This window comes from Triticum aestivum, chromosome 7B (genome assembly GCF_018294505.1).
Source record: "Triticum aestivum cultivar Chinese Spring chromosome 7B, IWGSC CS RefSeq v2.1, whole genome shotgun sequence".
Classification (NCBI taxonomy): domain Eukaryota; kingdom Viridiplantae; phylum Streptophyta; class Magnoliopsida; order Poales; family Poaceae; genus Triticum; species Triticum aestivum.
The window spans coordinates 386477498-386549016 of NC_057813.1; the positions used below are offsets into that span (position 1 = coordinate 386477498).

General features: G+C 46.2%; 4 protein-coding genes across 5 annotated transcripts; 2 read left to right on the forward strand and 2 right to left on the reverse strand.

Moving 5' to 3' along the window:
- The first annotated feature begins 18137 nt into the window (after positions 1-18137).
- On the forward strand, positions 18138-22204 carry LOC123156661 (probable sugar phosphate/phosphate translocator At3g14410). Of its 2 annotated transcripts, none has more exons than XM_044574815.1 (8): positions 18138-18387; positions 19562-19669; positions 19821-19855; positions 20530-20642; positions 20740-21001; positions 21082-21350; positions 21574-21756; positions 21842-22204. In XM_044574815.1, the coding sequence occupies exons 1-7, from the start codon at positions 18232-18234 to the stop codon at positions 21711-21713; spliced, it is 1083 nt and encodes a 360-aa protein (XP_044430750.1). In that variant the 5' UTR covers positions 18138-18231; the 3' UTR covers positions 21714-21756; positions 21842-22204. The 2 variants fall into 2 exon arrangements, with proteins under 2 accessions (XP_044430750.1, XP_044430751.1); XM_044574816.1 differs by lacking the exon at positions 18138-18387 and adding an exon at positions 18406-19277.
- Positions 22205-23055: 851 nt separating this feature from the next.
- LOC123156660 (ribosomal RNA small subunit methyltransferase B) lies at positions 23056-27032 on the forward strand. Its single transcript, XM_044574814.1, has 9 exons — positions 23056-23368; positions 23475-23622; positions 24388-24478; positions 24972-25169; positions 25266-25501; positions 25878-26009; positions 26239-26306; positions 26436-26497; positions 26591-27032. The coding sequence occupies exons 1-9, from the start codon at positions 23211-23213 to the stop codon at positions 26716-26718; spliced, it is 1221 nt and encodes a 406-aa protein (XP_044430749.1). The 5' UTR covers positions 23056-23210; the 3' UTR covers positions 26719-27032.
- Positions 27033-29000: 1968 nt separating this feature from the next.
- On the reverse strand, positions 29001-31318 carry LOC123157915 (cytochrome P450 703A2). Its single transcript, XM_044576104.1, has 2 exons — positions 30285-31318; positions 29001-29796 (listed from the first exon to the last, which is right to left on the reverse strand). Exons 1-2 carry the CDS (start codon positions 31209-31211, stop codon positions 29092-29094), a joined length of 1632 nt encoding a protein of 543 aa, XP_044432039.1. The 5' UTR covers positions 31212-31318; the 3' UTR covers positions 29001-29091.
- A 586-nt stretch (positions 31319-31904) lies between these two features.
- Positions 31905-34448, reverse strand: LOC123157916 (pentatricopeptide repeat-containing protein At1g53600, mitochondrial). The gene has a single exon (XM_044576105.1). The coding sequence runs from the start codon at positions 34332-34334 to the stop codon at positions 32280-32282; it is 2055 nt and encodes a 684-aa protein (XP_044432040.1). The 5' UTR covers positions 34335-34448; the 3' UTR covers positions 31905-32279.
- Positions 34449-71519: the final 37071 nt, after the last annotated feature.

Genomic DNA, 71519 nt, shown 5'->3' on the forward strand with positions numbered 1-71519 from the left:
GGACTCATCACGGCCACTTCGAGTTCTTGGTGATGCCCTTTGGCCTCACCAACGCCCCGGCGACCTTCCAGGCTTTGATGAACGACGTCCTCAAGCCCTACTTACGCCGGTTTGTGCTCGTTTTCTTTGATGATATTCTAATCTACAGTGCGTCTTGGGCCGAGCACCTCCAGCATGTCGCCATCGTCTTCAACGAGCTTTGTGCGCACCACCTCCACCTTAAGCGCTCGAAGTGCTCGTTCAGGACGCCTACGGTGGCCTACTTGGGCCACATCATCTCGGCCAACGGGGTGGCTATGGACGCCGACAAGGTGGCAGCCGTCTCCGCATGGCCAACGCCTCACTCACCGCGGGCTCTCCGCGGGTTCCTCGGCCTCGCCGGCTACTACCGGAAATTTATCCGGGAGTTCGGGCTTATCGTGGCGCCCCTCACGCGGTTGCTTCACCACGACGCTTTCATCTGGGACGACGAGGCAACGACGGCGTTCGAGGCCCTCAAGGGGGCCCTCACGATGGGCCCTGTCCTCCAGATGCCCGACTTCGACCGCCCGTTCGTGGTGGACTGTGACGCCTCGGGCGCAGGGTTCGGTGTCGTGCTTCATCAGGGCGATGGGCCCCTTGCCTTCTTCAGCCGACCTTTCGCTCCGCGTCATCTTAAGCTGGCAGCATATGAACGGGAGCTCATTGGCCTTGTCCAGGCCGTTCGTCATTGGCGGCCGTATTTGTGGGGACGGTCCTTCCAGATTCGCACCGACCACTACAGCCTGAAGTTTTTGCTGGACCAACGGTTGTCGACCGTGCCGCAGCACCAGTGGATCAGCAAGCTCTTCGGCTTCGACTTCTCTGTCGAATATCGGCCGGGCCGCCTTAACACCGTGGCCGATGCGCTGTCCCATCACGACTCCGACCTTGCTTCCTCCGCCGACGAGTCCGCCAGGGCGGTCCTGTGCATCCGCTCCGGGCCGACGTTCGGCCTCTTTGCCGACATTCGCCGCGCCACTGCGACGGCCGACGACGCTGTCCGTCTTCAGCAGCAGCTCACGGCCGGCGACCTGGAGGAGCCTTGGCGCTTCTCTAATGGACTGCTCCTACATGGGTGCTGGTTCTTTGTTCCGGCGCAGGATGATCTCCGTCACCAGGTGTTACAGCTCGCCCACTCGGTGGGTCATGAGGGTATGCAAAAAACCCTCCATTGTCTTTGCGCCGACTTCTACATCCCTGGCGATCGCGCCCTGGTCCGCGACTGGGTTCGGTCTTGTCAGACATGCCAGCGCAACAAGATAGAGACTCTCAGGCCGGCCGGGTTACTCCAGCCCTTGGAGGTGCCATCTCAGGTCTGGGCGGATATATCTATGGACTTCATTGAGGGCCTTCCCAAGGTGGGCGGCAAGTCGGTCATCCTCACGGTGGTCGACCGCTTCTCCAAGTACGCCCACTTCATAGCACTCGGCCATCCATACACGGAGGCGTCCGTGGCCCGGGCCTTCTTCGATGGCATCGTCCGTCTACATGGGTTTCCTGCTTCGATCGTCAGTGATCGAGACCCCGTGTTCACGGGCCATGTCTGGCGCGACCTCTTCAGGATGGCGGGTGTCTAGCTCTGCCTGAGTATGGCGTTCCATCCTCAGACAGACGGTCAGTCCAAGGTGGTTAACAAGGTCATTGCCATGTATTTGCGTTGTGTGACAGGTGATCGGCCTCGTGCTTGGGTGGACTGGCTCTCTTGGGCGGAGTACTGCTACAACACCTCTTATCACTCCGCCCTGCGTGCTATGCCATTTGAGGTGGTCTATGGTCGACCACCCCCGCCTATACTTCCGGTGGATCCAGAGACAGCTCGGACGGAGGTTGTGGGTGACCTCATCCGCACTCATGACGAGATGCTTGCTGAGGTTCGTCAGCGTCTCCTTCAGGCCCAGCAGCTGGCCAAGCACTACTATGACGATCATCATCGTGAGGCGGAGTTCGCGGTGGGTGATTGGGTGTGGATGCGTCTTCTCCACCGCTCTACGCAGTCACTCGACCCGCGCGCGAAGCGCAAGCTCGGCCCTCGCTACGCCGGGCCCTTCCCTATCTTGGAGCGCATTGGGAAGGTGACCTATCGTCTTCAGCTTCCAGCCCGCGCTCGCATCCATGACATCTTCCATGTGGGGCTGCTCAAACCTTTCCGTGGCGAGCCACCGGCGGCTACACCGGCGCTTCCTCCCATCGCCAATGGTCGCATTCTTCCAGCGCCGGCAAAGGTATTGCAGGCGCAGCTCCGTCGTGGCGTCTGGTTCATCCTCGTTCAGTGGACAGGCCTTCCGGAGGAGGAGGCTACTTGGGAGCAGCGTGAAGAATTCCGCCAACACTATCCAGACTTTCAGCTCGAGGACGAGATGTTTGCGCAGGCGGGGAGAGATGTTATGACCGGTTTGGTCTATACCAGGAAGAGTCCCACCAAGCATTAGTATTAGGGGCTTGACCCACAAGTTATCTTAGGAAAGTTATTTTAGGCAAGTTATCTTAGGCTAAAGTTATAAATACTAGTTGTAAGACATCATTTGAGATCAAGCAATAAAGATATTATAATCTTCTGTTGCCCGGCTCCCTGAGGAGCCGGAACCCTAGCCGACAACAGCCAACCGCCGCCGCCCCTAACCCTAGCCGCGACGGCGCCCACTCGCCGGCGCGCCCGCTCCAGCCCTCATCCACCTCCACCTCATCCCTATAACCTGTGTAGCCGCGCTGGTAGGAACCCTAGTCCTACCAATACCATTCTCTGACTTTTCTAGGGAATTTTTGCAACAGCGGTAAACTTTCTGTTTTCAAACAGCAACATGAATACTAGCAAAATAAGCATGGCAAAGGCTATCCTTGACATTTTTATTGAACCTAAAGATGCAAAACATTATTCTAACTAACAGCAAGCAAATACTAACAAAATAAATTGACGCTCCAAGCAAAACACATATCATGTGGTGAATAAAAATATAGCTCCAAGTAAAGTTACCGATGAACGAAGACGAAAGAGGGGATGCCATCCGGGGAATCCCCAAGCTTAGGCGCTTGGTTGTCCTTGAATATTACCTTGGGGTGCCTTGGTCATCCCCAAGCTTAGGCTCTTGACACTCCTTATTCCATAGTCCATCGAATCTTTACCCAAAACTTGAAAACTTCAACCACACAAAACTCAACACAAAACTCGTAAGCTCCGTTAGTATAAGAAAATAAAACCACCACTTAGGTACTGTAATGAACTCATTCTTTATTCATATTGGTGTAATATCTACTGTATTCTAACTTCTCTATGGTTCATACCCTCCAATACTATGAAGGAAATATGCCCTAGAGGCAATAATAAAGTTATTATTTATTTCCTCATATCATGATAAATGTTTATTATTCATGCTAGAATTGTATTAACCGGAAACATGATACATGTGTGAATACATAGACAAACATAAAGTCACTAGTATGCCTCTGCTTGACTAGCTCATTAATCAAAGATGGTTATGTTTCCTAACCATAGACATGTGTTGTCATTTGATTAATGGGATCACATCACTAGGATAATGATGTGATTGACATGACCCATTCCGTTAGCCTAGCACTTGATTGTTTAGTATATTGCTATTGCTTTCTTCATGACTTATACAAAGTTCCTGCAACTATGAGATGGTGCAACTCCCGTTTACCGGAAGAACACTCTGTGTGCTACCAAACGTCACAACGTAACTGGGTGATTATAAAGGTGCTCTACATGTGTTTCCGAAGGTACATGTTGAGTTGGCATAATTCGAGATTAGGTTTTGTCACTCCGATTGGCAGAGAGGTATCTCTGGGCCCTCTCAATAATACTCATCACCTAAGCCTTGCAAGCATTGTAACTAATGAGTTAGTTATAAGATGATGTGTTACAGAACGAGTAAAGAGACTTGCCGGTAACGAGATTGAACTAGGTATTGGATACCGACGATCAAATCTCGGGCAAGTAACATACCGATGACACAGGGAACAACGTATGTTGTTATGCAGTTTGACCGATAAAGATCTTCGTAGAATATGTAGGAACCAATATGGGCATCCAGGTCCCGCTATTGGTTATTGACCGAGAATAGTTCTAGGTCATGTCTACATAGTTCTCGAACCCGTAGGGTCCGCACGCTTAACGTTACGATGACAGTTTTATTATGAGTTTATAAGTTTTGATGTACAGAAGTTTGTTCGGAGTCCCGGATGTGATCACGGACATGACTAGGAGTCTCGAAATGGTCAAGACATAAAGATTGATATATTGGACGACTATATTCGGACACCGGAAGTGTTCCGGGTGATTTCGGAGAAAACCGGAGTGCCGGTGGGGGTTACCGGAACCCCCCGGGAGAGTATTGGGCCTTATGGGCCTTAGGGGAAAGGAGAGAGGGGCGGCCAGCATGGGCCGCGCGCCCCCTCCACCCTCTGGTCCGAATTGGACTAGGAGGGGCGAAAGGAGGAGTCCTACTCCTACTAGGAGGAGGATTCCTCCTCCCTTGGCGCGCCCAAAGGGGCCGGCCGGCCTCCCCCTCCCTCCTTTATATACGGGGGCAGGGGGCACCCCATAGACACACAAGTTGATCTACGGATCGTTCCTTAGCCGTGTGCGGTGCCCCCCTCCACCATATTCCACCTCGGTCATATCGTCGCGGAGTTTAGGCGAAGCCCTGTGCCGGTAGAACATCATCATCGTCACCACGCCGTCGTGCTGATGGAACTCATCCCCGAAGCTTTGCTGGATCGGAGCCCGGGGATCGTCATCGAGCTGAACGTGTGCTGAACTCGGAGGTGCCGTACGTTCGGTGCTTGGATCGGTCGGATCGTGAAGACGTACGACTACATCAACCGCGTTGTCATAACGCTTCCGCTTACGATCTACGAGGGTACGTGGACGAACACTCTCCCCTCTCGTTGCTATGCCATCACCATGATATTGCATGTGCGTAGGAAATTTTTTGAAATTACTACGTTACCCAACAGTGGTATCAGAGCCTGGTTTTATGCGTAGATGTCATATGCACGAGTAGAACACAAGTGAGTTGTGGGCGATATAAGTCATACTGCTTACCAGCATGTCATACTTTGGTTCGGCGGTATTGTGAGATGAAGCGGCCCGGACCGACATTACGCGTACGCTTACACGAGACTGGTTTCACCGCTACGAGCACTCGTTGCTTAAAGGTGACCGGCGGGTGTCTGTCTCTCTCACTTTAGCTGAATCGAGTGTGGCTACGCCCGGTCCTTGCGAAGGTTAAAACAACACCAACTTGACAAACTATCGTTGAGGTTTTTGATGTGTAGGTAAGAACGGTTCTTGCTAAGCCCGTAGCAGCCACGTAAAACTTGCAACAACAAAGTAGAGGACGTCTAACTTGTTTTTGCAGGGCATGTTGTGATGTGATATGGTCAAGACGTGATGCTATATTTTATTGTACGATATGATCATTTTTTGTAACCGAAGTTATCGGCAACTGGCAGGAGCCATATGGTTGTCGCTTTATTGTATGAAATGCAAACGCCCTGTAATTGCTTTACTTTATCACTAAGCGGTAGCGATAGTCGTAGAAGCAATAGATGGCGTAACGACAATGATGCTACGATGGAGATCAAGGTGTCGCGCCGGTGACGATGGTGATCACGACGGTGCTTCGGAGATGGAGATCACAAGCACAAGATGATGATGGCCATATCATATCACTTATATTGATTGCATGTGATGTTTATCCTTTATGCATCTTATCTTGCTTTGATTGACGGTAGCATTTTAAGATGATCTCTCACTAAAATTATCAAGAAGTCTTCTCCCTGAGTATGCACCATTGCCAAAGTTTGTCGTGCCTAGACACCACGTGATGATCGGGTGTGATAAGCTCTACGTCCATCTACAACGGGTGCAAGACAGTTTTGCACACGCGGAATACTCAGGTTAAACTTGACGAGCCTAGCATATGCAGATATGGCCTCGGAACACGGAGACCGAAAGGTCGAGCGTGAATCATATAGTAGATATGATCAACATAGTGATGTTCACCATTGAAAACTACTCCATCTCACGTGATGATCAGTTATGGTTTAGTTGATTTGGATCACGTGATCACTTAGATGACTAGAGAGATGTCTGTCTAAGTGGGAGTTCTTAAGTAATATGATTAATTGAACCTAAATTTATCATGAACTTAGTACCTGATAGTATTTTGCTTGTCTGATAGATGGCTCGTGTTGTTGTTCCGTTGAATTTTAATGCGTTCCTTGAGAAAGCAAAGTTGAAAGATGATGGTAGCAATTACATGGACTAGGTCCGTAACCTGAGGATTATCCTCATTGCTGCACAGAAAAGTTACGTCCTGGAAGCACCGCTGGGTGCCAGGCCTGCTGCTGATGCAACTGACGACGTTAAGAACGTCTGGCAGCGCAAAGCTGATGACTACTCTATAGTTCAGTGTGCCATGCTTTACGGCTTAGAATCGGGTCTTCAACGACGTTTTGAACGTCATGGAGCATATGAGATGTTCCAGGAGTTGAAGTTAATATTTCAAGCAAATGCCCGGATTGAGAGATATAAAGTCTCCAATAAGTTCTACAGCTACAAGATGGAGGAGAATAGTTCTGTTAGTGAGCATATACTCAAAATGTCTGGGTATAATAATCACTTGATTCAACTGGGAGTTAATCTTCAGGATGATAACGTCATTGACAGAATTCTCCAATCACTGCCACCAAGCTACAAGAGCTTTGTGATGAACTATAATATGCAAGGGATGAACAAGACTATTCCCGAGCTCTTCGTAATGCTAAAAACTGCGGAGGTAGAAATCAAGAAGGAGCATCAAGTGTTGATGGTCAACAAGACCACTAGTTTCAAGAAAAGGGGCAAAGGGAAGAAGAAGGGGAACTTCAAGAAGAACAGCAAGCAAGTTGCTGCTCAAGAGAAGAAACCCAAGTCTGAACCTAAGCCTGAAACTGAGTGCTTCTACTGCAAGCAGACTGGTCACTGGAAGCGGAACTGCCCCAAGTATTTGGCGGATAAGAAGGATGGCAAAGTGAACAAAGGTATATGTGATATACATGTTATTGATGTGTACCTAACTAGAGCTCGTAGTAGCACCTGGGTATTTGATACTGGTTCTGTTGCTAATATTTGCAACTCGAAACAGGGACTACGGAATAAGCGAGCACTGGCCAAGGACGAGGTGACGATGCGCGTGGGAAACGGTTCCAAAGTCGATGTGATCGCGGTCGGCACGCTACCTCTACATCTACCTTCGGGATTAGTTTTAGACCTGAATGATTGTTATTTGGTGCCAGCGTTGAGCATGAACATTATATCTGGATCTTGTTTGATGCAAGACGGTTATTCATTTAAATCAGAGAATAATGGTTGTTCTATTTATATGAGTAATATCTTTTATGGTCATGCACCCTTGAAGAGTGGTCTATTTTTATTAAATCTCGATAGTAGTGATACACATATTCATAGTGTTGAAACCAAAAGATGCAGAGTTAAATAATGATAGTGCAACTTATTTGTGGCACTGCCGTTTGGGTCATATCGGTGTAAAGCGCATGAAGAAACTCCATACTGATGGACTTTTGGAATCACTTGATTATGAATCACTTGGTACTTGCGAACCGTGCCTTATGGGCAAGATGACTAAAACGCCGTTCTCCGGAACTATGGAGCGAGCAACTGATTTGTTGGAAATCATACATACTGATGTTTGTGGCCCAATGAATGTTGAGGCTCGCGGCGGGTATCGTTATTTTCTCACCTTCACAGATGATTTGAGCAGATATGGGTATATCTACTTGATGAAACACAAGTCTGAAACATTTGAAAAGTTCAAAGAATTTCAGAGTGAAGTGGAAAATCATCGTAACAAGAAAATAAAGTTTCTACGATCTGATCGTGGAGGAGAGTATTTGAGTTATGAGTTTGGCCTACACTTGAAACAATGTGGAATAGTTTCGCAACTCACGCCACCTGGAACACCACAACGAAATGGTGTGTCCGAACGTCGTAATCGTACTTTACTGGATATGGTGCGATCTATGATGTCTCTTACTGATTTACCGCTATCATTTTGGGGTTATGCTTTAGAGACGGCCGCATTCACGTTAAATAGGGCACCATCAAAATCCGTTGAGACGACGCCTTATGAACTGTGGTTTGGCAAGAAACCAAAGTTGTCGTTTCTTAAAGTTTGGGGCTGCGATGCTTATGTGAAGAAACTTCAACCAGATAAGCTCGAACCTAAATTGGAGAAATGTGTCTTCATAGGATACCCAAAAGAGACTATTGGGTACACCTTCTATCACAGATCCGAAGGCAAGACATTCGTTGCTAAGAATGGGTCCTTTCTAGAGAAGGAGTTTCTCTCAAAAGAAGTGAGTGGGAGGAAAGTAGAACTTGATGAGATAACTATATCTACTCCCTTATTGGAAAGTAGTTCATCACGAGAACCGGTTCCTGTGACAACTACACCAATTAGTGAGGAAGCTAATGATAATGATCATGAAACTTCAAATCAAGTTTCTACTAAACCTCGTAGGTCTACCAGAGTAAGATCCGCACCAGAATGGTACGGTAATCCTATTCTGGAAGTCATGTTACTTGACCATGATGAACCTATGAACTATGAGGAAGCGATGATGAGCCTGGATTCCGCAAAATGGCTAGAAGCCATGAAATCTGAGATGGGATCCATGTATGAAAACAAAGTATGGACTTTGGTTGACTTGCCCGATGATCGGCAAGCCATTGAGAATAAATGGATCTTTAAGAAGAAGACTGACGCTGATGGTAATATAACTGTCTATAAAGCTCGACTTGTTGCAAAAGGTTTTCGACAAGTTCAAGGGGTTGACTACGATGAGACTTTCTCACCCGTAGCGATGCTTAAGTCCGTCCGAATCATGTTAGCTATTGCTGCATTTCATGATTATGAAATTTGGCAAATGGATGTCAAGACTGCATTCTTGAATGGATTTCTAGAAGAAGAGTTGTATATGATGCAGCCGGAAGGTTTTGTTGATCCAAAAAGTGCTGACAAAGTGTGCAAGCTCCAGCGTTCCATTTATGGACTGGTGCAAGCATCTCGGAGTTGGAATAAACGCTTTGATAGTGTGATCAAAGCATATGGTTTTATACAGACTTTTGGAGAAGCCTGTATTTACAAGAAAGTGAGTGGGAGTTCTGTAGCATTTCTAATTTTATATGTAGATGACATATTATTAATTGGAAATGATATAGAATTTCTAGATAGCATAAAAGGATACTTGAATAAAAGTTTTTCGATGAAAGACCTCGGTGAAGCTACTTACATATTGGGCATCAAGATCTATAGAGATAGATCAAGACGCTTAATAGGACTTTCACAAAGCACATACCTTGACAAAATTTTGAAAAAGTTCAAAATGGATCAGGCAAAGAAAGGATTCTTGCCTGTGCTACAAGGTGTGAAGTTGAGTCAAACTCAATGCCCGACCACAACAGAAGATAGAGAGAAAATGAGAAATGTTCCCTATGCTTCAGCCATAGGCTCTATCATGTATGCAATGCTGTGTACCAGACCTGACGTATGCTTAGCAATAAGCTTGGCAGGAAGGTACCAAAGTAATCCAGGAGTGGATCACTGGACATCAGTCAAGAACATCCTGAAATAACTGAAAAGGACTAAGGATATGTTTCTCGTATATGGAGGTGACAAAGAGCTAGTCGTAAACGGTTACGTCGATGCAAGCTTTGACACTGATCCGGACGATTCTAAATCGCAAACCGGATACGTGTTTTTATTAAACGGTGGAGCTGTAAGTTGGTGCAGTTCTAAACAAAGCGTCGTGGCGGGATCTACATGTGAAGCGGAGTACATAGCTGCTTCGGAAGCAGCAAATGAAGGAGTCTGGATGAAGGAGTTCATTTCCGATCTAGGTGTCATACCTAGTGCATCGGGACCAATGAAGATCTTCTGTGACAATACTGGTGCAATTGCCTTGGCAAAGGAATCCAGATTTCACAAGAGGACCAAGCACATCAAGAGACGCTTCAATTCCATTCGGGACCAAGTCCAAGTGGGAGACATAGAGATTTGCAAGATACATACGGATCTGAATGTTGCAGACCCGTTGACTAAGCCTCTCTCACGAGCAAAACATGATCAGCACCAAGACTCCATGGGTGTTAGAATCATTACTATGTAATCTAGATTATTGACTCTAGTGCAAGTGGGAGACTGAAGGAAATATGCCCTAGAGGCAATAATAAAGTTATTATTTATTTCCTCATATCATGATAAATGTTTATTATTCATGCTAGAATTGTATTAACTGAAAACATGATACATGTGTGAATACATAGACAAACATAAAGTCACTAGTATGCCTCTACTTGACTAGCTCATTAATCAAAGATGGTTATGTTTCCTAACCATAGACATGTGTTGTCATTTTATTAATGGGATCACATCATTAGGATAATGATGTGATTGACATGACCCATTCCGTTAGCCTAGCACTTGATCGTTTAGTATATTGCTATTGCTTTCTTCATGACTTATACAAAGTTCCTGCAACTATGAGATGGTGCAACTCCCGTTTACCGGAAGAACACTTTGTGTGCTACTAAACGTCACAACATAACTGGGTGATTATAAAGGTGCTCTACAGGTGTTTCCGAAGGTACATGTTGAGTTGGCATAATTCGAGATTAGGTTTTGTCACTCCGATTGGCAGAGAGGTATCTCTGGGCCCTCTCGGTAATACTCATCACCTAAGCCTTGCAAGCATTGTAACTAATGAGTTAGTTATAAGATGATGTGTTACAGAACGAGTAAAGAGACTTGCCGGTAACGAGATTGAACTAGGTATTGGATACCGACGATCAAATCTCGGGCAAGTAACATACCGATGACAAAGGGAACAACGTATGTTGTTATGCGGTTTGACCGATAAAGATCTTCGTAGAATATGTAGGAACCAATATGGGCATCCAGGTCCCGCTATTGGTTATTGACCGAGAATGGTTCTAGGTCATGTCTACATAGTTCTCGAACCCGTAGGGTCCGCACGCTTAACGTTACGATGATAGTTTTATTATGAGTTTATAAGTTTTGATGTACCGAAGTTTGTTTGGAGTCCCGGATGTGATCACGGACATGACGAGGAGTCTCGAAATGGTCGAGACATAAAGATTGATATATTGGACGACTATATTCGAACACCGGAAGTGTTCCGGGTGATTTCGGAGAAAACCGGAGTGCCGGGGGGGTTACCGGAACCCCCCGGGAGAGTATTGGGCCTTATGGGCCTTAGGGGAAAGGAGAGAGGGGCGGCCAGCATGGGCCGCGCGCCCCCTCCACCCTCTGGTCCGAATTGGACTAGGAGGGGGCGGCGCCCCCCCTCTTTCCTTCCCCCTCTCCCCCTTCCTTCCCCCTCCTAGTAGGAGTAGGAAAGGAGGAGTCCTACTCCTACTAGGAGGAGGATTCCTCCTCCCTTGGCGCGCCCAAAGGGGCCGGCCGGCCTCCCCCTCCCTCCTTTATATACGGGGGCAGGGGGCACCCCATAGACACACAAGTTGATCTACGGATCGTTCCTTAGCCGTGTGCGGTGCCCCCCTCCACCATATTCCACCTCGGTCATATCGTCGTGGAGTTTAGGCGAAGCCCTGCGCCGGTAGAACATCATCATCGTCACCACGCCGTCGTGCTGACGGAACTCATCCCCGAAGCTTTGCTAGATCGGAGCCCGGGGATCGTCATCGAGCTGAACGTGTGCTGAACTCGGAGGTGCCGTACGTTCGGTGCTTGGATCGGTCGGATCGTGAAGACGTACAACTACATCAACTGCGTTGTCATAACGCTTCCGCTTACGGTCTACGAGGGTACGTGGACGAACACTCTCCCCTCTCGTTGCTATGCCATCACCATGATATTGCATGTGCGTAGGAATTTTTTTGAAATTACTACGTTACCCAACATACTACTCATAGATGCATCAAAATAAGCAAACAACACAATGAAAACAGAATCTGTCAAAAACAGAATAGTCTGTAGTAATTTGTATCAAACGTATACTTCTGGAACTCAAAAAATTCTGAAATAAATTGCTGGACCTGAGAAATTTTTCTATTAATAATCTTCAAAAAGAATCAACCTAAAACCTCTCTCCAGTAAAACATGGCAGCTATTCTCGTGAGCGCTAAAGTTTCTGTTTTTCACAGCAAGATCATATAAACTTCACCCAAGTCTTCCAAAAGGTTCTACTTGGCACTTTATTGAAACATAAGCTATAAAACATGATTACTACAGTAGCATAATCATGTGTACACACAAAAACAGTAAGTATAAATATTGGGTTGTCTCCCAACAAGCACTTTTCTTTAATGCCTTTCTAGCTAGGCATGAAGATGGCAATGATGCTCACATAAAAGATAAGAACTGAAACATAACGGGAGCATCATGAAGCATATGACTAGCACATTTAAGCCTAACCCACTTCCTATGCATAGATTTTGTGAGCAAACAACTTATGGAAACAATAATCAACTAGCATAGGAAGGTAAAACAAGCATAACTTCAAAATTTGAAGCACATAGAGAGGAAACTTGATATTATTGCAATTCCTACAAGCATGTGTTCCTCCCTCATAATAATTTTTAGTAGCATCATGAATGAATTCAACAATATAACCAGCACCTAAATCATTCTTTTCATGATCTACTAGCATAGAAAATTTACTAATCTCCACATAAGCAAAATTCTTCTCATTCGGAATGGTAGTGGGAGCAAACTCAACAAAATAATTATCATGTGAGGCATAATCCAATTGAAAACTAAAATCATGATGACAAGTTTCATGGTTATCATTATTCTTAATAGCATACAAGTCATCACAATAATCATCATAGAAAGCAACTTTGTTCTCATAATCAATTGGAACCTCTTCCGAAATAGTGGAATCATCACTAAATAAAGTTAACACTCTTCCAAACCCACTTTCATCAATATAATCATCATAAATAGGAGGCATGCTTTCATCATAATAAATATTCTCATTAAAACATGGGGGACAAAAAATATCATATTCATCAAACATAGCATCCCCAAGCTTGTGGCTTTGCGTATCATTAGCATCATGGATATTCAAAGAATTCATACTAACAACATTGCAATCATGCTCATCATACAAGGATCTAGTACCAAACATTCTATAGATTTCTTCTTATAGCACTTGAGCACAATTTTCCTTTTCATCATACTCACGAAAGATATTAAAAAGACGAAGGGTATGAGACAAACTTAACTCCATTTTTTTTGTAGTTTTCTTTTATAAACTAAACTAGTGATAAAACAAGAAACAAAAAGATTCGATTGCAAGATCTAAAGATATACCTTCAAGCACTCACCTCGCCAAAAAAAGAGCTTAGCTGACGGGGTGTGAGTACCATTTACCTAACCTCCCCGGCAACGGCGCCAGAAAAGAGCTTGATGTCTACTACACAACCTTCTTTTTGTAGACGTTGTTGGGCCTGCAAGTGCACAGGTTTGTAGGACAGTAGCAAATTTCCCTCTAGTGGATGACCTAAGGTTTATCAATCCGTAGGAGGCGTAGGATGAAGATGGTCTCTCTCAAACAACCCTGCAACCAAATAACAAAGAGTCTCTTGTGTCCCCAACACACCCAATACAATGATAAATTGTATAGGTGCACCAGTTCGGCGAAGAGATGGTGATACAAGTGCAAATAGATAGTAGATAAAGGTATTTGTAATCTGAAATAATAAAAACAGCAAGGTAACAAGTGGTAAAAGTGAGCGTAAACGGTATTGCAATGATAGGAAACAAGGCCTAGGGTTCATACTTTCGCTAGTGCAAGTTCTCTCAACAATAATAACATAGATAGATCATATAACATGCCCTCAACATGCAACACATAGTCACTCCAAAGCAACTAATAGCGGAGAACAAACAAAGAGATTATGGTAGGGTACGAAACCACCTCAAAGTTATTCTTTCGGATCGATCTATAAAAGAGTTCGTACTAGAATAACACCTTAAGACACAAATCAACCAAAACCCTAATGTCACCTAGATACTCCATTGTCACCTCAAGTATCCGTGGGCATGATTATACGATAAGCATCACACAATCTCAGATTCATCTATTCAACCAACACAAAGTACTTCAAAGAGTGTCCCAAAGTTTCTACCGGAGAGTCACAAACGTGTGCCAACCCCTATGCATAGATTCATGGGCGGAACCCGCAAGTTGGTCACCAAAACATACATCAAGAGGCACATGATATCCCATTGTCACCACAGATAAGCACGGCAAGACATACATCAAGTGTTTTCATAAAAGACTCAATCCGATAAGATAACTTCAAAGGGGAAAACTCAATTCATCACAAGAGAGTAGAGGGGGAGAAACATCATAAGATCCAACTACAATAGCAAAGCTCGGGATACATCAGAGATCGTGCCATAGAGGGAACACGAGAGAGAACACGAGAGAGAGATCAAACACATAGCTACTGGTACATACCCTCAGCCTCGAGGGTTAACTACTCCCTCCTCGTCATGGAGAGCGTCGGGATGATGAAGATGGCCACCGGTGATGGATCCCCCCTCCGACAGGGTGCCGGGAAGGGCTCCAGAGAGGTTTTTGGTGGCTACAGAGGCTTGCGGCGGCGGAACTCCTGATCTATCTTGATATTCGATGGTTTTAGGGTACGTAGTCATATATAGGCGAAAGAAGTCGGTCGGGGGGTGCTCGAGGTGCCCACGAGACAGGGGGCGCGCCCTACAGGGGGGTGCCCTCCTATCTCATGGAGTCCTCGAGTATCTTCTGACTTGAACTCCACGTCTTCAGGATGATATTCTTCCAAAAAATCACGTTGCCGAAGGTTTCATTCCGTTTGGACTCCGTTTGATATTCATATTCTTCGAAATACTGAAACAGGCAATAAAACATCAATATGGGCTGGGCCTCCGGTTAATAGGTTAATCCCAAAAGTAATATAAAAATGTATAATAAAGCTCATAATCATTCAAAACAGGTAATATAATAGCATGGAACAATAAAAAATTATAGATACGTTGGAGACGTATCAATGCCGTTCTTGGTTGTTTTCACATGGCAACTTGAGCGTTCGTAGGGGGCAGATTTTACTCCTAGTGAACGTCCCCCAAACATTGCGCTCACAAATATTCTAGTTCGTCAGTGCGTGATTTACCTATGCATATTAATATGATTTTATAAATAAATATTTATCAAATGCTACCGTTAATTACCTACCTAAATAATATTTAAGATTGTATTTGATAATCACTTATTTGGAAAGAACTTATGACTTATACGGACCAACTACTAGAGCTCACGCACGCTTTGCTAAATTATCAGGTACTTTTGTTTCTTGGTAATGTTTCTAATGTTCATGAGAATATGATGCTGCCTAACTTATATATTTATGTTGGTTACAGTTGAAGCACCTAGCATGGACAAGAAGAATGAACAATGGAGCATGATCAAGCACTATGATGAAGGCGCGCGCGAAGGGAACAAGAACGCAGTTTCCGAAGGAGATTTCCGCACTTTGAAGCCACCATGATGACATACTAGAAGATGGACGAAATATACAACATGTCTTTCATAAAATTTCGTTCATAGCTTATTATTGGTGTTGCGCCACCTTAGTTTTGGGCTAGGCTCATGTATTTTCGAAATACCTCTCATTAGGCTGTTTTTAGAGTCCGTATTGTAGGTGAAACGACTTTAGGAGGTGTTTTAGTCCCACATTGCCAAGGGTGGACAAAATCCCCTCTCTTTTCCCCTACAAATACAACCCTTAAGGCACCATTTAGACTTGGGTTTTATTTACTTAAAAGTTAGTCATCGCTGCAACTTCGTGTACTTCGTTTGTGTCCAACGACCAGACCAAGGCCGCTTATGAAACCTCACCTTTATCAATACTTCATCAATATTCACAATATTCAAATTGCTTAATCATATTCTTGCTTGTTCTTCGATTGCTTGCAGGAATAGACCTTCGTGGTCAGGTTGAGCGTGCTCCGGCGTGGTCAATAACCTCTCGGAGTTGGTTTAGCGATTGCTAAGGCGCAACGTCGTGCACATTTGTAGTCGGATCGTTAAAGTCGTCTCCACCAAAATCGATAGTTATCATCTCATCGAAAGATCGTGACACCTTCGCCTCTATCAGGTTGGATTAAGCATTTTTCATCACAGAAATAAAACATTACGCATGTTTTAAGTAGTAGAGATAGAGATTCCAACTTTTTGAAGAAATAACTGATTTTTTTAAAAAGGATTACCTCCGGCCTTTGCATCGAGCGATGCACACGGTCATCTTTATTGCATTATTCAACAAGGTTTTACAAAATAAATACATAGATCAACCCAAAGCCACCTTCTTGGCGAAAATTGTGGCCCTGCCTATAAGATTGACGATGTGCCCTGATCGCGCACCAAGAAATCCGACGGCCTCACCAAGCCGCCCACGGGCTAGCCGGTAGTACCAACCGGTCTAGCAGACCCTCAGCATGCACCGCATGCGCACCCTGTAGAATCCATCGTCGCCTTCTTCCACAATCTCATTTTCAGGAGCAATTAATGCACTGATCTTGCCAGACCATTCCGTAGTGGGCGCCAACACAACGCCGGACAACGCCTACCTCTTGCATGTGTCCATCGACCAATATCTAGCGCCAAGACTGATGCACCTTGCCGCCAAGACCCATCGTCAATATTGTAGATGGCATGCCGCTCCACCTTGGTCACCGCATGAGAAGCATACGAAGACTTGCGCCTAGCCACCAACCCAAACACTTGTCCCTCCAGCCGGTGTACAACCCCAAAGGTGATGCCCCCATGGGGGGTGACGACGCAGGAACCTCGCCATCATCCGATCCAGAAAAAGTCCGAATCAGGGGTTTCCTCCAGGACACAAACATAACGCAAATTGCCCCACAACGCCTCCAACGAGGTAACGACACCCGCGGGCACTCCCATTGACGGTTCTAGCTGAGGCCGAACCAAGCGCTCGCTGGAATTCGTGCCCATCCCCGGCTGGACCACCAGATCAACCTCCTCTGTCATCAAGCACACCCCATGGGTGATGTCTGCCGCCAGAAAACGGCATGACCGGAGCCCGGAACCACCGCCCCGACTGGACGAGCCATCAACGACGGAGGGGCTATCAATGATGTGCTGCCGACACCGAACGACGCACACGTCAAGGACAACCGCACGGATCTCCCCGCAACCGCATCCAGGAGCTGCGGTGGAGGAAGGCCCCGCCACTTCATCATCCCCTTAGTGGGCTTTGCCCAACGGAGCTCCGGCGACAGCGAGGAGAGGAGCGGCGGCTGCTCGAAGCCCTAGACCAGATCGGGAGGGAGGGGGCAGGAAGAAGGAGATCGGGAGGGAGAAGATCGAGAGGAAGGGGGTCGAGAGAAGGGTGGCGGCGGCTCGAGGAGGAAGGAGATGAGTTGTTCGTCAACTTCACAATAGTTGTACGATAATCCAACAACCTGAAAGATTGAATAAATATCTACGGTATTCAATCATGATGGATTTGGCTTGGCAATCCTACTTTTATTTATTGCATTTCGATGCTTCTCTGAATCACACAGCCTCTACCGTGTAACTTGGCTACAGAGCATTGCATATCTTATGAGACACATGCAAAACGATGGTATTGCTAAAAAGATGTAAAATCACGGTGAATCTTGAGTACTTGGGTGTGCGCTCGAAAATAAGCACGAGCATTCCTCCAAAATAAAAGCCGCAAAAAAGAAAACACAAATTTTACAGTGCGTTTCGGTGTCCAAATAATCCAAATTTGGCACTTGTACTAAATTGCCGATCCTGTGTATCCTGATATCTGGCAGGCTCCGCCTAAAATTTGACCTCTGAAATCATCTTTCGTTTTCGTTTGACTCGCCCAAGTTCTGACTTCGCCTGGCCTAACTTTTTGATATCGTTAAAGGCACTGACTGGTGGGCCCCGGATGGTGCACGGCGCGTAGGCCTGCCCGCGCGGAGACGGGGCCCGGTCTGAACCACGTGCGAATCGCGAGGCACTCTCCTTTTGTTTTGTTTTAAGTCCACCACCGTCGCAAAACCGCAAAACGGCTCGAGACGCACACGCCCCGACCGACGGCGAGACAGATTCTCCGTCTCCATTCCCCCACAGCAGCCAGCCATGGAGAGAAATGGCGGGAAGCAGCAGCAGCAGCAGCCGGAGACGGCGGCGCCGGCGCCGGCGCCGAGGAAGGGCGCGTGGCGGGACGGCGCCGTCACCTACTTCCACCTCCTCTTCTACATCGCCATCTCCGGCGGCCAGATCTTCTTCAACAAGGCAAGCCCCTCTCATCCTCCTCGCCCCGCGTCTCCGGCCCACCACCCCGCGATCCTGCCAGCCGCGGCAAGTTTCGTCGCTGCAGTTGCTCATTCCTGGTTGCGCGACACGGACGCGGTCTCGCGTCTGGCCTGGCCGCGTCAGGCGACTCCGCGCCGTCCTGGGTTTCTAGGGTTTTAGCGTGCAGTCCACCGCGAATTCGAAGGCTGATCCGGTTGCTGCTCTCCCCGCGCGGAGGAGACGAGACGGACATTTGTGATGGATCGGATCTTTGTCTCTGTCTCTACTGCAGCGTAAGCGTTTTCAGTTTAAAGAGGGTGTGATTGTAAACGCCCAGGGAGGCGATTTTGAGCTTCGGCTCTTCTCATACTTGCGGTAGCAAGCGTTTATCCTACAATTCATCAAAATGAGTCTCATTCTTGACTACTATCAGTTTTCTAAAGCCGATCGCCCACCTGAATAGCCAGATTATGTCCAAAATTTGTGGGCGTTTGGGTACATTTTTCTGCCTCTGAGTCCAGTAGCTTGAGATCTGGGAATAGTTCGTTGCTTGCTTGGGTTGTTCACTCAACTTGGACCCCTTTTTCATGCGAAGGGTTGACCCAGGTTCTCTTGTCATAACTCATATCGCTTCCATAACAAGTAACTGGACTCCCTTTTGCTATTACTATATTGTTAGTTTAGTTTGGTACACCGATACGTGAGGCTCATGGAGGTCTTTTGCACCGAGTTCCATTAGCTTTAAGTGGAGCTGCAAAAAAATCTCCAATCTGCAGGCCATGCCAAGTGCTACATATAAATCAATTCATGGACACTTCTCAAGATGCCTATCTTTTTGGACCAACCGGATAGCATCTTCTTCCACTATAATGATTCATGGAAATTGAGCAGTAAGCACTATCTTTTGTTCTATTCTCTCTCCTTGTTTCTTCGGCCCAACTCAATATTAACAAGATTAACAACACTCCAAGAAATTGTGGTACAAATAGAAATACTGATGCTGGCATTTCTGTATGTACAAATTCAAGTGTGAACTTCGATAAGCCTTGCTTCAAAAGATTGAAAACCCGCTTTGTAACATACTTCTATTTGGGATAATTAGTTCTGGAGTGCTTTCATAATTTCATTGATGTGCTTAAACTGATGAATTCTTTTTGTTTATCCTGGTTTGCAGTGGGTGTTATCCTCAAAAGAGATCAACTTCCCCTATCCAGTGGCACTAACTTTGCTGCATATGCTCTTCTCATCTGTAGTATGCTTTGCAGCTACAAAGATTTTCAAGGTACCTAGCATCAAATTTTTACATGGTTGCCGCATCTATCTCTAATCTGTGTAATAAGTAAGACTTCATACTGTTTGGAATTCAAGTTACTTGAAGTTCAAGAAATCCGTAATCTTACTATATTTTTTTTACTTTGATAATATTTTTATAGGTCATAAAGATTGATGAAGGAATGACTACAGATGTGTGAGTCTTGGATAATACAAAATTCATAAGGCTGTATTGTAGTTTCTTACTCTCTCAATTGTTCTCTGTCAGTATATTATGTTCCGTGACGTATCACCTCATGATTAAGACATCCATAATGCCTGCCTCTCCATGTATGAACCGATATGAATAATTTGTGGATTTTCCATAACATTAGCATATTCTAGCATGTTCGTAAGATGCTGCACAAACACCACCCCTTCATTTTAAATAATGAGGTTGGTTTTCATCAGACAATATGTGGATAGCAAGTACAGTAACAGGGGGCTCTGCTGTTTGTTGTGTAAGTACATTAGCCTGCTTTAGCTGTCAAGATTAGTGAGCGAGTTTTACCATATTGTTAAGATTGTGACTTAGGAGGAAACCGATAAGAAAATGCCAAGTCAGAGGCTTGAAAGTCTAGCATGATGGTCATCAGTAGATATTTACGTTAATTAAATTTGCATCTGGCACACACTAAGAAGCTCTGCACTATTCCTGTCATAAGTCAATACTCGATACCACTCTTCGTGAGAAGAAATATGCTGGTCTTTTTCTGAAGCACGGACCTGCAGCCGTTATTGCTTTCCCATCCTGTATTAGATTCTTTGTTCAATTCATAATAAAGTACTGGGATTGTATTATTTCTCTAACTAGCTCACCTGAAATTTCAGATACGTGAGTTCAGTCATTCCAATTGGAGCAATGTTTGCAATGACACTTTGGCTAGGGAACAGTGCATACCTCTACATATCTGTTGCATTTGCACAGATGTTGAAGGCAATAAGTATGTGTAATCTCTGGTTTTAGATTGAGAAGGTCAAGCGTAGGTTGTAATCGGTTTTGAAACTGATGCTAATGTACTCTTTGCTTGAGCATTACAGTGCCTGTAGCTGTGTTTCTCCTTGGAACAGCATTTGGCCTGGAAGAAATGAACTGTAAAATGCTTGCTATCATGTCTATCATCAGCGTGGGAGTTATTGTGGCCTCTGTTGGTGAAATTACAATCAGCTGGGTCGGAGTGGTATATCAGATGGGTGGAGTTATTGCAGAAGCCCTTAGACTTATCTTTATCGAGATATTTTTGAAGAAGAAGGGTGTTAGACTGAACTTGATATCCATGATGTACTATGTTAGCCCTTGCAGGTATCTTGTCCACCAGCTCCCCAGATTAATTCTTGAAACTACTGTTTGTTCTTGTAATTTAATCTGTGATTTTCCTGCAGTGCCTTTTGCCTGTTCATTCCCTGGTTGTTCTTAGAGAAGCCAAAGATGGATGCAAGTATTTCATGGAACTTCCCACCAGTTACATTGTTCTTAAACTGCATGTGCACATTCGTACTTAATCTGTCAGTTTTCCTTGTCATTTCCCGGACAAGTGCACTGACAGCTCGTGTTACTGGAGTTGTGAGAGATTGGAGTGTGGTGCTGCTGTCAGCTGCTATTTTTGCTGATACAAAGCTTACCTTCATAAACATAGTTGGCTATGCCATAGGTATTCTACTGATTAATCTCGTAATCTGACTTATTTAACTTCATAATTTATGTGATATCTTTGGGCACATTTTTGGCTAAAAAATTACCTGCACCTGATATTTTCTGGATTATATTTTTTTGTGAATACTTTAGGTTTGAGCCATTTTTTTGAACAATTTTTTTTCAAAGAACTGCATTTAGAAGTGGATTAGATGGTGACTCCATTTTTCTGCAATGTACAGCCATAGTAGGTGTTGTTGCATATAACAATCATAAGCTTAAACCCCAAGTGAACCAGCAGCAGGGTGCTGACAGCAAAGTCAGCCCAGGAAGCCCTCGACATGTCGAGATACCGTTGAACTCTACAAAAGAATCTTCATAACACCGAAGGTAGTGAGATCTTGGACATATTTTTTGGGGGGAAGGTAATATAAATTCGAAAACTTTCTAATTCATGCACCTGTCATGCACGGAACATACTGACGGTTGGTGCATTTACTGTTGATCCAGGAGAATTGAGCTCTTAATTTTGCTACGAGTTGGCCAGCTCTCCATGGATACATTCTTCCTACAAATCAACAGGAAGACCGGAAATTTTGTACAATGATATGTAAGATACGATAGCATACTGATTTGTACTATTGTTGCCCGGAACAGGGCGGGCACATCATAAAGGTCAATTGAGTTGTGTAGATGTGTTTGTTGTCTTAGAAATCCATCAGGTGCTCCCAAAGAAGCAACCTGATTCTGTTGGTATACTTCGTTACTTTGGAGAGTCCTGCCAACAAGACGGACCTTGTATATGAAGTATGTCTGTATGCACATTGTACTCCTTCAAATATACAAGAATACCATATGTGAACTTCTTTTTTAGGGCTCCTTTGATTCAAAGGAATTCCGTGGGATTTTTGGAGGGTTAGAATCCTTAGGATTTTTTCCTATGTTTGTCGTTTGATTCATAGGATTTAATCCTATAGAATTTTTTCCTATGGAATCAAGTGTACTACATTTTATTGGAAATCTAGCATCCACTCCAACCTCTTTTTTCAATTCCTTTATATCTCATGTAGCATCAAACACTCGATGCTAATCCTATAGGATTCAAGTGGACATGCCACTCAAATCCTATATTTTTCCTATTCCCGTGTTTTGAAAATCCTGCAAATCAAAGATGGCCTTAGCTTGCATGTTTTTCATGTCCATTTATTGCCTCCGAAGCTATTCCGTTTTAAAAATTAAAGATCCATATGATATGTGGAATGTTCTTTCTGCGAATGGACCTGTTAGGATCCTGTTTGGAAGGCGGGTATATTTCTTGATTCATGAGGAAATTGAATTGTTCCTTGTGAAATTCCGGTGAAATTCTTGCCTCCAGACAGGGCCTCGGTGTGGTGATGTTGTTACTTGTGCCGGGAAGTTGATGGAAATGTACTTGCCGCCAGGCATATAGGATGTATTCATGCAGAAATTTTGGCCATATGTTTCTCCTTACCTTTGCAGTAATTATTTGCGTTGCCTCTGTTGTGTGCTGCTCAAGATAATCCAAGCAAATCCGATTTCTCTTTTTTTTTTCGAGAAATATCGCGCCTTATTGATCAAGAGACTGCGACATTCGACATACAAATTACAGAATTAGTACTGTACATGACTAAAGCGAACCGACTCTCTGGTTTGGTCGAGTCCAGTGTGCTTTTGCGAGCGTCAGATCTGAAACATAGGGCCCAGATCAACCAAGTTCCACACCGTGCGTTGCGCCCCGAGTCCAGTCCTCCCGGCGCCGCCGCCTCTGCGCGCTTTGGGCAGGAGGCTGACGCCACCACTGCCGGAGACCTCGCACCCCTTCGGACCCGAGGAGTCAGGTTCTTTACTCTCTAGAGTGATGGATTCTTCAGAAATTCCGCCCTCTGACCTCAGAGAAGAGCAGCCGCCGGCGCCGGCGTCCCTGCCGCTGCCGGCGGCCTTTCTCGAGTTCCTCGGCGATAATGGCCTGGACCCCGCGCTGTACTCCAAGGCGGACACCATCCCGCGCTACATCAGGTGAGGCAAGCCTTCACACTCGCCAAGGTTGCCATCCACTAGCAATTCGTCACATGAAGGGTGCAAAGGAGAGGAGAGTAACCTGACTTGTTTCCGACATCCCTAGGTTAAAACCAGGCACGGAGTCCAGTGTGGTGACAGAGATCGAAAGCGAGCTCAAGTGTGATCTCGTGAAGGTCTCGTGGCTGCCAGACTTCTATGCGATCCCGCCTGAAATTCAGATTGCTGGATCCAAGGCTTATCAGCAAGGGAAGGTGAGGAGGAACTTTTGTTACGATTGTTTTGAAGCTGACCCATGTTGCTCAGCGTAGTCTAATTGTATGCGACTCTATGATGTTAATGTGCTTATTATTAGATTTTTGTCAAGTGTACTGAGGCAATTTATTTATCCTAGATAGCAATCGAATAACATTTATGTTCTATTGTTTACTAAGAGACCAAATGCCTCAAACCGGTAACAGTTAGGTGATGCCATGATGGTACAAGTTAAGCTGAAGCTGTTCAATCTCATTGTACTTTTGTGGTTGACACCTGATTTGTAACGGATTCTCTCATAAAGCCAAGTGACACACTTGTTGTTAATTGTACTCCCCCCGTTCCTCAATATAAGTCTTTTTAGAGATTCCAATATAGACCACATACGGAGCAAAATGAGTGAATTTACACTCTAAAGTATGTCTATATACATCCGTATGTAGTCCATATTGAAATCTCTAGAAAGACTTATACTCCCTCCGTTCCTAAATATTTGTCTTTTTAGAGATTTCAAATGGACAACCACATACGGATGTATATAGACATATTTTAGAGCGTAGATTCACTCATTTTGCTCCGTATGTAGTCACTTGTTGAAATCTTTAGAAAGATAAATATTTAGAACAGAGGGAGTGTTTAGGAACAGAGGGAGTAGGAGAAGCTGAAATTTCCCAGTAAAAAGCTACCGTGTTGTCATGTTCTTATCATGCACTCTTCTGTGCGTGACATTTTGCTTCACCTAAGCATCTTTAAAAACATTTCAGATCTATGGGATTGATGCAGCTTCTGGAGCTGCCATCTTAGCACTCGATGTTCAACCAGGAGACCATGTTCTTGACCTCTGTGCTGCACCAGGTAACTTAATATACTTCAAGTACACACTGGACCAATGTTTTCTTAGAGCCAGTGTCTACCCTACAATCATAAAGGAGCACCCCTACCGAATATTTGTGTGGGCGGCATGCATTCACCAATATGGCAAGACCTAGTTTTCTCAAGGGCATAAAAACATGGAAAGCCTTTCCTGATTGTTGATCTTTAGATATCATACAAAATACAGTTTCAAGTATGGCAGGTATGTTGCATTTAGGAGAGTGGGGTTTTACATTCCTGTTGTTTGATGGACCGGTTCGGTGTCTAGTTTGGTTCATATGTTGAATTTTATTCTCCGACATGTCCAATATAGTAGTGTTAGTTCAACACATATTTCCCCATCCTTGTGATGATATTGTTTAGTTTGTTATAAGGGATTTGTTTGCTATGGATCCTGTAGCTTGTGTTAGACCTCTGCTATCTGTTGGATTTTTATTCAGGGATATACTAACCTTTCATCTATATGACATGCAAGGTGCAAAGCTTTGCATGCTTGCAGATATGCTTGGTAGCACAGGTTCTTTGACTGGTGTTGATGTTGCAAAGCACCGTCTTGCAGCCTGTCGTACGATGTTGCAGAAGTATTCTCTTGGAGATCGTAGTCGGCTCTTTGTTGCTGATGGGACTTTGTTTTCCATATTGCCTGTGAACTCCAATCTGGGGAGCATGGAAGGTATTTTCAGCAGAAGAATCCAGTCCCGTTTTTGTTTTACTTCTTCTGCACGTATGAATGATTTAGCTTGTTTTGAGTTCATGCTCTTTGTCACAGCTTTTGTTGGAATTGAGGATAATGGAAGCATATTCTCAGAATGGACTTCAAAGAGATCATGGAAAGACAGACAGAAGTCTAAAAAGGCAAAAGCAGCCGGTTCACCTCATCTACCATCAACTTCCGAACCTGAACTGATATACTATGGCAAAGATTCAGGATTAATTGGATTGCAAAAACGTTATGTTCTTCACCCATCAACTGATGCTGCTGCCTGTACATCTGGGTATGATAAGGTATTCCTTTGCTTGTGTTATTTTGTAAACTGCTAGTGTTATCGTTTACTGAACTACACAAGTACTCTTGTGACTTTGATTAGTAAAAAGAAGAAGTGGAAATATGCATGATCTACGTTGCTGCCATTGATTTTTTAAGCCATCATAGCCAACTCCACATGTAGCTGCAAATCAGACTGTCAATTAGCTCTAAAAAGTGTACCTTTCACTCATTCTGTTTGAGGACGAGGGAACACTTTTCACCTTCTGAAAGAGTACTGAAGCACTTTATAGAACTCTATCAGATGCAGCTTATGTTTGAGGTTGGAATATTCTACTGCAACTTATTCGGCAACTTGTATCATCTCATTTGTCCCTTTGGATGAAATGCATGCAGGTCCTAGTGGATGCAGAATGTACTCATGATGGATCGATAAAACACATTCAGAAGTTTGAGTTCTGGGGATGGAAAACATTAGACCGCCGTGTACTCAACGTAGAAAGAACTGGCAACCTACTTCATCTTCAGGTACTACTTCGTTCTTGATGTTTGCTTGAATGGCTCTTGACCGAGCAATCTGTATCCAACAATTAGCTACTCCCTCCGTCCCAAAATAAGTGTCGCTGATTTAGTACAAAGTTAGTTGTACTAGATCAGCGACACTTATTTACTAAATCAGCGACACATATTTTGGGACGCGGGGAGTAGATGAGAAGCTTATGTTTGATATTTACTGAACTTTGATGATCTTATGCAGTTAGGGCTTCTCACAAATGGTTTTAAATTATTGAAAACAGGCGGATCACTTGTCTATAGTACTTGCAGGTGCGTATCTCTTCACATGCAAATCTAGTCCTCAATTGCGTCTCAGTAGTCTAGCCTTTACCGTGCTTAGAATTTCAGTACAGTTTATAGTTCATGCCATCACATGACTAACAGTTTGTCTTGGAATAGCTTGACTGTTGCACAAAACGAGAATGTGGTTCAGCAATTCCTCTCAAAATATCCTTCAGCAGGTACAGATGTCCTGCTACCTGCCTTCATCTAATATTTATGTTGATTATCACTTCTATAAATGGATTGTTTCATGTTGGGCCTGCAACCTGCAGAACTGCTAAAGATCGATCCAGCCGATAGTTGGCCCTGCAGAAGCGGCGACATCCAGAAAACCTTGCGATTCGACCCCGCGGCGTCGCAAACTAGTGGACTTTTCGTCGCCAAGTTTGTCAAGTTGTGATGTTCCTTGTCAGATGCTCACATCTTACGTATAAGATAACTGTGAGCCATCCCACCCATCAGATGTATTTTTTGCTAGGTTTTACTCTAGTTCTTTAAACAACAGGTGATCAGAGGCTGCTTGTTGTTTGTTTACTCTAATTTGAAGTAGACTTCTTGGTTAAGCCTCGTTGGCTTTAGGCGTGTAGAAAGAGTTGTTGGGAAATAGTACTCCCGTTGTTCACAAATATCCATAAGATGTTCAAACTTTTTTGTGAATCTAATGTATATAGACACGTTTTAGTGTGTTTGTTGACTCATTTCAGTCAGCCTGTACGAAGTTCATGTTGAAATATCCAAAACATCTTATATTTGTGAACTGAGGGAGTAGTCTTGTTTGTGGCCTGCACAAAAAATATGTTCGCACTACCACAGAATATAGCAATTACTAAGCGTCCCTGCCGGCAGCGCCCTGAGGTGCTCACGCCTACGCAGTTCGGCGGGTGGCGCGTACCCGACGCAAGGGTGCAGGCTGGCGTCCACGTCGCCGCCGGTCACCGTGCCGTGGGCCACCACAGCCGCTGGCCTTCATCTTTCTATAGCTACCGCTTGCTTGTGGATTATCGTGGTTTCTCCTCGCTAGGATTTGGAAATTATCTTGTCCAACAAAAGTGAAGATCTTTATTTGGCGTACCTTACATGGAATCCTCCCTTATCGTGTTACACTTGCTAATAGACATATGAAAATTTCACCCATCTGCCCATTATGTTCGAACGGGCATGAAGATACTAAACACTTATTATTTTTATGTTAAAAGGCAAAAGAGGTGTGGGAGAAACTAGGATTGCACGAAGTCATTAAAAAAGCCTGTGCGGTCGATCGTGCGGGAGAGGCAGTACTTGAATTTCTAATTTTTATGCCAGAACATGAGCTATCTACAATGGGCACACAGAATGTTCGCGAACTGATCGCTATAACAGCCTGGTATTTATGGTGGGAAAGACGTTCGCTAGTTCATGAGCGGAAGACCCAAGATGCATACCAAATTTTGATGAGAGCCCGTGCTATAACGACGAACTATGTTATTGCCCAATCTTCCAAGGGAACAAATAAAATAGAGGGATGGACGAGACCCCCTCTAGGTTTTGTAAAATTAAATGTCGATGCTTCTTTCGATCAAGACATGCTTAGAGGCACAACGGGAGCTGTACTTAGAGATGATAAAGGAAGATTTATTGTTGGAGGGAATTGGAAGATGGATTGGTGTGCAGATATTTTAACAGCAGAAGCCATGGCACTACGTTTTGGCTTATTACTTGCACAAAAGGCGGGAAGTAACCGACTTGTTGTTAACTCCGCAATATGGAAGTAATTGACACGATGAAGAATGGAGGACATACAGCGGGAGCGGCGGCAGCTGTGTTTGATGGTTGTTATTTTTTGGCTTGTGATTTTTCGTTAGTTAGATTTGAACACTATAATAAAAAGGCAAATAAAGTAGCTTATGAAGTTGCTAGAGTAGTCAAATTTTCTGAGACAAGGGATTGGTTTGAGGAACCTATGAACGATATTGTAATTTTTTTATAGACGATGTAACCATTATTACTAATAAATAAAGAGGATGTTTTATTTTAAAAAAAAAGGACTGGAGCTTGTGATCATGGAGCTATACTGCTATAGTGGTTTCTGCATTTTATGGCGTGGGAGTACATAGTGATCGATGGATGAAGGGGCGTGCTACGCATCGCCGGGTGATCTGCCGCATCGACCGGCCGAGCACGTCTTCACCATTGCAATACGGGTCTTGTTGCAGATTTTTTTTGGCAACAACTGTTTTGTTGCAAAAACATTTTTGCAACTGAGGTTTTGTTGTAATTTTTTTTTCAAACGAGATCTTGTTGTAGAAAATTTTCATGAGACGTTTTGTTATAAAACATAAATCCATCGTAGACCATTGCAACACCACTTATGTTTCAGAAGCATAGCTCCTATTGCATGAAGGATGGTACGTTGACCCTCGCTTGATGCATGTCATCCAGGGAAGGTGGCGGCCGCGGCCGCTGCGATCCGCCGGTTGATAGGAAGCGTTTCCCATGGATGAAGCCCACGACAACTTCTGCATCAGAAGATGATTGTTTCTTAGCCTGCAGCGCCCATTTTGTCATGGTTGCTCGCCTCAATGGTTCAGTGCATTAGTAAGATAAGTGCATGCATCTACTACAAAGCTACTATCTCTGGTCATGCATGAACAAGATCGAATTAGTTACACATATGAACGCAAGATCCAGAGTGGAGACAGTGAATGATCTGGAAATGATTCGATTCATATTGTTCTGCATTGAAATATCTCAGATTACATGTATGTATCAATGTATGTATGTATGTATGTATTCTTTAACCATTCTTGTGGTAACATCCCTGCATGTTTTGCTCGAGCTTACTCATGCCATGGCTAGGACAGGAGCCGTACATCTGCGGCGGCAGGCGCGGCTGAGCGGCGGCGATGAGCGGCTTGGCCTTGGGCATGGTCATCCCGTAGACCTCGTCGGTGTCGATGTCCTCTGGGCGGAGGCCGTCGGGCGGGGACCAGTCGAAGCAGTGGAAGAGCCTGGCGAGCGCCATGAGCACCAGGATCACGCCCAGCGGCGCCCCGGGGCACTTGCGCTTCCCGGCGCTGAAGGGCAGGATCTTGAAGTCGGGCAGGTGGCTGATCTCCACGCGCCCGCCGTCGGCCGGGAGGTGCCTCTCGGGGCGGAACTCGTCGACGTCGTCCCAGATGCGCGGGTTCCGGCCCAGCGCGTGGGTGTTGATGAAGATCCTCGTCTGCGCCGGGATGTCGTAGCCCATGATCGTCGTCGCCTTGAGGGACTCGTGCGGGATCAGGAACGGCCCGGCCGGGTGCATCCGGAAGGACTCCCGGACGACGCAGCGGAGGTACGTCAGGTGGGGGAGGTCCGACTCCACCACCATGCGGCTTCGTCCGACGATGGCGTCGAGCTCCTCCTGGATCTTGCAGAGGACGCGGGGGTTCTTGATCACCTCGGCCATCACCCACTCGTTGGTCACTGATGAAGTATCCGTAGCAGCAGCGATCATGTCCTGCGTATACACACATTCAGAATGATCATGTATGCATGTTCATATGCACTTTCTCTTTTAACAGCAGCAGCAGTGTTCATTTGTAATACCAAACATCTACAAACCTAAATGAAGATGATCTACAAACAAAATAACATGGTGGTTTATTTAATGCAAGCAAGAACAACTACTCGTACTTATGATAACAAAACCCAAACTTCTGGGGGAAAGAGCAAATTACAAACTCTGCTGTGAAATCAAACAGTGAACTCCCTACTCTCTTTTTACCATCTATCTACTCTATTTATCAAATTCTCAAAGGGAGGAGTGTCGCAAAATAACTTTTTGGTAGTCAGCTCTTTAATAAAAAGATAATTGCACAACAACTATGAAGCGAAATCAATTTCATGACTAACACATGCAATGGTGACAGAGCACAAACATAGTTGGTTAAAAGACCAAGCTAGCATAAAGAAAATGAACTGGAGGGTCTGTAACAGTAAGGATACCTGCATTAAGGCTTTGATCTCCACATCATCCATGTGGTCATTCCCATTCTCACCAGGCAAGGAAAGCAGCACATCAACAAAGTCCATGTCTTCTTTGCTATCATCACCATCATCATCAAGGGATGCACCACTCTTCCTGCCATCCCTTGCCTTCCTGTGCTCATCAATTATCTTCTGGTGAAAATCATCCACCTTCTTCTCAACCTCTCTCATCTTCTTCTCGCAACCATATGGATCAATCCACCTCCAGGCAGGCAAGTAATCCCCAAGATAGATCAGGCCCAGCAGAAAGAACAGCTCATGGGTGATGTGCATGAACTCCATCGCTTCACCAGGGCCTGCTGACTGCAGCCCAAAGTACTGCTTTCCAAGTAACATTCTCGTCACATTGTTCATCGAGAATGCCCCGAGAACCTCTCTGAGATTCACAGGCTTACCTGACTGGGATTTAGCCCATACAAACTCACAGAGGTGCTCAGCTTCCTCAGCTCGGTGAGCAGCAAAAGATTCAAGCCGCCTGGTGGTAAGCAGGTGCTCCATGCAAACCCTCCTCATCCTCTTCCAGTTTGGCCCCAGTGGAGCAAGAGCCACATCGCCACAGCCATAGGCAAGGTGGACAGCAGCCAATGTCCGAGGCCGTGAAGCGAAGACCTCGTCTTGCCGGATAAGTATTTCACGGATGACTTCAGGGTCATCGGTGGTGATGGCATCAATGGTTCCAAGACGAAGATAGACAAGGGGGCCATACTTGGTGCAAAATCGAGCAAAGTCCTTGTGAGGAAGAGGACTCAACTGGAGAAGGTTCCCAAAGATTGGCCATCTTGGAGGTCCCGGTGGAAGCCTTAGCCTCATCCCATTGAGTTTTTTCCAAGACACTGCAGCAAAGATGCATGAGCATAAGATGATGGAAAGAAGAAATGGATCCATAGGTCACAAGCTAATGGCAATTATAGCCGAATTGCAAATGTTGTTCTATTTATGGGATCCCGTCAAGCTTGCTTATGAAAGAAACTTAAGTGATGAAGTTGAAGCGAATTGGTTAGAGTATTAGACTGGTCATGATTCTTGTGCTCTTCTGTATGGTTAAACATCTCACCTAACATCTTATAACAAATGTCATGATCTTGACATGACTAAGGGAGTGATGCAAAAACTGAAAAATGCCTGGGGATATATAGAAAAGAACCAGGATAAAATAAAGGCCATCAAACCTGACCACAGATCATGTATTCACAAAATATATAGCTCTTCCCCACTGCTATCCAGCAACTCACTCGGCACAAATTCTATTTCTACAAAACCATTTTTTTATTGAATCAGGCACAAACGGTGGACCGCCATCTAGGAGTTAGGTTATAGTTTTGATAACAGGTGTTCTGCATCTGCCTATCATTACGAAGGCATAATATATTTAGCATGCAAATCTTACTCCAACATCTACCACATTGATAATATACAAAGAGAGAAAAATCCTAAATCTGTTGTAGATAACATGGAGAAATACATCCTTATTCCTTCTCAAATGCCACATCTAACTCCCTGCTGTACAGCAATGTTCCATGTGTGCTTGTTCTCCCTTCTCCCCGTAAGTCTATCTTAAGAGTAAGAAACTTATATTGCTGAAAGAAAAGATTAATAAGAAACAAACCACTAAACTTACCTTGGCCATGGTTGTCTCCTTAGAATCAGCCTTATGCTTCAGTGCTTCACTCGGTGCAGAACATACTCCTGTATCAATTGAGAACATGGCCAAGAGTTCCTTGTTCTTTGGCTCTTCTCTGTAGCAGAGGAGTTGTGTGCATAGAATCCTCAACTTTTCCATTGCATTAAAACAGGGACTGCACATGATCATGCGAGCTCTTTCTGAAATCATCTACCAATTTTCTTGTCTCAACATGATCAATAAAATCAACACCAACTCTCGGCATTACAACAGTTGTGGTATGAATTTTATTATTTTGGGTTTTGGCTTGCCAGTTATCTAGAACTACAAGTCTAGAAGTGTTCACTATGTATTCTGTTTTCTGCAGCCTTATCCTGTATAATAAGGCTATAGCCAGGGGTTTTACTGGCCATGTTGGACAACTGTAGAACTTTTAGCATGTCTCTGTCATCCTTCATCCCCGCAGATGAGAGCATATTTGACAGGACGGTATAAGCTGCTGCGTCATAAGGATCCAACTCAAGAAGCTTCTGTGCTGCTATTTTTGCATAAGCAAGATTAGAATGGAGACTACTAGCACTGAGCAAAGCTGCCCATGCATCAGAATGATCATTCTGGGGCATCGACTTAATCATTTCCAGTGCTTCGGCAAGGAGGCCAGCACGACCTAAAAGATCAACCATACATGTATAATGGTCAGGGTTTGGTTCAATGCCATAGACTGATCTCATTGACTCAAAGTAGTTGTAACCTTCTTGAACCAGACCAGCACGTGCACAGCCAGTCAGAATTCCCACGAATGTCGCATGGTTAGGCTTGTGGCCATCAATTTGCATTTTGGTAAAAAGCTTGAATGCATCTTCAGCAAAATTATGTTGCGCAAATGCTGTAATCATAGAATTAGTAGCAATAAGACTTGGACTGCTAATGGCTGAGAAAACGCGATAAGCCTCAGCCAACCTTCCGCATTTTGCGTACATTGATACCAGAGAAGTGTGAACAGAAGAGTCAAATACCCATCCCATGTTGATTGCATATGCATGAGCTTGCATTCCTTGATTCAACGTTGTCAAGCTAGCCAAAGCACTGAGTAGACAACTAAAAGCTACTGTATTAGGTTTGCACCCTTCTCGTGCCATGCGACAAAACCACCGCACTGCACTTAAATAGTCTCCATTTGTAGCAAGACTAGAAATGACTGCAGTCCAAGCAACCTCATCTTTTCCTGGCATTTGCTCAAACAGGTCAACAGACTCCCTCATCCAACCCCTGTTAGCGAACCCAACAACCATCGACGTCCAAGAAACAGCATCCTTCTCAGGCATTAACTTGAACAGGACATGTGCTTCTTGAACCAAGTTATGCTGAACATAGCCTGTGATCAACGAGTTCCATGATACTATGTCTTTCCACTTCATGCAAGCAAATGCCCTTCTAGCATCAACCATCCAACCAAACCGGGAATACAGGATGATTATTGAATCGCCCAAGAAAACATCCATTTCAAAACCCATTGCTACAATCAAACTGTGAATCTGAACTCCTTCTCTGACAAGGCAAGCCTCAGCACAAGCATCTAGCACAACTGAGAGTGTCGTTGTATTAACCTGAACACCTGCCCTTCTCATGTCCAGGAACAGCAACAGAGCATCTCTGTACATCCTAAGTTTCACATATCCACGAATCATCGAGGTCCACGACACAACATTCCGCTCTGGCATGGTCTCAAACACCTTCCTCGCCTCCGACACGCTTCCGTGTTTGCAGAGCCCATCGACCACCACGCTCCAGGATATGACATCCCTCACCGCCATTCCGTCAAACACCCTCAACGCCATGCCAAGCTTCCCAGCCCTCAAGTACCCGGCCATCAGCGCATTTGACCCTACTGGGTCACGCCACTGATGTGGCATCTCCGCATACACAGCCTCAGCTTCACGAAGCATCCCTGCCCTGGCGAGCCCCGTGATCATGGCGCCATAGGACACCGCGTTCCTGACCGGCATCTTGGAGAAGAGCGCGTGAGCGGCGGCTGGTTGCCCCAAGCGGAGGTAGACGGAGAGCAGGGCGTTCCAGGAGGGGGCGTTGCGGCGGGGCATGTCGTCGAAGACGAGGCGCGCGGAGGCGAGGTCGCCGTTGTCGGCGTAGGCGGTGAGGAGAGCGGTCCAGGAGATGACGTCCCGGCGGGGCATTTGGTCGAACAGCTGCTGGGCGTCGCGGAGGCGGCCGCGGCGGCCGTACGACGTGAGCAGCGCATTGAGGTGGGCCGTGTTGGGGCGGCGCGGCGGGGGCTCCTCCTCCGGGAGTGCGTACTGACGGGGCACCACGGTGAGAGTGGCGGTGGCCGGAGCTCTCGGCAATCGCAGTCGCAACGCGGCCGTTGTCATTGAATGAAACCACTGTATGTGCCAGTGGGGGCATGAACACCGGCTACGACAGGAGAAGGGATAACAATTCTACATATGAGCCCATTTGGTCGAAGAGTTAACAATTCGACATTTTTCAGGAGGTAATAGCACTGCAGTGCCTGAACTTGTATGTCAGGTGATGATTTGGTCTTTGAAGTTGAAAAAGTGGATTATTTAGTCCCTGAACTTGTCATGGATATGCAAATTTAGTCCAGGGTCAATCAGAACTGGCCAAGTGGATGCCAAGTGGCCCGGCTGGTCAGCGCGCTGCATTTTTCACTTAGCCCCCTTCCTTTGTGACGAATCAACCCGCACTACTCCTCTTCCTCGTCGAAGCAAAAAACACATGAATTTATTGTGTCCCCTCCCCATCCCAATCATTCATCCACTTGGCGTCTGTCTTGCTCGGGCCGATCGCGTGCGGCGGGAGCTGGCTGACGTCAGCTACAATGGCGGTGGCGCCGCCGGAGTACACCGGCGGTGTCGTCCCTCCTCCGACCACGCAGCAAGTCCGCCCGCACGGCGTCTTTCCTCCCGACTATGGTGTGTCGTCCCCTTTCTGCTCTGTTCCTCCCCCTCCTCCTCTGGTTTGATCGTCCTGCTGTGTCGTCCACAGCACTGGCGGATCACCCCCTTTGGGTAGCGTTGCGGGTATTTACGGTGGATTTCTATGTCTGTACAGCCTCCGGCGCTGCGAAGCTGGTTATTGTGGTGGTAGTTGATTTCAGGCTAGGGTTTAGGCTTTGAAATTTGGGATTTTGCCAAGAAGCTAGGGTTCTTGTGTTTCATGTTCTTTGGGGCACAATGTACTGTTTTGAGTAGTTAACCTTGACCAGCAGGGCACATGGGTGCGCAATTTGTTTTGGTTGTAGGGTTGACATTGACCAGCAGGGCCCATGTTTGTACTTCTAAAAATATGAAATTTCTAGTTGTAGTGCTGCTGTTTATCAGATACTCTGCAGTTTAGCAGTGCCACTACATCATTAGAATGCTTTCTTCTAGTTTTATCTTGCTAGATCAGTTATCTGAATGTAGTGAGTTAACTGAATTTAGTCAGTTAACTGAATTTAGTCAGTTTACTGTATACTATTGTTGATTGTGGTTGGTTGAGTTTGGTTGAAGATTGTGCTTACCCTGTTCTTGCAAAAAGAATGCATCAGTGAATTTACTCCGTGAACTTGCAGCATGCAGTTAACTGAAAAAATTCAGTCAACTTGCTGCTTGGAGTTAACTAGCAGGTTACACAATTTTTTGTATGAATTTATTAAGTTGAGTTGCAGTTACTTTAGTGTTCAGTTACCTACTTAGAGGTTGTTTGAGGATGGTTTTGCTTACATTATGCACTTTGTTGCTGCAGTTTGTGATTCAACCATGGGACAGATTGTGGACACCCCTTTCTTTACACTGGAACTTGAGCATGGTGGGCTTTTCTGTGGACCAAGAAATAACATGGAGTACTATAATCCTTCTGTGGAGGTGCTTGACTATGTTGATGCTGGCACATTCTCATATTCAGTTATTGAAGAGCATTTGCTATGGTTGGGATACCATGTGGCATATTGGTGCATGCCTGACAAAATAATTTCAGATGGTATGTTGAGAATTAGAGGTGATGAGGATGTGCAACACATGATCAGAGCTAGTAGTCAACATAAGGTGCTTGCAATAATGGTTGACCATGCAGATTTCATCAGTAATTGCAGGGAAGAATTGGTATTGACAGTGCCAACAGTTCATAGTTCTGTCATAATGGCCAGGTCAAATGTTGTTGCAGTCAGTGCAGCATCTTCTCATAGCCTCATTTCAGTCAATGTTGAAGATCCCATTTCAGAGGTGGAAGCCGACAACTTGGTTGCTAATGGAACTGGGACTTTGCTAACTGATGGTGCAACAGCAGATAACTTGCTGACAGATGGTGGAGCAGCAGAGAATGTGTTGTATGATGGTGCAGAGGATGCAGTGCTCTCAGATTCAGAGTTCAGTGATAGTGATTATGACATAGATGATGGAGATGATGATTTATATGAAGACAACATTGATTTTGATGTTGATGAAGAAGCTGAGCAAGTTGAGGAAGAGGTGGAGCCAGATTATGTACTTGAGGATGAAGATCTAAACCTCTCTGGGTTTTTTTGAAACCTATCTAAACCTCTCTGTTGAAGAGCAAGAGCAACTCAAATACAAGTTCAAAGCTTTCAATTCCAAGGTGGACATGAAATCCCCTATATTTAAATTAGGGATGGTATTTGCTGATGTGGTTGAGCTGAGGAAAGCTCTTATTGCTTATTCTATAAGGAACAGAGTGCAAATCAAGAAGGTCAAGAATGATAAAATCAGATTAGAGGTTGTTTGTCAGAGAGGTTGCCCATGGCTGCTTAAAGCTAGCAAAGACAACAGGACTGGAGGATTTGTCATCAAGGCCTACTTTGGAGAGCATGTCTGTCAGAAAAAGTGGAAGTTGAAGGATTTGACAGCCAAGTTTCTGTGCCAGTTTTTCTTGGATGAGTTCAGAGATGACCAGAAGATGTCACTTGGAACATTTTCAAGGAAAATTACTAAGGAATTCAATGTTACTCCTAACAGATGGAAGCTTTTGCTAGGGCGAGAAAGCAAGCACTTAATGAGATTCATGGTGATGAGGAAGAGCAATTCAGTAGGCTTTGGGACTATGGACAAGAATTGAGGACCAAAAACCCTGGGTCTACATTTCTGTTAACAACTTCAGTGGTGAAAGATACAAAATTTCCATTGGGCAGTAAATGTTTGAAAACATTGTACTGGTCATATGATACATGTAAGAGAGGATGGCTAAAGGGCTGCAGGCCAATCATTTTCATTGATGGTTGTCACATGAAAACAAGGTTCAAAGGAGTGCTACTTAGTGTTGTTGGTATTGATCCCAATGACTGCATATTCCCAATTGCAATGGGATGGGTGGAAGTTGAGTGCACGGGTTCATGGGAGTGGTTTCTGACCACTCTCAGAGATGATCTCAACATCACTAACACTGCCCCTTTCACAATCATGAGTGACAAACAGAAAGGTTTAATAAATGCAGTGCACAAAGTTTGGCCAGATTCAGAACACAGGTTTTGTGTCAGACATATTTACCAGAATTTTAATGAGAAGCACAAAGGAGAGGTACTGAAGCAAGACTTGTGGGCAATTGCAAGATCTCCAAACAAAGTGAAGTGGAGAAAAAACTGTCAGAAAATGGATGACTACGGTGCAGCTGCTTTCCACTGGACTGAAAGACTAGAGTGGAAAACTTGGTGCAAAGCATTCTTCAGTGAATTCCCCAAATGTGGCATCCTGCTCAACAATAACTCCGAGGTTTTCAATAGGTAGTTTGGTGCTCACTTTCCTAAGTTGTTTTAATTTTAACATATAGCTCATCTGCACTGCTAATTATCGTATCATACTAACCTGTTTTCTTCCTATCTTTATGCAGCTACATCCTTGAGGACAGAGAGATGACAGTGTTTAGCATGCTTGAGTACATTTTCTATAAGATGATGCACAGGATTGTTAGCAAACAAAGTGAAGCTAATGAAAAGTGGACAGGCCAGAGAATATGTCCCAAGATCAAGAAGAAGTTAGATAAGAACACAAAGTTTGCAGCTAACTGTCATGTAACAGAAGCTGGCCAGCAAATCTTCAGAGTTCAGTCTGGCAACAATAGCTACACTGTGGATCTCTGCTTGCACACTTGTGATTGCAGGAGATGGCAGTTATCTGGAGTACCATGTGGCCATTGCATAGCATGTTGCAGGGAGGAGAGAATTGACCCAGAGACACTGGTTCATGACTGCTATACTGTTCAAACATATCTCAAAGCTTATGGATACACTCTTTGTCACGCCCAATATGCGACCCTATCCAAAAGGAACTCGAAGGTCCCACCAAGGATAGACCCGCATATTGAAACGCTTTTGCAAGGTGGATATCATTACATCAACATTACATAATTAGATGGGGATACATACATAAGGCATACAATGCCACACGAATACAACATCATCTTACTTAAGAGCACCATCCGACTACGGATGAAACACAAACAGAAACTCAAATGACATCCACCCTCCTAGCCCAGGCTGCCGACCTGGAACCTATCCCCTGATCGAAGAAGCAGAAAAAGAACTCCAAAACAAGCAAACATCGCTCTCACGTCATGATCATCGCATAACCTGTACCTGCAACTGTTGTTGTAGTAATCTGTGAGCCACGAGGACTCAGCAATCCCATTACCATGGGTATCAAGACTAGCAAAGCTTAAAGGGAAAGGAAGGGGTAAAGTGGTGAGGTTGCAGCAGCGACTAAGCATATATGGTGGCTAACATACGCAAATAAGAGCGAGAAGAGAGCAAAAGGAACGGTCGTGAAGCTAGCAATGATCAAGAAGTGATCCTGAACTCCTACTTACGTCAATCATAACCCAAAAACTGTGTTCACTTCCCGGACTCCGCCGAAAAAAGACCATCACGGCTACACACACGGTTGATGCATTTTAATTCGGATCTGGTGTCAAGTTATCTACAACCGGACATTAACAAATTCCCATCTGCCCATAACCGCGGGCACGGCTTTCGAAAGTTTAAACCCTGCAGGGGTGTCCCAACTTAGCCCACGATAAGCTCTCGCGATCAACGAAGGATATACCTTCTCCCAGGAAGACCCGATCAGACTCGGAATCCCGGTTTACAAGACATTTCGACAATGGTAAAACAAGACCAGCAAAGCCGCCCGGATGTGCCGACAAATCCTGATAGGAGCTGCACATATCTCGTTCTCAAGGCACACCGGATTGTCCAAACTTTCGTAGGCCAACCCAGAGTTGCCCCTGGTGGCCACCGACGGTTGACAGGTTGGACCAACACTCACGACGAGCACTGGCCCGGGGGGGGGGGATAAAATAAAGATGACCCTCGGGCTCCGGAAACCCAAGGGAAAAAGGGCTAGGTGAGGCAAATGGTAAAACCAAGGTTGGGCCTTGCTGGAGGAGTTTTATTCAAAGCGAACTGTCAAGGGGGTCCCATAAATCACCCAACCGCGTAAGGAATGCAAAATCCGGGAACATAACACCGGTATGACGGAAACTAGGGCGGCAAGAGTGGAACAAAACACCAGGCATAAGGCCGAGTCTTCCACCCTTTACCAAGTATATAGATGCATTAATTAAATAAGAGATATTGTGATATCCCAACATAATCCTGTCCATCATGGGGCAATCTTCAACTTCACCTGCAACTAACAACACTATAAGAGGGGCTGAGCAGAGCGGTAACATAGCCAAGCAATGGTTTGCTAGGAAGGGTGAAAAGATTAGAGGCTGACATGGCAATTGGGAGGCTTAAAGAGCAAACGATAGGTAGCGCAGCAAAGCGATAGAACGAAGCAACTAGCATAGCAATGATAGAAGTGAGATCCAGGGTAGCGGTCATCTTGCCTGAAATCCCGCTAGGAAGAAGAACGAGTCCATGAAGAAGACGAACGAGAGTAGTCGAACGAATCCTCACAATCGCAACATTACCGGAACTAAGAAGCAACACCGGAAAGAAACAAACAACACGGTAAACAACCATCACATAAACATGGCATGATGCACAATCAAGTATGATGCATGTCCGGTTTAATGAGGCATGGCATGGCAAATGCAACCAAACAATACTACAAGTTAAGTGGAGATCAATATGCAACGAGTTGCATATTGACAAAACACCACATTGACATATTTAGTTTAATCTCGTTTAAGCTACCAAACAATATTAAAAGTTGTTAAACATGGCAAGAGGTGAGGCATAATTAAACTACCTATTTAGGCAAGTTTAAATGAGGCCGGAAATAACAAACAACAATTCCGGAAAATCCTCATGTGCATATTTTAGATTTGGTACTGTTCTGCCCTAAAACATATTTTAGAGTTGTTAAACAGGAAAATAAAGTGCACCATGTTAAACTAGGCATTTTTCCACCCCATTTACATATAAAGAACATTTAATTCCGAGCTACGGTTATTTAGTTATGAAATAAATCATTTTAATATGGCATATTAGCAAATTTAAACAAACAGCAAGTTAAACATATTTAACATGGATGAAAGTGGCAAATCATTAATCTACACAAAATTCTAAGCATTTTACATGTTTGAATCATTTTAATTCGATGCATGATTAATGAGTTATTAATGCATGAACTCTAGGGGGTTTTCTGCAAAACAGGTTTCCTGTGGATAATGCTAAAATCGCAGACGGGGAAAAAACATGCATGGGCCGAATCTGATTAGCCCAATAGTGTACAGGAGAGGGGCTGGAGGGGCGCTCACCCATGGGCCTTAGCAGGCCGGTCGGTTTGGAGAGGTGGAAGGGGGGCGCTGGGCCTGCTGGATCTGGCGAGGCTAGGCCTTGGCGCGGAGGCAGGTGGGTCAACGCAGGCGGCTCGAGCAGAACTTGGCACTGGTCGTCGTCCTTGCCTGCTCGCACGCAGAAGCAGGGGAACGGCGCACCGACGCGACATCGGCAAGGCAGCAGCGGAGGGCGGGACTGGCCGGCGATGAGGAACTGCGATGAGGATCCGGCGCGGGCTCGGGTTCCAGTGGCCGGATCCGGAGGGGTCGGCGAGGTGGAGGAAGGCGAGGCGCGGACGGACTTGGCGCTCGAGACGGACAGGAGGGCGCCGTCCTCGTCAGGAACCGTTGAAGACGACGGCGACAGGGACTGCGGCAGGCGATCGGCGCAGTTTGGGCGGCGGAGCTCGTCGCGGAGGGGCGGCGCGGCGGCCGTGGTGGTCAACGCGCAGGGGCGGGATGAGGCGCGAGCGAGGCTCTCGTCGAGGTCCTCCGGGAAGCAGAGCAGCATCGCGACGCAGAGCAGGGAGGAGCTCGGGCGACAGGGACAGCTTCGGCTGATGGTTCTCTGATGGAAAAAGGAAACAAGATGGAGATGTGAGAGGGAGAAGAGAGAAGCAGGAAGGAAGGGGCGGCGCAGGGCTTATCTGCTGGTGGTGGTTGCCGGCGGCGAGGTTCGCCGGGGTAGCGGGGTCGCAAGGTTGGAGGAGCTCGGACCTCAGAAGCTCTCCACGAGGCTGGATCGAGAGCGGCTGGTTGTGCGTGGGTTGGGTGGATGGATCGATGGGAGAAGGTGGTAGGGGAGATCGAGGAAGAAGGAGGCAGCGGCTGATTGGAGCGAAGGGGATCTGGATCGGGCTCTGGTTGGTGACGCTGAAAACGAGGGAGGGAGAGAGGCTGGCTGCGGGCTTGGATCCCCATGAAGAGAGTGGCGGCGGCGGGTGAGGGAATTTTGGTGGATGGGACAGACTAGGATCTAGGGTTAGGCAAAATATATAGCAAGTGGGTTTTGGGTTAGGGGTATTAGGTCCCTCCGATCTTAATTGGACGGTCCCGGATAAATAGGCTAGCGAGACCAAATAAGAAAACAGAGATGTTTTCGGGATGTTTGGGGATGATCTGGATCCAACGGTGACGACTGCTCGGGTCGGGTTCGGGGGAGTTCCGGACGCGCGCGCGAGGGGGCTGCGAGCTGGCAAGAGAGGTTAGGTGGTCACGGTCAAGAGGGAAGCAAAAACCCGATTGGTCTGGAACGGTCAACGAAAGCAAGGGGTGACACGGCAACTACGAGCGGATACGGGTTTTACGAAAACATATGATGCGATGCACATGATGCTATGAGATGAGATGCATGACAAGAACAAAATGCAAAACAAAAGACACAAACCCAACCACGAAGGAAAAATAACATATCGCATCTCCGAAAAAGGCAAGAGTTGGAGTTACGAATATGGAAAGTTGCATCCGGGGCGTTACACTCTTGTCCCTCTTGCAGACCCTAAGGAGTGGGAGAAACAGAATGGTTATAAGGTGTATCCACCGGTGTTCACCAAACAGTTGGGTAGACCCAAGAAAAACAGGAAGAAGACCCCAGAGGAGAAGATCAAGAATGGTGTTAGGGTTTTGAACAAAAAAGGTGCTACAATGCACTGCTCTATTTGTGGGAGAGCTGATCACAACAGAAAGGGGCATTACAGATGGCAGGAGGCTCTCATTGAAGAAGGTGTAGAGGTTGTTGATGAGAACTATGATGACCCAACATTTCTTCAGGTGAATGAATTTTACTGAACTTAAATTCAGTTCACTGAATGCATTTCACTGCATTTTACTGAAATTGTTGTACTTATCTGAATTTGTGCAGAACATCTTCCCTAACCAGTCAGATCCTTTACTGGATCCAATTGACACACCATTCAGTATGGTCTACAACATGACTCAGAGAGAGATTTCAAGAAGAGCTCCTCAGAGGGTTCATGGGCCACTACCTGAGCAATCTTCATTTGTTGCTGTTGGTGCTGCAATACCTCAGCCAAGGGTTACTACAGAAATGAACATAGATAGACAGATAAGGGCAACCATAGTAGCTGACAGAGAAGGATCTGGTAGGGGAAGAGGTAAAAAAAGACAAAGAAATCCAGATGCAGTTGCAGCCAGAGGAGCAACCACAGAAAGAGGAAGAGGGTCAAATGTAGGTAGAGGAAGAGGAGCAAATGCAAATGCAGGGAGAGGAAGAGGACCAAATGAAAATGCAGGGAGAGGAAGAGGAGCAAATGCAAATGCAGGGAGAGGAAGAGCAAATGCAAATGTAGGGAGAGGAAGAGCAAATGCAAATGAAGGTAGTGGAGAAGGTCCATTTGCAGGGATAGGAGAAGCAGCATATGCTTGGAGAGGAGGATCAATACCATCTGCAGGGATAGGAGAAGCAGCATTTGCAAATCCATATGCTTGGAGAGGAGGATCAATACCATCTGCAGGGATAGAAGAAGCAGAAAATGCAAATCCATATGCTTGGACAGGAGGAGCAATACCATTTGCAGGGAGAGGAGGAGCAGCAAATGCAAATCCACATGCTTAGAGAGGAGGAGCAATACCTGTTGCAGGGAGAGGCAGAGGAAATGTTCCATATGCAGGATGGAGATGGCTTCTATTTGGAGATCAGAGGACAATTCCTGATCTCAATGCTCCTACTGATTTCATGGCACCACATCAGTGAATTGGTGCCAGTTATTGTCTGCCATACTTTTTGTTAAGGCCTACAGTAATTTAAATTATGGACATGCCTTTTTTGATAGGCAAACAGTGGCTTATATTGCCTATTTTTTGATGGCAAACAGTGGCATTCGTTGCCCTTTTTGTAACTAAATTTGATGATGATGCATTTTAGTGATCTAGTTTAAGTTGGAATTAGAAGATGCAGCATTAGTTAAGTGATTTAGTTAACTGCATATGCAGATAACTGAATTTAGTTAAGTGATTTAGTTAACTGAATACTGTTGTTGTTTTGGAGTTCAGTTAAGTGATCCATTTCTGCTGTTTGTTAACTGAATATTGCTGTTGTTTTGGAGTTCAGTTAAGTGATTTAGTTAACTGCATATGCAGATAAGTGCACATGTAGTTCACTGAAGAAAATTGTTGTTGTTAACTGAATTTTGTTGCTTTTAACTGAAAAAAGCTTTAAAAAATGTTTTGGAGTGAATACTGCTGTTGTTAACTGAATACTGATATGTTTTGTAGTGAATACTGTTGTTGTTAATTAAAAAAATCCAAAAAAAATGTTTGTCCTGGGTATCAAACCCTGGACCCTTTGTTTAATAAGTTGAGCTCCCTACCAGTGCGCTAGTACTAGTGATCTTGCTAGATACTCATTGCGCCGCTTGTTATAGTGATCTTGCTAGTACTAGTGCTTATCAAAGCGATGATGTTCCCTCTTCCACTCCTATTAAGAGGCCACCACCCACCGCGCACCGTCCCCACTCACCACTTGCGTTTCACGATGCCTCGGGCTCTACGCTCCCCACCTCCCACCCCACCACAAGAAAACCCTTGCCGGCCATCTCGACGCCGCCGCCGACGCCATGGACAACCACCCTGCATGGCAGAGGATGGTCGACGAGCTGGCAGGCGACGACTAGGTCGCACGCGCGGAGCTCCAGGAGATAGGCAGGTGGTTCCCAAGCATCGACATGCTTAGGTACCACGCGCATGCCCTCATCGACGCGATGACAGACGACGAGAAGATGCGCGCTCTCGTGGACGGCCCAGGTACCCCTCTGGCCAACATCTTCCGTTTCGCAATGGCGGAGACGCGCTCCGACGATCCGCAGAAGCGCTCGTGATGGTGGATCTACAGGTCTGCCATCATGCGGGAGCCGCAGCCGGATCCGAACCGCGTGTGGTCGAGGATGCAGCGTGTCCACGACGTGGTTGTGGCCCTGCCTATGCCGGCACCCCTCGTCCACATCAACGACGACGATGTCTCTCTGTCGTCCGACTCGGAGTACTGCAAGGTGGACTCGGACAACGACTTGGGGTACAGAGGGGATTCGGACTCCTCTAAATCGTATGCCTCGTCTGACGATGTGACGCCCGGATAATTAAGCTACAGTAATCCCCGCTAATGATGCCACGTCACCTCGGTTACTGTGGATAAACTCGCATTAGTTCGGAACCTAGTTCGAATTTCAAATTCAAAATCGAGCAAACAATAAAAGTTTTCAAATATTAAGATTTAAATGTTCGGAGTGAACCAAATAATACATAGGTAATTATGGTGGAGAAACCAAACTTTGATAAAATGTTTATAGGCCCTAAAACAATTAAAACAATAGTGAAAACAATTATTTAAATACCTTTTTTTAATTAATAAAATGTCAAACTAATTTATTTGAGGATTAGACTTTTTGTGACTATGGACTAAGTTGAAATACTAAATTAGATGCTACGTGTGTATTTTAATAAAACTAAAATAATAGGAAAAGGAACAAAACAGAAAAAAAATAAAAAGGAAGAACCCCCCTCCCCCTGGGCCGAATGGCCCAGCTAGCCAGCAGGCCATCAGGCCAAAAGGTCCAGCCGGCCGGATCCCACTCCCCACTCCCCTTATCCACTCGAGCAACCGAACCCTAGCCCCCACGCACCCCACTCCCCCCCTGCTCGCTCCTCTCCCCATCCCACGACCCGATCTGGATCGGGGGCGCTCCCCCCCTCCCGATCCAGGAGACCGCCAACGCCGCCGGCCGGATCGTCCATCGCCGCCGCCGGACTCCACCCCATCGAACGCCGCCCCCTGCCTCCTCCTAGGCGCACCCCCCCCCCACCCGCTCGACCGGATCGGGGCATGGGGGCCCGACGCCATCGCCGCCCGGGACCCCGCCGCAGGAGCCCCCTCGCCGGAGTCACCACCTCGCGTCCTCGTCCTCCTCCCGGAGCTCCTCCGCCTCGACTCCGTCGACGTCGTCCCCAACCCTCCCCGAGCCCACTGCCTAGTCCCCACGATCGCCGGTGAGACCCCCGGCCTCTTCTCTTCCTCTGTCCCCGTATGCACGCGCTCGCGACCACCGCCACTGTTGGCATCGCCGTTGGCCACCGCGAGCCCCCTGCCCCTCGCCCTATGCTGCTCCCCACGGCGCCCGCAGCACCCGTCGGCGCTCCTCCTCGCTGGTCGTGTCCACCCCAGCCCCGCGCGCCACTGTCCGCGCCGGCGCCACCCCCCTCGCCTCCGCCCGCCGTGGCCCCGGCTGGCCGCGCCAGCGTGCCCCATCATCGGTGCCCCGGCGGCCTCGTCCCACCCTGCGGGCGAGTGCCCGCTCGGGTGCACCCGCGCCCAACGCCCGCGCCGTTCGGGCGAGCGCCGCACCCATGCCCGCTAGCCCCTCTGGGCCACAGACACATGGGGCCCACGCCCCAGAACAAAAAAAAAGAGGGATTAAAAAAACAATAAAAAAATAATAAAAAATAATTAAAATGAATTAAAAATAAAATTATTAAATAAAAATAAAAAAATGATTAATAAAATTAATTAATTAATTAATTAAGTTAATTAATCCGGTTTAATTAATTTAATTAACTAGTTAAGTTTAATTAAACTGTAATTAGATTAACCTAAACCCTAATTAACCTAATTAGTGGATGACAGGTGGGTCCCCCTGGACCCACATGTCAGGGTTGACTCAGTCAACCCCTGTTGACTGCTGACGCCAGCATGACATCATGCTGACGTCATTAATACATTTTTTGAATTAATTAAATAAATAATTAAATTTCAGAAATTAATAAAATCTTTAGAAAATCATATCTTTTAATCCGTAACTCGGATTAAAATGTTTTCAACATGAAAGTTGCTCAGAACGACGAGACGATTCCGGATACGTAGTCCGTTCGTCCGCCACACCCCTCTAACCTATCGAACCCGCAACTTTCCCCCTCCGGCTCCTCTGCCCGAAAACACGAAACACCGGGAATACTTTCCCGGATGTTTTCCCCCCTTCACCGGTATCACCTACTACCGCGTTAGGGCACACCGAACACCGCGTATTGCCTTGTTATATTTTGTGATGCTTTGATTGCTCTGTTATTTATTGTGTTCCCCCTCCGTTACTTCTTTCCGGTAGACACCGAGACCGGCGCCGCTGCTGGGTGCCCCGATCGACTACGTTGTTGACGACCCCTCTCTCTTGCCAGAGCAACCAGGCAAGCCCCCCCCCCTTGATCACCATATATCGCCTATTCTATTCTATACTGCTTGCATTAGAGTAGTGTAGCATGTTACTGCTTTCCGTTAATGCTATTCTGATGCATAGCCTGTCATTGCTGCTACAGTCATTGATACCTTACCCGCAAACCTAAATGCTTAGTATAGGATGCTAGTGTTCCATCAGTGGCCCTACACTCTTGTCCGTCTGCCATGCTATACTACTGGGCTGTGATCACTTCGGGAGGTGATCACGGGCATATACTATATACTTTACACTGTTACATTACCTGTGATACTGATCGGAGACGGGGGCTAAAGGGGCAGGTGGCTCCATCCCGGTAGAGGTGGGCCTGAGTTCCCGACGGCCCCCGACTGTTACTTTGTGGCGGAGCGGCAGGGCAGGTTGAGACCACCTAGGAGACAGGTGAGCCTGGCCCTGTTCGGCGTTCGCGGATACTTAACACGTTTAACGAGATCTTGGTATTTGATCTGAGTCGGCTACGAGCCTATATGCACTAACCATCTACGTGGGAGTAGTTATGGGTATCCCGACGTCGTGGTATCAGCCGAAGCACTTCAGACGTCAGCGACGGAGCGGCGCGCGCCGGATTGGACTGGAACGCCTACTAGGCTAGGTCTGCTTCCGGCCGCCCTCGCAACGTGCAGGTGTGCTCAGGGCGATGGGCCCAGACCCCTGCGCGCTTAGGTTTAGACCGGCGTGCTGGCCTCTCTGTTGTGCCTAGATGGGGCTGCGACGTGTTGATCTTCCGCGGCCGGGCATGACCCAGGAAAGTGTGTCCGGCCAAATGGGATCAAGCGTGTTGGGCTATGTGGTGCACCCCTGCAGGGAAGTTAATCTATTCGAATAGCCGTGATCTTCGGTAATAGGACGACTTGGAGTTGTACCTTGACCTTATGACAACTAGAACCGGATACTTAATAAAACACACCCTTCCAAGTTCCACAGAAAACCCGGTGATCGCTTTTCCGCAGGGCGACGAGGAGAGGATTGCCGGGTAGGATTATGCTATGCGATGCTACTAGAGATGCTGCTTGGAGATGCTACTTGGAGATGCTACTTGGAGGACTACAATCTACTCTCTTCTATATGCTGCAAGACGGAGGCTACCAGAAGCGTAGTCTTCGACAGGATTAGCTATCCCCCTCTTATTCTGGCATTCTGCAGTTCAGTCCACTGATATGGCCCTTTACACATATACGCATGCATATGTAGTATAGTTCCTTGCTTGCGAGTACTTTGGATGAGTACTCACGGTTGCTTTCTCCCCCCCTTTTCCCCCTTTCCTTTCTTTTTGGTTGTCGCAACCAGATGCTGGAGTCCTGGAGCCAGACGCCACCGTCGACGATGATTACTACTACCCCGGAGGTGCCTACTACTACGTGCAGCCCGCTTCGACGACCAGGAGTAGTTTAGGAGGATCCCAGGCAGGAGGCCTGCGCCTCTTTCGATCTGTATCCCAGTTTGTGCTAGCCTTCTTAAGGCAACTTGTTTAACTTATGTCTGTACTCAGATATTGTTGCTTCCGCTGACTAGTCTATGATCGAGCACTTGTATTCGAGCCCTCGAGGCCCCTGGCTTGTATTATGATGCTTGTATGACTTATTTATGTTTTAGAGTTGTGTTGTGATATCTTCCCGTGAGTCCCTGATCTTGATCGTACACATTTGCGTGCATGATTAGTGTACGATTTAATCGGGGGCGTCACAAGTTGGTATCAGAGCCGACTGCCTGTAGGAATCCCCCTTCCACACTCCTTGGCCGAAGTCGAGTCTAGACATTACAAAAACTTTTACTAACTTGGCTGTGTGCCTTACGGGCCCACGTCACCATTGGGTGGTACTAGGATCTTTTACTCCTCGACCTTTACTCTGGGACTCTGATCTCTCCTCTATTCGGGTTAAATGAAGTTTACTAAATCTAACAATAGGATCTCGTTATCACTTCCACCCGGAGAGCCCCTTGTTACTGATGATCGTCTGCTGCACCAGAAGACCCTGAAGATACTCTCCGCTGTTAACCCGAGAACTTATGTTCATCGCGTTTGCAATTCCCCTTCCACCGTAAATCCTTATGGATAACTACTTACACTTGCCATTCTTACGATCATTCCCCATTGGTCTTGTTATTACAAGATACCCTGAGAAACTCGTCGTGGTTTCGATAATCCCTTGAGCTTACTGACTTGCTGTTCTTGTCACTTGAATACCCCTACGGTTAATTCTCGCATTCATCGAGTATCTGCCCATCCCTCAGTTGTTCATGTGTTACACAAAAGTCTTCGAATTACCAACCGATATTCCGAAAATCCTCAGCAACCTATTGCTCTGGAATTTCTTGTTTGCTTTCATTATGATTAATCCCATAAGTATAGAAATCTTATTGACATTCCTTGTCATTATCATTTTGAGTCTGTTGACTCAATATGTTGCGAATACACGCAATCATCATTGATCCTTATAAATTACCTTTCCGGCTGAGCTTCCATTCTTTTAACTGGAATTGGTTCTCGACCAATCCAATTGTCTTTGATTGTACCCTAAGGCTATTCAACTTATCCATCCCTAATCAGAGCATTGCTTCTGATCCCTTGATTTGGAAATCTTAATTCCTTGGCATTTGACAATTGAGTTAGTCAGTTGTTTCTATAATTTGATCTCCTTGCATTCTTCTTCCTCTAGTTGAGTACCGATGCTCACGTCAGATCCCTTGTGGACCACCAGATCCTTTGTTGGATTTTATCTGACAACGCCCTTCATAGTCAATAAACTTGTGAGCCTTTTCTCGGATACATAATGCCTTTGGTAAATTGTATCGTCTGCTTTCTCAACCATGCTCTGCCTTCGAGCTTGAGTTAATTACTTCTAAAGATTCTGGTATATGATTCTAAGATGCCCCGATGGGTTGAACCTATGCCTTCCTTAAGATGTGTGGGCTCGAAAGTTTTCACGAGTCGTACTCTTCTGATATTTTGCCAGATAAAATTTCAACACTACAACTTCATTGAGCGCGAGAAGTGAATGAAAGGTTGTGCATTGGAGAAGTGGGAGTCGACCTTGAACTTTGCGTTCATGCCCATGGACACGATGTACATCTTCTCATCGAAGCTTCTTTTAAAATCAATTATTCCCTTGGTATAAGTTCATCTTATATCTGAGATCTGGCCTTTTTGCAATCGTGGTTCTGACCATGTTCTCCTTTAAATATCATGTCCTGTGCAAGTTTAAGCACTTGTCTTCTATAGAGCAATACCCCAGTTCAACTTCTAGTTTGATCTGTCGTTGAGTATTACCACCTGGTATCTCGAGATTATTTTGGAACTGCATAATTTCTTATGAGTTCTTCATCAAGTACTACATACTCACCGATTACAATTTTTCATGGGCTCGGAGTTATTGAACACTCAAAGACACCGATAACTGAACCGAGTCCGCTCTACGGTTCGACAACTCTTCAGTAAGCTTCTATAAGTACGAGTTTGTACCCGATCACGCCATTCCTAGCCTGTTTGGCTATATCATTGTCGTGACGATTCTAACGGTGCTACCTGGTCCTTATTCTCGGAGCACCAATTTTCGACGATGAACTAACCTTACATCGATTTTTCCTCGTCATACCCTTTCACCTTAAACAACAAGCTTGAGTTCGAGTTCGTGTCGTAACTGTGGTTCCAATAACCTCTTGCTTCATCATTCCCTTGACTTGATGTCGTCGCTGATTGACTACATCTGCATGAAATCTCTCGACAATTGTGTCGTGATCATCATCAACCTTATGAGCTCTTCCAGGAATTCAATTGAATTCATGATGGGTAATACCATCCTTGCCCCTCGATGATTCCTGTTCTCATCGACCACTTTATTGCCTTCCGTTCAACACAACTTGTTCGTGTTTTGTGTAAACTTTGAGATCACTGCTACCCAGCATTGTTCTTCTTTAACTTGGAATATTACCACCTTTTATGTCATCAATGTTATGAGAATTTCACCACCTCTTAAGAATTCTTGGTATGGTGAAACTTTTCACCATCACCATTCTTCTTGGGTCCTCGTGTTGATTCCAACCGGGGTACCAACAAGTGAGCGGTGCTGTTTGGATTCTGCCCTTCTAGCAACCCTATTGCTTTGAAGTTAATGGTCGGTCGTTCATTCTTAGACTATTGATTATTGAATCATCATTTCGACATGGGTCGTGCAACCCAGCCCATATTCCCGGTGCACCTCTCATCCAATGTTTAACTATGTATGTTCTCCTCGAGCATACATCACTATACCATTTGATCTGACAAATGTCATCTTCTTGTTCACATATCGTGGAAATCCATCCGTTTGGAATTCTCGATGAATTGTCGCTGAGCCCATTAGCCACCTTCTCATCCCCTCCTTGGTTTAATGATGAACTATTGCTTCAGAAACCCGCTCCCATAGTTCATTTCTCGAAAATCTTGCAATGTCATTCTGTCAGTTTGTGTTGCACCTTTTCCTCTCGGACCCCCTGAGTTGAGATATCATGACACCAATCGGATCTGAATCTCGGTCAGATATGATGGTTGGGACATTTTCCAAGAGTTATGATGTTGATCCTTTGATGACCCGGTAACATGATGTCATGCCTAGCACCCCCCCCTGGCTGGAGGACCTATCGTTATAATTTCTTTTGCAAGGACAACCATTCTTCCTGGAGGAAATTGTAAGACTTATTCTACAAGTTATTCCTGATGGATCCTTTGTGTTTCTAGAGTCTGATCTTCACCTAATGACCATGTCAATGCTATCTCGAAGCATGTCAATGGTACTCCGATTTTCAACAGGAACATTTGAAGCACGATGCTATATTTTAATTATCAATTATTCTAACACCGTTGTATGAGTAATATCATGAGATTCCTTCCCCCTTACCTAAATGGTTTTCTACTTTATATCCTGTCATGGATATCTTGCTCTGCTTGTCCTTGGGAAGGATATACCCTCGAAATATGTGTTTAAACATATTTTCCTTTCCATTGTTCTGTTTAATCTGATGATCATATTTCCTTCCATTGGTTTGTTTAAACCTTTTCTATGATCTATATGATATAAGCAGTAATAATCCACTGCTTGCGCAAACACCTCGATGTACAACTCTGTCAGTAAGACCTTGTTACTATTGTTGATGACATTCCGGTAACCACCGATGGACGGGAACCTTGCCTATTGGTCCGCCTCGTTTCAACGAGCAGGAAAATAGTTCTCTTCATCCCTCGCCCTTGGTATCGACGTTGTCGCCGACATAATCGACAGGCTAACCCCCCTGACATGCCTTGCTTGCATGATCACGTAAGACGTCTCCGCCCTTCCTACTTCTAACCCACATGGTGGGCCCATAACCCACAGGTCCACTGGATCGAAACCTGACTCTCCTGTACACCCTCATGTTTCCAAAGTTATTCCTCGCGCGTGGACTCATATGAAATTCATGAGCCACCTTCCTAATGCTCTATTCTGGTATCACCCGCCATACTTACTCTCGCTACTCTGAACCCCTTTCTCACTCTGGTTCAGACTTCGAGCAACTATTTATCCGCTTGGAACCTCTTATTGTACCTTCGTACCTTACTCTCGAGGTATTTTATATGTTCAACTCGAGAGATAATCTTATGCTCATTCATGGGTTAACCCCCAGGTTGTATCCCTCACAAGCATTCTGTCGTAGTCAAGCTGCCCCTTACCTATTCGTAAGTACGTTGGAGATCCTGAAGCAAAGGAAGCAAAGGAACATCACCATGATGACCTGAAGCAGAGAAATGAAGATGTCAATGTAATGGATCGACCTCTTCAAGAAGAGCAACCAAGACTGAGAAGATTCGTTAGGATTTCGTAACCAGACCTTCCCCCTTATACCCCCTCTTAAATCTCGGGACGAGATTTCTTGTAGTGGAGGAGAATTGTGACGCCCGGATAATTAAGCTACAGTAATCCCTGCTAATGATGCCACGTCACCTGGTTACTGTGGATAAACTCGCGTTAGTTCGGAACCTAGTTCGAATTTCAAATTCAAAATCGAGCAAACAATAAAAGTTTTCAAATATTAAGATTTAAATGTTCGGAGTGAACCAAATAATACATAGGTAATTATGGTGGAGAAACCAAACTTTGATAAAATGTTTATAGGCCCTAAAACAATTAAAACAATAGTGAAAACAATTATTTAAATACCTTTTTTTAATTAATAAAATGTCAAACTAATTTATTTGAGGATTAGACTTTTTGTGACTATGGACTAAGTTGAAATACTAAATTAGATGCTACGTGTGTATTTTAATAAAACTAAAATAATAGGAAAAGGAACAAAACAGAAAAAAATAAAATAAAAAGGAAGAACCCCCCTCCCCCTGGGCCGAATGGCCCAGCTAGCCAGCAGGCCATCAGGCCAAAAGGCCCAGCCGGCCGGATCCCACTCCCCACTCCCCTTATCCACTCGAGCAACCGAACCCTAGCCCCCACGCACCCCACTCCCCCCTGCTCGCTCCTCTCCCCATCCCACGACCCGATCTGGATCGGGGGCGCTCCCCCCCTCCCGATCCAGGAGACCGCCAACGCCGCCGGCCGGATCGTCCATCGCCGCCGCCGGACTCCACCCCATCGAACGCCGCCCCCTGCCTCCTCCTAGGCGCACCCCCCCCCCCCCCCCCGCTCGACCGGATCGGGGCATGGGGGCCCGACGCCATCGCCGCCCGGGACCCCGCCGCAGGAGCCCCCTCGCCGGAGTCACCACCTCGCGTCCTCGTCCTCCTCCCGGAGCTCCTCCGCCTCGACTCCGTCGACGTCGTCCCCAACCCTCCCCGAGCCCACTGCCTAGTCCCCACGATCGCCGGTGAGACCCCCGGCCTCTTCTCTTCCTCTGTCCCCGTATGCACGCGCTCGCGACCACCGCCACTGTTGGCATCGCCGTTGGCCACCGCGAGCCCCCTGCCCCTCGCCCTATGCTGCTCCCCACGGCGCCCGCAGCACCTGTCGGCGCTCCTCCTCGCTGGTCGTGTCCACCCTAGCCCCGCGCGCCACTGTCCGCGCCGGCGCCACCCCCCCTCGCCTCCGCCCGCCGTGGCCCCGGCTGGCCGCGCCAGCGTGCCCCATCGTCGGTGCCCCGGCGGCCTCGTCCCACCCTGCGAGCGAGTGCCCGCTCGGGTGCACCCGCGCCCAATGCCCGCGCCGTTCGGGCGAGCGCCGCACCCATGCCCGCTAGCCCCTCTGGGCCATAGACACATGGGGCCCACGCCCCAGAACAAAAAAAAGAGGGATTAAAAAAAACAATAAAAAAATAATAAAAAAATAATTAAAATGAATTAAAAATAAAATTATTAAATAAAAATAAAAAATGATTAATAAAATTAATTATTAATTAATTAATTAACTAATGAATTAATTAAGTTAATTAATCCGGTTTAATTAATTTAATTAACTAGTTAAGTTTAATTAAACTGTAATTAGATTAACCTAAACCCTAATTAACCTAATTAGTGGATGACAGGTGGGTCCCCCTGGACCCACATGTCAGGGTTGACTCAGTCAACCCCTGTTGACTGCTGACGTCAGCATGACATCATGCTGACGTCATTAATACATTTTTTTGAATTAATTAAATAAATAATTAAATTTCAGAAATTAATAAAATCTTTAGAAAATCATATCTTTTAATCCGTAACTCGGATTAAAATGTTTTCAACATGAAAGTTGCTCAGAAGGACGAGACGATTCCGGATACGCAGTCCGTTCGTCCGCCACACCCCTCTAACCTATCGAACCCGCAACTTTCCCCCTCCGGCTCCTCTGCCCGAAAACACGAAACACCGGGAATACTTTCCCGGATGTTTTCCCCCCTTCACCGGTATCACCTACTACCGCGTTAGGGCACACCGAACACCGCGTATTGCCTTGTTATATTTTGTGATGCTTTGATTGCTCTGTTATTTATTGTGTTCCCCCTCCGTTACTTCTTTCCGGTAGACACCGAGACCGGCGTCGCTGCTGGGTGCCCCGATCGACTACGTTGTTGACGACCCCTCTCTCTTGCCAGAGCAACCAGGCAAGCCCCCCCCCCCCCTTGATCACCATATATCGCATATTCTATTCTATATTGCTTGCATTAGAGTAGTGTAGCATGTTACTGCTTTCCATTAATCCTATTCTGATGCATAGCCTGTCATTGCTGCTACAGTCATTGATACCTTACCCGCAATCCTAAATGCTTAGTATAGGATGCTAGTGTTCCATCAGTGGCCCTACACTCTTGTCCGTCTGCCATGCTATACTACTGGGCTGTGATCACTTCGGGAGGTGATCACGGGCATATACTATATACTTTACACTGTTACATTACCTGTGATACTGATCGGAGACGGGGGCTAAAGGGGCAGGTGGCTCCATCCCGGTAGAGGTGGGCCTGAGTTCCCGACGGCCCCCGACTGTTACTTTGTGGCGGAGCGGCAGGGCAGGTTGAGACCACCTAGGAGACAGGTGGGCCTGGCCCTCGGCGTTCGCGGATACTTAACACGTTTAACGAGATCTTGGTATTTGATCTGAGTCAGCTACAAGCCTATACGCACTAACCATCTATGTGGGAGTAGTTATGGGTATCCCGACGTCGTGGTATCAGCCGAAGCACTTCAGACGTCAGCAACGGAGCGGCGCGCGCCGGATTGGACTGGAACGCCTACTAGGCTAGGTCTGCTTCCGGCCGCCCTCGCAACGTGCAGGTGTGCTCAGGGCGATGGGCCCAGACCCCTGCGCGCTTAGGTTTAGACCGGCGTGCTGGCCTCTCTGTTGTGCCTAGGTGGGGCTGCGACGTGTTGATCTTCCGCGGCCGGGCATGACCCAGGAAAGTGTGTCCGGCCAAATGGGATCAAGCGTGTTGGGCTATGTGGTGCACCCCTGCAGGGAAGTTAATCTATTCGAATAGCCGTGATCTTCGGTAACAGGACGACTTGGAGTTGTACCTTGACCTTATGACAACTAGAACCGGATACTTAATAAAACACACCCTTCCAAGTTCCACAGAAAACCCGGTGATCGCTTTTCCGCAGGGCGACGAGGAGAGGATTGCCGGGTAGGATTATGCTATGCGATGCTACTGGAGATGCTGCTTGGAGATGCTACTTGGAGATGCTACTTGGAGGACTACAATCTACTCTCTTCTATATGCTGCAAGACGGAGGCTACCAGAAGCGTAGTCTTCGACAGGATTAGCTATCCCCCTCTTATTCTGGCATTCTGCAGTTCAGTCCACTGATATGGCCCTTTACACATATACGCATGCATATGTAGTATAGTTCCTTGCTTGCGAGTACTTTGGATGAGTACTCACGGTTGCTTTCTCCCCCCTTTTTCCCCCTTTCCTTTCTTTCTGGTTGTCGCAACCAGATGCTGGAGTCCTGGAGCCAGACGCCACCGTCGACGATGATTACTACTACCCCGGAGGTGCCTACTACTACGTGCAGCCCGCTTCGACGACCAGGAGTAGTTTAGGAGGATCCCAGGCAGGAGGCCTGCGCCTCTTTCGATCTGTATCCCAGTTTGTGCTAGCCTTCTTAAGGCAACTTGTTTAACTTATGTCTGTACTTAGATATTGTTGCTTCCGCTGACTCGTCTATGATCGAGCACTTGTATTCGAGCCCTCGAGGCCCCTGGCTTGTATTATGATGCTTGTATGACTTATTTATGTTTTAGAGTTGTGTTGTGATATCTTCCCGTGAGTCCCTGATCTTGATCGTACACATTTGCGTGCATGATTAGTGTACGATTGAATCGGGGGCGTCACAGACGACGACGAGGTGTCAGTCGTTATCCTGTCGGACGACAAAGAAGAGGAGGAGGAGAACGAGATCTAGATGCTTGCGCCAGTCCACAACGCCAGGGAGGGCGACAGAGACTTCCCGATTGACGTGGAGGTGCTCCCAGATGTGCCTGACATCATCAAGCAGGAGGTGGTGGCTGAAGCAGAAGAGGAGAAGGTGGTGGTGGCAACACAGGAGACGGAGAAGACGAAGAAGAGGCCATTTGCAGGGGAGGTGCGCCGCTCGGAGCGCCTTAAGCAAATGAAGAACTGAAGATGCTGAACTGAAGATGATGAACTGAAGATGATGCAGTAGTTAGGTATGCTGACTAGCAAAATTTCAGCATATAAGTTAGTGATATTTTGGTTAGTTTATGTTAGGTGTGCTCTATATAAGCAGAGCACATAAGTTAATTGTAATGTGGAACTGCTGTTTGTTATCTGGTTGAACTTTGCTGCAATGCAGTAGTTAGGCACATCTGGTTGAACTACTTTGCTGCAATGCTATCTATATAATTAAGCTGCTGTTAGAATGCTATGTTACAATGCTCTTTGCTGCCATTGTTGCTGAAATTTGGTACTATGTTTCCATAGAGTGCCACTTATGATGTGGTCTGTAGCTACAACTTTTAACTTGGCATGCAACAGTTCTGTAGGCCATGCATTTCACTTGGTTGCAATGCTGCTGCAGCTGTGCTTGCCATGCTGCTGTTGTTGTGCACTACTCTACATAGCAGCTGTAGTATACAAGTAGTAGATATTCAATTGGTAGTTAACATTTAAATTCATAACTTCAGTGCATTTCTGTTAACTACATAACTGAATATAACTCATTTAAATTTAGTTAACTGAATCTTCAGATTACTGAAATTTTTGTTGTTAACTGAAAATGGCTCATTTAAATTCAGTACACTGAAGATTCAGATAACTACTAACACTAAAAGCAGTCATACAGATTTACATAAGTAGTTAACTGACACTGTAAAAATTGCACTAAACTAGAGACACTGTAAAAATTGCACTAAACTAGAGATAACTAGTAACACTAAAATCAGTCATACAGATTTAGTTAACTAAAAGCAGTCATAAAAATAAAGTGCATTACATAATACTGGCATTACACCAAGAAATTCAGTACAACTAATTAATAACTCCAACTTAAGGCAGCAGTATTACATCAACAATGAATTACTCAAATTCATCTAAGATCTCCTTCACCCTCCTTATCTTGCTCTTGTTCTCCTCCTTGTGCCTGAACAAATCATCAATCATGTACTCTAATTTCTTCTTCTCCTTCTTTAGCTCATCCCTCTGTGACACCACTTTGTCCATCTCTTCTTTCATCTTGTCCATATCTTCTTTCATCTTGTCCATCTGTTGATTCATCTCATCCCCCTCTTTCTCTGCCTTAGCCCTCAAAACCTGATGTATGCTAGTGCTAGATTTATCAGCCATCTTCTTCTTCTCAAGCTCTTGCTCTAGGTCAGAAAGAGCAAGTCTTGCATTGCCCAACTCAGTAATTGCCTGCTCCTTGTCAGCCACCATCTTAGCAAAATCTAGTTTAAAAAACCTTAGATATTTTTCCATCTTTTCCTTCTCTTTCACAACCCTAAAATTTTCTTCAGCATTAACTACATTTTCCCTGAGCCTTAGCTTGTTCTCATCTTCATACATGCCCCAAACCCTAGCTAAACTCATCTTCAGAGTGGCAGGACATTCAGGGTCAATCCACTCCACAAAGTTGCATTTAGGTATTTCCTACAAATAAGAAAGAAAACAACTTTAGATAAATGAAAAAGCTTGGTGTGACGCCCCCGATTTAATCGTACACTAATCATGCACGCAAATGTGTACGATCAAGATCAGGGACTCACGGGAAGATATCACAACACAACTCTACATATAAAATAAGTCATACAAGCATCATAATACAAGCCAGGGGCCTCGAGGGCTCGAATACAAGTGCTCGATCATAGACGAGTCAGCGGAAGCAACAATATCTGAGTACAGACATAAGTTAAACAAGTTTGCCTTAAGAAGGCTAGCACAAACTGGGATACAGATCGAAAGAGGCGCAGGCCTCCTGCCTGGGATCCTCCTAACTACTCCAGGTCGTCGTCAGCGGGCAGCACGTAGTAGTAGGCACCTCCGGTGTAGTAGGGGTCGTCGTCGACGGTGGCGTCTGGCTCCTGGACTCCAGCATCTGGTTGCGACAACCAGAAAGGAAGGAAAAGGGGAAAAAGGGGGGAGAAAGCAACCGTGAGTACTCATCCAAAGTACTCGCAAGCAAGGAACTAAACTACATATGCATGGGTATATGTGTAAGGAGGCCATATCAGTGGACTGAACTGCAGAAAGCCAGAATAAGAGGGGGATAGCTAGTCCTATCGAAGACTACGCTTCTGGCAGCCTCCGTCTTGCAGCATGTAGAAGAGAGTAGATGGAAGTCCTCCAAGTAGCATCTCCAAGTAACATCTCCAAGTAGCATCTCGAGTAGCATAATCCTACCCGGCGATCCTCTCCTCGTCGCCCTGCGGAAAAGCGATCACCGGGTTGTATCTGGCACTTGGAAGGGTGTGTTTTATTAAGTATCCGGTTCTAGTTGTCATAAGGTCAAGGTACAACTCCAAGTCGTCCTGTTACCGAAGATCACGGCTATTCGAATAGATTAACTTCCCTGCAGGGGTGCACCACATAGCCCAACACGCTCGATCCCATTTGGCCGGACACACTTTCCTGGGTCATGCCCGGCCTCGGAAGATCAACACGTCGCAGCCCCACCTAGGCAAAACAGAGAGGCCAGCACGCCGGTCTAAACCTAAGCGCGCAGGGGTCTGGGCCCATCGCCCTGAGCACACCTGCACGTTGCGTGGGCGGCCGAAAGCAGACCTAGCCTAGTGGCGTTCCAGTCCAATTCGGCGCGCGCCGCTCCGTTGCTGACGTCTGAAGTGCTTCGGCTGATACCACGACGTCGGGATACCCATAACTACTCCCACGTAGATGGTTAGTGCGTATAGGCTCGTAGCCAGACTCAGATCAAATACCAAGATCTCGTTAAGCGTGTTAAGTGTCCGCGAACGCCGAACAGGGCCAGGCCCACCTCTCTCCTAGGCGGTCTCAACCTGCCCTGTCGCTCCGCCACAAAGTAACAGTCGAGGGCCGTCGGGAACCCAGGCCCACCTCTACCGGGATGGAGCCACCTGTCCTTTCAGCCCCCTCGTCAGAATCATTTGCGGGTACTCAATGAGCTGACCCGACTTTAGTCACCATCTGTATAGTATGTATGTATAGTATATACCCGTGATCACCTCCCAAGTGATCACGGCCCGATAGTATAGCAAGGCAGACTGACAAGAATGTAGGGCCAATGATGATAAACTAGCATCCTATACTAAGCATTTAGGATTGCAGGTAAGGTATCAACAGATGTAGCGACAATGTCAGGCTATGCATCAGAATAGGATTAACGAAAGCAGTAACATGCTACACTACTCTAATGCAAGCAGTATAGAGGAGAATAGGCGATATCTGGTGATCAAAGGGGGGGCTTGCCTGGTTGCTCTGGCAAGAGAGAGGGGTCGTCAACTCCGTAGTCGAACTGGGCAGCAGCAGCGTCGGTCTCGTAGTCTACCGGAGAGAAGAGGGGGAAGAAACAATGAATACCAAGTAAACAGATGCATATCGAGGCATGACATGTCAAGAAGCGATGCTAGGCGTGCCCTAACGTGGTATAAGGTGATACCGACGAAGGGGGGAAACATCCGGGAAAGTATTCCCGGTGTTTTGCGTTTTCGGACAGATGAACCGGAGGGGGAAAGTTGCGTGTTTGGTATGTTAGAGGTGTGTGGTGGACGAACGGGTTGCGTATCCGGGTTCGTCTCGTCGTTCTGAGCAACTTTCATGTTGAAAATATTTTAATCCGAATTACGGATTAAAAGATATGATTTTTAAAAGATTTTAACAATTTTGGAATTTAATTATTTATTTAATTAATTCGAAAAAAATGTATTTATGACGTCAGCATGATGTCATGCTGACGTCAGCAGTCAACAGGGGTTGACTGAGTCAACCCTGACATGTGGGTCCAGTGGGACCCACCTGTCATTCTCTATTTAAATTAATTAGGATTTAGTTAAACTAATTATTGTTTAATTAAGCTAACAGGTTAATTAGATTAATTAATTAAGGTTAATTAACTTAATTAATTTAGTTAATTAATTAATTAATTAAATTTATTTTTATTTTAATTATTGTTTTATTTATTTTATATATTATTTTTAATTCCTCTTTTTTTTTAAACATTATGGGCGTGGGGCCCATCTGTCATAGGCCCCAGGGGCCAAACGGTTGCGGGCGACGGGCGCTGGGCGCCAGCCCGATACGGCGCTCGCCCAGATCGACAGAGGGCCGACCAAAGGCGCAGCGGGGCCAACCGGGGTCGTAGTGGGGCGCCGGCCAGGGCAGTGGGGCGGCGGCCGGCAGGGGTGGCCGGGGAACGGATGCGGGGCCGCGGTGAGCGCGGACGGGCGGTAAGTCGCAGCGGTCGTGGGACGGTAGCGGGGGGTGTTCAAAAGGGGGCGGAGGACCATGGCGAGGCGCAGGGCCGAGCGCGGTCGGTACGCGGTGGACGGCGCCGGCGTCAGAGAACGAGGGAGAGAGAGAGAGGACGGGGCTCACCGAGCCCTGTAGTTGAGCAAAGCCTGCTCGAGGAGGAGTCGGGGCTGGCGCGACGGGGTGACGACGAGGTGGCCGTGGCGGAGGCGTCCTGCGCGGCACCGCGGCGAGGAGGAGACGAGGACGACGGGGCGACGGCGCCGTCGGCGGAGACCTCAGGCGACTGGCACGCCGGCGAGGTGGAGCTCCATCGCAGCAAGGGGGGGTCGGGCGCTAGGTGGCTCCGGTGCGGTGGACGGCGACGGGCGGGCGCCGCGTGGCTTGGGGAGGCCGTCGGGCCCGATCCCGATTGGATCGGGGGGAGAGGGAGAAAGCGAGTGGGGGGGAGGGTCGAGGCGGAGGGCGACGGTGGCAGCTCCGGCGTAGTGGCCGCGGGGGTCGGCGGCGGCGTCAACGGGATCCCGATCCAGATCGGATCGGGAGGGAGTGGACCGAGCGGGGGGGGGGGAGTGGGGGATACGGGCTAGGGTTCGGTGGGAGTGGGGGGTTAAGCAGGGGTAGGGTGGGCCGGTCGGTTGGCCTTTGCCCAGTTGGGCTGGTGGCCTGCTGGGCCGAAGCCCAGTGGTGGGGGGGGTTTGCTTTTCTTTCTTTCTTTTTTTTTCTTTTTTTTACTTATTTTCTTTAATGTTTTCATTTAAAGTTTCTTTTATTTTAGTTTTATAAAATACCCAGTCAGCACCTAAATTAGTGTTACTAATTAGTCCACTGCCACAATTATTTTGGCACACTACTAATTTAGTTTTATTATTATAACTTTATAAAAGGCATCTAATTAATTGTTTTTGGCTGTCATTTCTATTACTTTAGTGCATTTAAATATTTTATTAAAAGATAATTTATCCACCAATATTTACTAAGGATTATTAGACACCTTAGGAACAATTTAGTTTTGAGTTTTGAAAACTTTAATTGTTTAACTTAAATTCAAATTTTGAATATGAATCGTTTCGAACTAACGTGAGATTATCAACAGTAATCCGAGGTGACATGGCATCATTAATGTGGGGTTACTATAGCCTAATCATCCGGGCGTCACAATTCTCCTCCACTACAAGAAATCTCGTCCCGGGATTTAAGACGGGAGTAAGGGGGGGGGGGGGTTCTGGTTATTCTAATGGATCTTCTTGAAGAAGTTAATCCCTTTCGTTGATGTCTTCAATTCTTTATTCCAAAGCATCATGATGAAGTTGTCGTCCTTTCTTCGGGGAACTCCATCGTACTTACGAATAGGTAAGGGGCAGTTCTACAAAAATAGGAGGTTATAAGGGAAATTCATCTGGGGGTATCCCAAGAATGAACATATGAGTATCTCTCGAGTTGAACAAATTACACCTATCGAGAGCAAAGTAAGACGGGGCAATAAGAAGTTTCAAGCGGATAGGAAATCGTTCATTGCCTGAAGCGAAGTGTGAAAGGGGTTCAGAGCAATGGGAATAAGTATTGCGTCTGATACCAAATTGATGATCTCATCAGAAGGTGGCTCGTGAATTACACACGAGGCCACTGAGGAATAACTTTGGGAACAGGGGGTGTACAGGAGAGTCAGGTTTCGATCCTGTGGAACTGTGGGATATGGGCCCACCATGTGGATTAAAAGTAGGAAGCACAGTGACATCTTGCACGATCATGTAAGCAAGGCATGCCAGAGGATAGTCTGTCGGTTATGTCGGCAACAACATCGGTACCAAGGGCGAGGGACGAAGAGAACCATTTTCCTGCTCGTTGAACGAGGCGGGCCAATAGGCAAGGTTCTCGTCCATCGGTGGCTACCGAAATGTCATCAACAATAGTAACAGGGTCTTACTGACACGGTCGTACACCAAGGTGTTTACATAAGCAGAAGAATATTACTACTTAGATCATATAGACCTCAAGAAAGGTTAAACCAAACAATGGAAAGGACATATGATTATCAGATTAAACAGAACAATGGAAAGGAAATTATGTTTAAACACATATTTCAAGGGTATATCCTTCCCAAGGACAAGCAGAGCATGATATCCATGTCAGGATATAATGTAGAAAACTCTTTGGGTAGGGGAGAGAATTTTCATGACATTGCCCATACAACGGTGTTTGGGTAATTGAGCAAGAAACATTTAACATTGGGCTTCAAATGGTCTTGTTGAAAATCGGAGTACCATTGACATGCTTCGAGATAGCATTGACAGGGTCTTCAGGTGAAGATCCGACTTTAGAAACACGAAGGATCCATCAGGAATAACTTGCAGAATAAGTCTTACAATTTCCCCATGGATGAACGGATAACCTTGCTGAAAAGGAATCTATAGTGATAGGTCCTCCAGCCGAGGGGGGGGGGGTGCTAGGCATGACATCATGTTACCGGGTCATCAAAGGGTCAACTTCATGACTCTTGGAAAATTGTCCCAACCATCATATCTGACCGAGATTCAGATCCGATTGGTGTCAGGATACCTCAGACTCAAGATGTCCGAGAAGAAAAGGCGCAACTCAAATCATTGAAATGGCATTGCAAGATTCTCGGGAAATGAACTATGGGAGCGGGTTCCTGAAACAATAGTTCATCATTAAAGTAAGTAGAGGATGAGGGGGTGGCTGATAGGCTCAGCAACAAATCATCGAGATTTCCCAAAAGATGGATTTCCACCATTAAGTGAACAAGGAGATAACATTTGTCAGATCAACTGATATAAGGAAGTATGCTCGAGGAAAACATACACAATTAAACATTGGTTGAAGGGTGCGCCCGAAGTACGGGTTGGGTTGCACGACCAATGTTAGAATGGTGATTCAATTAGCGAAGGACTTAGAATGAACTATCGCCCATTCACTTCAAAGCAATAGGGTTGCTAGGAGTTTTGAATTCACACGTCATAGCTCCATTGTCGGTATTCCGGTTGAAAACAATACGGGGACCAAGGAATGAATGAAGATGGCAAGAAGTATTAAGATATCAAGAATTATTAAGAGGTGGTGAAATTCTCACCACATTCTTGACAAAAAGTGATGGTAATACTTCCGAGGTAAGGAAGATCAACTGCTGGGTAGCAGTGATCTCAAGGTTTACACAAAACGCGAACAAGTTGTGTTGAACGGAAAGCAATAAAGTGGTCGATGAGAACAGGAATCATCGAGGGGCAAGGATGGTATTACCCATCATGAATTCAATTGAATTCCTGGAAGAGCTCATAAGGTTGATGATGATCACGACACAATTGTCGAGAGATTTCATGCAGATGTAGTCAATCAACGACGACATCAAGTCAAAGGAATGATGAAGCAAGAGGTTATTGGAACCACAGTTACGACACAAACTCGAACTCAAGCTTGTTGTTTAAGGTGAAAGGGTATGACGAGGAAAAATTGACGTAAGGTTAGTTCATCGTCGAAATTTGGTGCTCCGAGAATAAGGACCAGGTAGCACCGTTAGAATCGTCACGACAATGATATAGCCAAACAGGCTAGGAATGGCGTGATCGGGTACAAACTCGTACTTAAAGAAGATTACTAAGAGTTGTTGAACCGTAGTGTGGACTTGGTTCAGTTATCGGTGTCTTTGAGTGTTTAATAACTTAGAGCCCATGAAAAATTGGAATCAATGAGAATGTAGCACTTGATGAAGAACTCATAAGAAGTTATGCAGTTCCGTGATAATCTTGAGATACCAGGGGGTAATACTCGACGGCAAATCAAAGTAGAGGTTGGACTGGGGTATTACCCCGTAGAAGCCAAGTGCTTAAATTTGCACAAGAAATGTTATTTAAAGGAGAACATGGTCGGAACCACGATTGCAAAAGGCCAGATCCCAGATATAAGATGAACTTATACCAAAGGAATAATTATTTTTACGAGCAGCTTCCATGATAAGTTATACATCGTGTCCCTGGGCATGAACGCAAGGTTCAGGGTCGACTCCCACTTCTTCAATGTATAATCTTCCATTCACTTCTTGCTTTGATAAAGGCATTAGTGTTGAAAGTTTTTCCTGGTGAAATACCAGATGAGTATGACTCGTGAAACCTTCCGAGTTCACACCTATTAAGGAAGGCATAGGTTCAACCCATTGGGCATCTTAGAATCATATACCAAATCTTCAGAAGTAATTAACTCAAGCTCAAAGGCAGAGCATGGTTGAGAAAGCAAAGGATACAATTTACCAAAGGCATTATGTATCAGAGGAAAGGCTCACAAGGTTATTGAATATGAAGGGCGTTGTCAGATAAAATCCAACAAAGGATCTGGTGGTCCACAAGGGATCTGACATGAGCATCGGTACTCAACTAGAGGAAGAAGATTGCAAGGAGATCAGATTATAGAAACAACTGACTAACTCAATTGTCAACTGCAAAGGAATTATGATTTCCAAATTAAGGGATCAGAAGCAATGCTCTGAGTAGGGATGGATAAGTTAAATAGCCTTAGGGTACAATCAATGACAATTGGATTGGTCGAGAACCAATTCCAGTTAAAAGAATGGCAGCTCAGCCGGAAAAGTAACTTATAAGGATCAAAGATGATTGCGTGTATTCGCAAACATATTGAGTCAACAGACTCAAAATGATAATGACAAGGAATGTCAATAAGACTACGAGAGTTATGGGATTAACCATAATGCAAGCAAGCAAGAATTTCAAGAGCCAAAGGCTCCAGAGGATTTTCGGAAGATCGAATATTATTTTGAAGACTTTTGTGAAACACAAGAACAACTGGGGATGAGCGGATACTCGGCAAGCGCGAGTAATTATCCGTAGGGGTATTCATGCAGCAAGGAACTGCAGGGCAGTAAGCATAAAGAATTCTCGGAATACCGAAGAGTATTTCAGGACATTTTGTAATAACAAAAGCAACTGGGGATGACAATATGAACGATAGGTGTAAGTAGTTATCCAGAGGGATTTATCGATGGAAGTGAATTGCAAAAGCGATGGCACATAGTCTCGAGAGCACATCGTAGAGTATCTTCGGAATCTTCTGGTGTAGCAGACGATCATCAATAATAAGGGGCTCTCCGGGTGAAAATGATAACGAGATCCTAATGTTAGATTTAGTAAAATTCATTTAACCCGAATAGAAGAGATGTCAGAGTCCCAGAGTAAAGGTCGAGGAGTAAAAGATCCTAATACCACCCAATGGCGACGTGGGCCCGTAAGGCACACAGCCAAGTTAGTAAAAGTTTTGCAATGGCTAGACTCAACTTCGGCCAAGGAGTTGGAAAGGGGATTCCTACAGGCAGTCGGCTCTGATACCAACTTGTGACGCCCCCGATTTAATCGTACACTAATCATGCACGCAAATGTGTACGATCAAGATCAGGGACTCACGGGAAGATATCACAACACAACTCTACAAATAAAATAAGTCATACAAGCATCATAATACAAGCCAGGGGCCTCGAGGGCTCGAATACAAGTGCTCGATCATAGACGAGTCAGCGGAAGCAACAATATCTGAGTACAGACATAAGTTAAACAAGTTTGCCTTAAGAAGGCTAGCACAAACTGGGATACAGATCGAAAGAGGCGCAGGCCTCCTGCCTGGGATCCTCCTAACTACTCCAGGTCGTCGTCAGCGGGCAGCACGTAGTAGTAGGCACCTCCGGTGTAGTAGGGGTCGTCGTCGACGGTGGCGTCTGGCTCCTGGACTCCAGCATCTGGTTGCGACAACCAGAAAGGAAGGAAAAGGGGAAAAAGGGGGGAGAAAGCAACCGTGAGTACTCATCCAAAGTACTCGCAAGCAAGGAACTACACTACATATGCATGGGTATATGTGTAAGGAGGCCATATCAGTGGACTGAACTGCAGAATGCCAGAATAAGAGGGGGATAGCTAGTCCTATCGAAGACTACGCTTCTGGCAGCCTCCGTCTTGCAGCATGTAGAAGAGAGTAGATTGAAGTCCTCCAAGTAGCATCTCCAAGTAACATCTCCAAGTAGCATCTCGAGTAGCATAATCCTACCCGGCGATCCTCTCCTCGTCGCCCTGCGGAAAAGCGATCACCGGGTTGTATCTGGCACTTGGAAGGGTGTGTTTTATTAAGTATCCGGTTCTAGTTGTCATAAGGTCAAGGTACAACTCCAAGTCGTCCTGTTACCGAAGATCACGGCTATTCGAATAGATTAACTTCCCTGCAGGGGTGCACCACATAGCCCAACACGCTCGATCCCATTTGGCCGGACACACTTTCCTGGGTCATGCCCGGCCTCGGAAGATCAACACGTCGCAGCCCCACCTAGGCAAAACAGAGAGGCCAGCACGCCGGTCTAAACCTAAGCGCGCAGGGGTCTGGGCCCATCGCCCTGAGCACACCTGCACGTTGCGTGGGCGGCCGAAAGCAGACCTAGCCTAGTGGCGTTCCAGTCCAATTCGGCGCGCGCCGCTCCGTCGCTGACGTCTGAAGTGCTTCGGCTGATACCACGACGTCGGGATACCCATAACTACTCCCACGTAGATGGTTAGTGCGTATAGGCTCGTAGCCAGACTCAGATCAAATACCAAGATCTCGTTAAGCGTGTTAAGTATCCGCGAACGCCGAACAGGGCCAGGCCCACCTCTCTCCTAGGTGGTCTCAACCTGCCCTGTCGCTCCGCCACAAAGTAACAGTCGAGGGCCGTCGGGAACCCAGGCCCACCTCTACCGGGATGGAGCCACCTGTCCTTTCAGCCCCCTCGTCAGAATCATTGCGGGTACTCAATGAGCTGACCCGACTTTAGTCACCATCTGTATAGTATGTATGTATAGTATATACCCGTGATCACCTCCCAAGTGATCACGGCCCGATAGTATAGCAAGGCAGACTGACAAGAATGTAGGGCCAATGATGATAAACTAGCATCCTATACTAAGCATTTAGGATTGCAGGTAAGGTATCAACAGATGTAGCGACAATGTCAGGCTATGCATCAGAATAGGATTAACGAAAGCAGTAACATGCTACACTACTCTAATGCAAGCAGTATAGAGGAGAATAGGCGATATCTGGTGATCAAAGGGGGGGCTTGCCTGGTTGCTCTGGCAAGAGAGAGGGGTCGTCAACTCCGTAGTCGAACTGGGCAGCAGCAGCGTCGGTCTCGTAGTCTACCGGAGAGAAGAGGGGGAAGAAACAATGAATACCAAGTAAACAGATGCATATCGAGGCATGACATGTCAAGAAGCGATGCTAGGCGTGCCCTAACGTGGTATAAGGTGATACCGACGAAGGGGGGAAACATCCGGGAAAGTATTCCCGGTGTTTTGCGTTTTCGGACAGATGAACCGGAGGGGGAAAGTTGCGTGTTTGGTATGTTAGAGGTGTGTGGTGGACGAACGGGCTGCGTATCCGGGTTCGTCTCGTCGTTCTGAGCAACTTTCATGTTGAAAATATTTTAATCCGAATTACGGATTAAAAGATATGATTTTTAAAAGATTTTAACAATTTTGGAATTTAATTATTTATTTAATTAATTCGAAAAAAATGTATTTATGACGTCAGCATGATGTCATGCTGACGTCAGCAGTCAACAGGGGTTGACTGAGTCAACCCTGACATGTGGGTCCAGTGGGACCCACCTGTCATTCTCTATTTAAATTAATTAGGATTTAGTTAAACTAATTATTGTTTAATTAAGCTAACAGGTTAATTAGATTAATTAATTAAGGTTAATTAACTTAATTAATTTAGTTAATTAATTAATTAATTAATTTTATTTTTATTTTAATTATTGTTTTATTTATTTTATATATTATTTTTAATTCCTCTTTTTTTTAAACATTATGGGCGTGGGGCCCATCTGTCATAGGCCCCAGGGGCCAAACGGTTGCGGGCGACGGGCGCTGGGCGCCAGCCCGATACGGCGCTCGCCCAGATCGACAGAGGGCCGACCAAAGGCGCAGCGGGGCCAACCGGGGTCGTAGTGGGGCGCCGGCCAGGGCAGTGGGGCGGTGGCCGGCAGGGGTGGCCGGGGAACGGATGCGGGGCCGCGGTGAGCGCGGACGGGCGGTAAGTCGCAGCGGTCGTGGGACGGTAGCGGGGGGTGTTCAAAAGGGGGCGGAGGACCATGGCGAGGCGCAGGGCCGAGCGCGGTCGGTACGCGGTGGACGGCGCCGGCGTCAGAGAACGAGGGAGAGAGAGAGAGGACGGGGCTCACCGAGCCCTGTAGTTGAGCAAAGCCTGCTCGAGGAGGAGTCGGGGCTGGCGCGACGGGGTGACGACGAGGTGGCCGTGGCGGAGGCGTCCTGCGCGGCACCGCGGCGAGGAGGAGACGAGGACGACGGGGCGACGGCGCCGTCGGCGGAGACCTCAGGCGACTGGCACGCCGGCGAGGTGGAGCTCCATCGCAGCAAGGGGGGTCGGGCGCTAGGTGGCTCCGGTGCGGTGGACGGCGACGGGCGGGCGCCGCGTGGCTTGGGGAGGCCGTCGGGCCCGATCCCGATTGGATCGGGGGGAGAGGGAGAAAGCGAGTGGGGGGAGGGTCGAGGCGGAGGGCGACGGTGGCAGCTCCGGCGTAGTGGCCGCGGGGGTCGGCGGCGGCGTCAACGGGATCCCGATCCAGATCGGATCGGGAGGGAGTGGGCCGAGCGGGGGGGGGGGAGGGGGGGATACGGGCTAGGGTTCGGTGGGAGTGGGGGGTTAAGCAGGGGTAGGGTGGGCCGGTCGGTTGGCCTTTGCCCAGTTGGGCTGGTGGCCTGCTGGGCCGAAGCCCAGTGGTGGGGGGGTTTGCTTTTCTTTCTTTCTTTTTTTTATTTCTTTTTTTTACTTATTTTCTTTAATGTTTTCATTTAAAGTTTCTTTTATTTTAGTTTTATAAAATACCCAGTCAGCACCTAAATTAGTGTTACTAATTAGTCCACTGCCACAATTATTTTGGCACACTACTAATTTAGTTTTATTATTATAACTTTATAAAAGGCATCTAATTAATTGTTTTTGGCTGTCATTTCTATTACTTTAGTGCATTTAAATATTTTATTAAAAGATAATTTATCCACCAATATTTACTAAGGATTATTAGACACCTTAGGAACAATTTAGTTTTGAGTTTTGAAAACTTTAATTGTTTAACTTAAATTCAAATTTTGAATATGAATCGTTTCGAACTAACGTGAGATTATCAACAGTAATCCGAGGTGACATGGCATCATTAATGTGGGGTTACTATAGCCTAATCATCCGGGCGTCACACTTGGGGTTCAGTTAAATTCAGTTAAGTGCAGTTAGGTTCAGTTAAGTTCATTTGGTTCAGTTAAGTTCAGTTAGGTTGAGATAAGTTCAGTTAAGTTCATTTGGTTCAGTTAAGTTCAGTTAGGTTCAGATAAGTTCAGTTAAGTTTAGTTAAGTTCAGTTAGGTTCTGTTTAGTTCATTTAAGTTCAGTTAGTTCATTTAAATTCAGTCAAATTCAAAAACAAGATGCTGTTAACTGAAAAATCAAGTTAAGTTCAAAAACAAAATGTTGTGACAAACTCTTACACAAATCACAGTAAGATGAAACATTCCAAGAGTTTGGATTTAACTGTAGATCTAACTAACCTTTTGTGCACAAGCAAGATACCTCCTTCCACTATCAACTGATTCAAAGGACACCAACTTCTCACAGGGAGAGCTGTGTTCACATCGAGCTGCAAGATCTGGAGCAAGGCCTCTCCACTCAGAGCAGAAAATGGTAGCAGGAGCAGGAGCCTACAACACATTATAGTCAGCAAAATTTCCCATTCTTGCCCTAACCCTAACCGCCCCTAACAGCCAGAGGCATAGTGACGAACTAACCTCACTTGTGACAGAGTAGCCGTCAGACAAGGAGCTGGATCCTTCACTCCAAGATACCATGGCGGCGAGCTGGACGGCGGCGAGGTGCTGGAGCAGAGGAATCAAGCGAGGGAGCAAGAGAGTGGAGGGGGAGCTACCGACAGGATAGAATATGCCAAGGAATATACCAACATATGTGCCACATTGTGTAGTAGTGCGGGTTGATTCGTCACAAAGGGAGGGGGCTAAGTAAAAAATGTAGCGCGCTGACCAGCCAGACCACTTGGCATCCACTTGGCCAGTTCTGATTGACCCTGGACTAAATTTGCACATCCATGACAAGTTCAAGGACCAAATAATCCACTTTTTCAACTTCAAGGACCAAACCATCACCTGACATGCAACTTCAAGGACCTGCAGTGCTA

What these genes read in the sequence shown, in the direction of transcription:
- LOC123157916 (XM_044576105.1), bottom strand. Translation starts at nt 34,334, where the DNA reads ATGACAACGGCCGCGTTGCGACTGCGATTGCCGAGAGCTCCGGCCACC.
- LOC123156660 (XM_044574814.1), top strand. Translation starts at nt 23,211, where the DNA reads ATGGATTCTTCAGAAATTCCGCCCTCTGACCTCAGAGAAGAGCAGCCG. An exon ending in ACCATCCCGCGCTACATCAG is followed by an intron (nt 23,369 to 23,474) that starts GTGAGGCAAGCC and finishes CGACATCCCTAG; the next exon opens with GTTAAAACCAGGCACGGAGT. An exon ending in GCAACCTACTTCATCTTCAG is followed by an intron (nt 26,010 to 26,238) that starts GTACTACTTCGT and finishes GATCTTATGCAG; the next exon opens with TTAGGGCTTCTCACAAATGG.
- LOC123156661 (XM_044574815.1), top strand. Translation starts at nt 18,232, where the DNA reads ATGGAGAGAAATGGCGGGAAGCAGCAGCAGCAGCAGCCGGAGACGGCG. An exon ending in ACAGATGTTGAAGGCAATAA is followed by an intron (nt 20,643 to 20,739) that starts GTATGTGTAATC and finishes TGAGCATTACAG; the next exon opens with TGCCTGTAGCTGTGTTTCTC. An exon ending in CATAGTTGGCTATGCCATAG is followed by an intron (nt 21,351 to 21,573) that starts GTATTCTACTGA and finishes TGCAATGTACAG; the next exon opens with CCATAGTAGGTGTTGTTGCA.
- LOC123157915 (XM_044576104.1), bottom strand. Translation starts at nt 31,211, where the DNA reads ATGGATCCATTTCTTCTTTCCATCATCTTATGCTCATGCATCTTTGCT. An exon ending in AGATCAAAGCCTTAATGCAG is followed by an intron (nt 29,797 to 30,284) that starts GTATCCTTACTG and finishes GTGTATACGCAG; the next exon opens with GACATGATCGCTGCTGCTAC.